Source organism: Sorghum bicolor, chromosome 1 (genome assembly GCF_000003195.3).
Source record: "Sorghum bicolor cultivar BTx623 chromosome 1, Sorghum_bicolor_NCBIv3, whole genome shotgun sequence".
Lineage (NCBI taxonomy): Eukaryota > Viridiplantae > Streptophyta > Magnoliopsida > Poales > Poaceae > Sorghum > Sorghum bicolor.
Genome location: NC_012870.2, coordinates 5,625,731 through 5,677,694, shown reverse-complemented (window position 1 = coordinate 5,677,694; position 51,964 = coordinate 5,625,731). Strand labels below are relative to the sequence as shown.

Below are 51,964 nucleotides of genomic sequence, written 5' to 3'. Positions count from 1 at the left end.
TTTTTCTTATTTTTTTTCTCTAAATACTTGTTGGACTAGCAACTAGGTCTTGTTTAGATCCAAAAAATTTTTAGCTTTTGAAACATAGAGTATTAAGCTTAAGGGCACTCACAATGCAGACTTTATCATAGAGTCTAAAATTATTTATTACCTCGAACAATGTGGACTTAGAGTCTAAATAAGACTTGAAGTCTTATTTTTTCTACCTCTTTCTTCAATAAATATGCTGCCACATCAACAAAAAGCCATAAATAATGTGTAATTAATTATCTTAGATTCTGTGATAGAGTCTTGCATTGTGAGTGTCCTAAAAATTCCATCTCACGATTTACAGACAAATTGTATAATTAGTTTTTGTTTTTATTTATATTTAATGCTCCATGCATATGCCAGAAGATTCGATGTGACAGATAATCTTGAAATTTTTTAGTTTTGGAATAAACTAAACAAGGCCCAAGCTAGAGTAGCCCACTCCAAACATGTCCTTATTTTTTGACGGCGTAGATGATCAACGCAATAATGATGCCCCATATGACACAGCTGAGAATACCCACCTGCATACGAAAAGGAAAAGCGTGGTGTCAGCTGAGACGGATCTAAAGTATCAAATGCATGGACGGATCGATCGAGCGATCGATGGAGCTAGTACCATGCACATACCGCGCACTTGCCGCACGGGGTGTCCTCGCAGGACGGGTCGTCCGTCGTCGAGGGCGGCGGCACGTCGACGCGCACAGCGTCGTGTCTGGCGTTGTCGCTGTAGGACCTGCTGCTGCCAGAGACGAAGCCAGAAAAAAATTTAGGAAGGGCTGAACAAAAGTTCTACATCAACTTAGCTCTACTATTACTCCTTGTAAATATAGATTAATGATGAAATTCACAAAGTATATCTAAAAAATAAAGTATTCAGCCCACCCTACCTTATAAAATTGTGTCTAAAATTAGAAGGAGAGCACTAAAAATTCTACTGGGCCAGCAGCGGTAGGGGGGGCTGGAGCCTCCCTAGCCCCACTGTTGGCTTCGTCGCTGGCTGCTGCTGGTAGTGGCGGTGGCAGTCGTCGGCCATGAGAACATCGTCGTGGGCCCGAGGTACATTGGTGGCGCGACGTCGTCGGTGTGGCAGTGGTGCGCCGGGGGACAGGGACAGTCATGGTGATGCATCTGGCCGCCGGGGGATTATTGTACTAGCTGAAGGCAGCGAAGCTGGCCGGGAACACGGCCGGATATTGGTTGCGCCGTCGTCACGTACTACCTGGAGCCTATGCGAGGTGTATATATCGAACGATGGCTGGCAGAGTCCGTGCCGTGCCCGGAAAGGTTTCATTCATGCGCAATGTGTAGTAATAATTTAGGAAGGAGTCATGAGTGTCATCAGAGATGCCGGTAAAGAAGATTTTGTCTCAAACATGGGAGTCTGAGGCGGGGGCCAACGTGACGGGGGTCGCTGCGGTGGACACGGACTTGGAAACTTTGGAGTGGGAGAGGCTCTGCGGATTGGGCTAGCCGGGCCGCAAGCCACATGCGAGACGCCAATTGGTAGCCCAAAAGGCCCAGGTAACAAAACAGAGGCGCAGATGCTGCGCTGCGGTTTGCGTTGCCTGCCTGACAGCCTGCGCGGTGCTTCAGTTTAGTCCCACCTCGGAGGGGCTTTGAGTGGGCGGGGGCAGAGGAAGTTTATAAAATGAGACGCGGGGCAACGAAGCAACTGATACCTTTCTCGTTTTTTTTTTTGGCTAAGATCAAGTGTGATATCTGTTCTTATCAGTTTAATATCTGATATCTGAGCTATGTGTCCACTTTGATATTAAATTAATTTTTTTGGGAGGAGTGTCTATCATATTGGCTTGCCACTGGGGCCCTCACGTGTCAAATCGAAATGAAATTTGTGTTCGGCTTTGACTCGATTAAAAGCCCTGTTAGTTGAATCCTCAGTATATTAACCAATGTTGCTTGTATTATATGTGTTACCGCTGGTTAATCAGCCGTAGATGTAATCTTCCGCTAACCCCCAAATATACCCAACCCCGTAGATGTATCGTGCCCACAATAATCAGCCGTAGATGTAATCGTGCCCACAAATGATGAAGTAAATTTGTCTGTCATTAGCTGCTAGGTGAAAGTCAGCAACTGCAATCGACTAAATTACTATTCTTATATATTAGCTAATTTGTTTACACAGACAGAAATGGTCCCATGGTCTAGTGGTTAGGACATTGGACTCTGAATCCAGTAACCCGAGTTCAAATCTCGGTGGGACCTATTATTTTGTTTTGATTTTTGTAGCAATTCTCATCCACTATTTTATTTCTATATCGTTTTTTTGGAAGTTCATCCCACCAATATAAAACAGTTCTTATTTGTAGATTTTTTTTTGATTTTTTTTGGCAGTTCTCATCCACTATTTTGTTTCTATATCGTTTTTTTGGAAGTTCATCCCACCAATATAAAACAGTTCTTATAAAACGAAAACAGAGGGCAGCTGTTCGCCAAGCTTCCACGCTTAGGCTTGACTCCCACTGTCCATATGGATTTTTTTTTTAACTACTGTCCATATGGATTGAGTGGGAAACAAACTGTTTTTTGTCTCCCAGTCCCTCTCTTGGAGTGTTTATTTTCTCCCCCCGAAGAGGCCCTACACCCAATCTGTGAATACAGCGCCAGATCTGTTTGGTATTTGGATAACTGTAGCTAGTAAGCAAGTGATCGGCCGTCTCGCGGGTAGTGCTGGCTGCCAGGAACTCCTATCGGTTGTCGCCGATCAGCAGCCCAAGGTCCACACTCTGTTGCCGCCGATCTCCATAAAGTTCAGATTGCTTGTTTTGTCAGTTCTTAAACTCACCAATTACGCCAAAAAAGAAGTTTTCAAACTCACTAGAAGCTTACAACAGATCATGGAGGTACCCTCCATTTCGTCTTCGGTGTTCAAGCTCACCAGATGAAACTGCAGCTGCAGATGAATGCTCCATCACACTCAGCACGCACCGGTGGCTATACTCAAAAGTTTTCAGCTGCAGAAATATGATCTCATTCAATCCAATGATCAGGATCACATCCCGAGTTAGGATCAAACTGCTCTGCAGCTAACCACTGCAGCTCACTTTCAGAACTCCAACCTGAAAGTCCACAGCAGGATCAAACCACTATAATTTCAGATTCAAGAGTTTGGAATGGCAAATGGCTCTATCTGAAAATTTTACTGGCTTGCATTTCAAGGATCGCACACCCAGTGCGCCATTTATTCTATTTCAAATGACTGAGACAGGGAGGGAAAGAGAAAGAAAAAAGAAAGATCTATTCTGTATACACAACTTTTCACCTAGAGGCATCAAAGAGATGCACACTAAGTATAGCTAATCTGCGGGTACTCCTACACAACAACACTTTCTTCAAACTCTATGGGATCTGGGAAATTTTCCCGTGAAGCCCTCTTGAATGAGAATGAATTCTCTTCGTCCTCGTCACTTGCCTCGGTTCCCTGAGACTTCGCTGTATTTTTCCCAGCAAGTGCCTGCCCCGACGCTGGCATGACCTCCCAGCCATGGTACTTGTTCCCATGGAAGGCAAAACGCCAAGACCCCTGAGATGGGGTACTTCTGAGATGAGATGCGTTGGATTGGAGCTCTTCCTGCTCACGCACCACCCTTAGTGGGTTCTCCAGTGCTTTCAAGATGTAACGAGCGAGTGGACGCCTAGAGGGCTTTGGATTCAGGCATGTCTTTGCGACGATGGCCACTGCCCATACTTCTTCTAGGTGGTCTTCATCCACAACAAGGGTAGGATCTACAATACCCGAGACACCCTCCTTTTCATTGGCATTGATGTAACCTAATGTTCTTGCTAACCAATCTTCTGAATCTGCATCAGTTGAGCCACTCGCACCAAAGTTTCCGGTGATTAGCTCTAGTAGCACCTTCCCAAAACAGTAAACATCATATGAGCAGCTAGCTGGTGGACCTGTAAATTGAGAACCAGAAATCAGAATGTCAACTTTATTTTGCACAACAAGCTCTTTTAGTTGCATGAATGTATATATAGAGATTGCAAATATTGAACAAAAGAGAGCTGATGAGTGCTTTACACACCTGATATGTTCTTGTCAAGGGACCTGCCAGAAAGAAACAAATACTACTGTCAGCAAAGGACCCTCATATAGCCTGCATAAATCTAAATAGAACTCAAAGATGTAAAGTAGGTGTGTTGCTTGGCAGTACATTTTCTTAGGGGAAATGGTTGAAGTTAACCTACCTTACAGGAACACCAATATATGTTAAGATAGGCAAAAGGCCAGGTGTTTAACCAGGTTCACCGATGTCTTATCAATGTGGTTCAGGGACATAATATTATAATTTGCAAGTGTGATACTAAAGAACCTCTTATGAGGATTTTCTAGATACTAAGAATTAAGCTACACATTCTTGGTGGCAGGAACTTTTATAGCCTTGTAGTTGTAGCATGTAGGTATATAAATGGAGCTAAAGCGTGGCATCTCTTTGCATTGACCGAAAAATACTTAGCTTGCCTTTTCTGCTAACGCACTAATGCAGACCATTTAGGTGATCAGACATACTAGTTTTTTCCTTCTAAAAGGAGCATGTTCATTAAATCAGTTCTGGGGCAAGAATGGTTCTACACCCATGCAGATCTGAGGCCCATAAAAGCATATAGGATGGTTTAGAAATCTCACCTTGATGATCTTAGAATCCTAGAGAAGAAACTCTGGCTTCCTGCACTTTGTTGAGCGCATATTTGACCCAGACTCCCAAGACGCACTTCAAATTTGTCATCAAGAAGCACACTGCTAGCTTGGATATCTCTATATTTACAATGAAGACATAAGTCGGAAATAATAATGCATGCACTAACAGTAACAGTTATCAAGATATCAAAAGAACTTGAACAACTTGCAGATATTCAGAATTAAAAATGACTGCCATAGAAAGATAAGGCAAGCAAGATGAGAAACTGCAATTAAAAATGACTGCCATAAAGAACATGAAAACTTAAAATTACAAATGTAGAGTTTCTTAGAATGACTGGCCATACCATGAATAGACATGTTATAAAAAACAATAACTTCAGTACCATGATGGGGACATGATACTTTCACAAAACAATCAATCTATTTCATTGCCAAAATATGTTAGGATTTACTGTTGACAAGGAACCAATGCATTTAAGCTTAAATGTATCTTCGTTTATTTTCAACTTTGAGATTTGATGTCCTCACATGTAAGCTTGCACATGCTATTTTCCTTTAAGCTATGGTTCTTGGAAATACTTAGTGTGCCAATTGATGCAGGACCACAAGGGACCATGTAGAGGACCCCCACCAAAATGTGCAACCACTAATTATTTTAAATGTACAAGTACCTTCTATCACTATCCCACTTGTCACCTCTTGTGGAATTTAATTATTTCATAAATAGCAGGAATCTGTTGATCTTAGCTACGTGTAATTTCCACTACCTGTTCCATCATGTTAATTTTGGAAGCAGCCATATACTTTATGCAACAAATTATTTTTCGAAACTACCATACATCAACTAACAGGTAATGGAATACATTAGCAAATGATTGAACAAGAGAAGATTGCTTAGCATACCTGTGAACCAACGGAGGACTGCATTCGTCATGAAGGAAGCACAAGGCCTCAGCCACACCAATTGCAATCTTGAGCCTTGTTATCCAATCCAATGAGCGCAACCCCTGTTCAACGTCGACTGACTTCTTGTGCAGTGCAGTTGTGAGGTCACCTTTTGCCATGTACTTGTAGACCAGCAATTCCTCCTCATCCTTAGCCAAATGGCCCAGCAATGGAACGATTCTCCCATGGCTATGCTTTGTAAGAAAGCTCAACTCGCCCTGGCACTTCTTACTGCTTTTCAGGTCAATCTTTTTTATGACAACTTGAAAGCCGCTCTCCAGGACACCATGGTACATGTCACCAGAGTGCCCATGCTTGACAAGGTTATCATCCCCAAAGCCCCCTGCAGCATGGTGCAACTGCTCATAGGTGAATTCATCTACGATAATAGGGAGGCCCTTTAGTGAACCACTGGCTCCGGGGGATGCCATGGGTGACATTGTGACGGGATTCACACTACTACTTCTCCGCCCAGACCGAATGCCCTCCTCAGTCTGCTCCACTCCTCTTCCTCTCGGTCTCCTTCCTCTTCTTCTCAACAAGCAAACCACCAGCGCGCTAAGGCCAAGTAGTACCACAATTGCAGCACCTCCAAGGACCCCGGTCAATACAAACTTCCATTTGCTCCCTCTCTTGCTCGTTGATGGCATCGGTCGCACCAGTGGTGGCCGTGGCTCCGGCAATGGCGATGGTGGCTTGGGGTCCAAAACTAGCCTCACCCCGTTCCTCGTGTAGAACGCCTCACAGTCCCCACGGGTGCGCTGGCTTGCTGCACCAGACAAGCAGTTCCTTCTGAAATCCGCTACACCATCGGTCCCATTCTGAAACCCAGCTCCAAGCACCTGATCGAAGTAATTGTCCGAGACATCAACAACCCAGAACCTCTTCCTGAGGGACCCAGTGGCATCACCGATAGCGCCGTACAAGGAATTACCAGAGGCGTTGAACAAAACTCCAGCTCCACCACTGCCAGAGTAGGACACGTTGGGCAACGGGCCGGTGAGGTTGTTGGCGGAGAGATCGAGAACGCGGAGACCAGGGATTGAGAAGAGCGACGGCGGGATAGAGCCCGAGAGGCTGTTACCGGAGAGAACAAGGGTGGTCAGGTTCCCGGACACGCCGAGATCGGGCGGGAGCTCGCCATTGACGTGTGCGGAGCGGAGGTCGAGGACGGCGAGCGACGGCGGCAGGCCGCGGCCGAACCATGATGGGATCCGGCCGGGGAGCGGGAACCCCGAGGCGTTGAACGACTCAAGCGCGGTGAGGCGCTGGAGCTGGTCGACAGCGAAGGCCGCGCGCCGGGCGCCCGCGTGGGTGCGGCGGAGCCCGGAGAGGCGGAGCTCCGCGACGCGGCCAGCGCGGCAGGTGACGCCCGACCAGAAGACGCAGGGGTCGGCCCGGTCGGGCCAGTCGCTGGCGCGCACGCCGAGCGACGCGCGCAGGCCGTGGAGCGCGGCGACGTCCTGCCGCGCGAGCGCGAGCGCGGCCTGGGCGCCCGCGTGCTGGTGCAGGTGCAGGTGCAGCAGGAGGAGGAGCACGGCGAGGCAGAAGGCACCCGGGCGGCGGTGGTGGTGGCAGCGAGGAAGCATGGGGTGGAGGTGGTGGCGGGTGAGGGTGAGGCGGAGCGGAGTGGAGCGGTGGGGGTGTGAGCGCGTGAAGCGGGGCGAGGCGTCATTGCGTGGCCATGGCAATGGCAGCCGAGGTGGTGGTGCGCGCAGGGTGCTCGCTTTTTTGGGTGGCCTGCCTCTGCCTGCCTGCCTATTTCGGCCCCCCTCGCGGTCGTCGCTGGAGAGGCAGCGAGTTGACCACGGGGAACGCGGGTGCGGGACGAGAGTGGGGTGGAAGAAAGCCCCACAGCGCCAGCGGCGGATGCAGATGCGTGGAGACGTCGCTCACTTCCGCTTCCGCGGGTGGCGGGCCCCGCGCGGCAGTGGCGGCGCGAGTGGATTCTGACCCCCCGCCGAACGCGATTACGCGAGTGCTTTGTGCAAGCTTTGCTGTAACTGTACCACCGTACCAATGGCTTCGTGCCGCTGACATGTGGGTCGGAGAGAGCGATTAGTAGATGGCCCTTTTCGCCCGTGCGTGTATGGAATGTTCCCACCCGGACCATGTTGGGTGGCTGTCGTTTTCGCATCTCGCAAAGCAAACGAAAGGTTGCGTCGCCGTCGGTTCCTGTGTTAACAGTGCAACGATGAACAGCGCCGTGTGGGAACAGTACAACGTGCATCGTGTGTGTGGACGTGTGGTGTTAGGATTATTTTTCGTGAATAGACTGCAAAAATGTTGATTAATAAGTTTAGCCTTTTACGTTAGAGACGATACTCAAATAGAAAGGCTAAACTTCTTGGCTGCTTGTTCGTCTCTAACGTAATCAACATTTTTGCTTGTGGACCGGTCAAAGCTGCTTGTTCGTGAGAAAGTATCGATAAATGACAAATGCTTGTGGAATAAGTGTGGAAGAAGGAGCTGGCAGACGATGCTCCAGTGCCCTCAGGTTTCTTGCTAATTTCTTGGCTGTTTTGTAGTCTATGCATCCTTGCAGTTGCAGGTTGATGCGTGAATGATTTGATACGTCGTGTCGGCGAATAATCCATGCTGCCGACTCGCCGGCCGCCGGGTCCAAGTCTCCGGGTGTGTCGTTTGGGTCTTGTAGAACGACGACTGACGATGATCGGTCATTCCAGATTGTGACGCTTGGGCCTTGTTTAGTTCTAAAAATTTTTGCAAAATAGACACCGTAACATTTTTGTTTGTATTTGACAAATATTGTCCAATCATGGACTAATTAGACTTAAAAGATTCGTCTCATCAATTTCGACCAAACTGTGTAATTAGTTTTTATTTTTGTCTATATTTAATACTCCATGTATACGTCTAAAGATTTGATGTGACGGGGAATCTGAAAAATTTTGCAAAATTTTTTGGAAACTAAACAAGGCCTAGGAAAGTTCAGTCATGCGTGCTGTCGACGAGATGAGAAACTAGCCAAGTTCGGATTCCATATTAGCTCTGATTGGTCCCAAATTCACATTATTAGCAAAGGTCACAAGTTCAAAGTTGATTCTGATTAGAATTGAATCCGCAGTCACAGCAAAACTGATCATAGTAGGCAGTTCTAGACTACATAACAGTTCCCTGAATGCATGCTTCTCCCATTTAACGACATATATATATGCTCGGGCTAATCAGATGCTCTCTAAAAGTAGTTTAATGGGAGTGTAGGTATCCGACAGAAGATTGAGTATCACTAGTTAGTGGCTGAAAATTAAAGTCCTCAACTTGATCGTCCTCTAGCTCTCTAGAATATAATTTTCACCCAAGCACTACGATCTCAGGGTGAGTTGTGTTCGTGCCCTCTGCCCTGATCAACCTTCAAGATTGATCAGGTTGAGGCTAAGGCTCTAAGCTCGTCAACGACGGTTAACCCGTCATCCTAGAGATAACCAACGACGATATGGGTACCGCAGCACCAGCAGTCCAGCACGTCACGTCGCGGCGGCTCCGCCACGCATCATCCAGCTGTTAGCTACGGAGTAGGATACTAGTTCGATTATCCGATTTAGACCTTGTTTAGTTGGTGAAAAAAATAGCTTTAATTAATATAGTATTTTTATTTGTATTTGATAATTATTGTTTGTTTAATTATGGACTAACTAGACTCAACATATTCATCTCGTAAATCATAGACAAACTATGTAATTAGTTATATTGTTATCTATTATCTAAAGATTCGAAGTGACGAGTAAACAATGCCTTAGAACTAGAATATGGGATAGTTGTTTACAACAACCGTGAAGATGGTCGCCGCAGCTCGCCCCCATCAACCTGCTAACAACCAAATTAAGTTTGATAAATCAGTATATTTGTCCAGTAGTTGTTTACAACAGCCGCGAAGATGGTCACCGCAGCTCGACGCCATCATCAACCTGCTAACAAACAAATTAAGTTTGATAAATCAGTATATTTGTCCAGCCCTCCTATGTCCTATTCATTTAGATGATAATCCATGACTAAAAAAGTATCGTTCATTGATTTATTATAAAAAAATATTATTAGATGTAGCAACACACGACTATGCTCGCGTCGCGGGAGATACGCACGGACGTACGAGCCCATGCTATGGGACAGCGTTTCTGCAGGCATCATAGTGTCGATTTGGTAAAGTTTATTTAATTCGCTTTAAAAAGTATGCACAACAATATCCTACACCGTGGATATATAGAAAAAATATATTATAATTAGATATAATATATATTTTATTTTAAGAAGTCAAAAAGTTTCAACTTTAATTAAAATTATACGAAAATCTACTAACACTCCCTAGACAAGATAAGTATCTCTAGGTTAGTTATAAAACATATTAAATTTATTTTAAGACATAAATCTAATACTATTTAGTATAAACTTGATTAAAGCTAGACTAGTTTGACTGGCACACTTTTTATAATTGCATTTTTTAAATATAGGGAGCATATATCTATGGAAAATAGCAAATCAAAACTCTTAACATCTTCTAGTTTTGAAATAGAGAGAGTGTACAACGTGGAATCACTGTGAAAAATAATATCCAAATAGACCCTGACTAATTGGATTCTGTACTATGGGCCAGTCTTGTCTATAATCATGCATGTGTTTTCTGTCGCCGTCGTGTGTACATCAGGCAAGTGGAAAGTGTACCTGTCGAACTGTGAGGCCTTGTAAAATTTTTTTAAGATTTTTTACATCGAATCTTTTAAGCCCAGTCAGTCCATAATTTAACAATAATTATTAAATACAAACGAAATTGCTATAGTACCTAACCCAATTTTTTTTCTTCAACTAAACAAGGCCTAAACGTGATTGGTGATTTATAGCCGTTTTGTAAGGTCTCTCCGTCACGTATAAAAGGTGCATAAGCCGATAAGCGAGCAGTGCGCTTCCGAGTTCCGACACAGCGAGTGATCAAGAATCAATAGTTAAACCTGTGCGCTCTACTGCGCTGAGTTTTTGTTTTCCTAATGAAGGACTGCGCTGGATTTTTATATTTGATCGAGAATAAGAAAATTACGGCACGGAGAAAAGGCACCTTCGTTCGTTTCATTTTGGAGGCCCAACAAGTTGAGCCCACCAAGAGTTTTGGAGCTTCCTTCCGTATTTGGTTCTGATCCACTGTTCCAGCCCGCCGCCTGCTGGGCGTGTGAGCGCCGTGGAGGAAGCCGCATAACGTTTTGATGACTGATGTGATGAGCGCCGTGGAGAAGAGGAGCCGAGAGGACAGACGCTGAATCGCTGATGACTGATGAGCTGGGCTGTGGGCTCTAGTCTCGCGTTTCTCCGAACACAAGCAACGTTGGATGACAGAGCAAGTAAAGTTGGACAGGACAAGTAGTGCTCAGCGCCGGAGAGCCGTGTCCAAAACACAGTGTAAGAGCTGGTGGACCGCTTGCTGTACATGTTCGAAGCACGAAAACCTGCTATACACGGCCTTCCTCACCGTACCGCGCGCGCGTCCGGCCCGATCCGATGCCGGCACGCAGAGGGGGGTATGTGTATCTTGCTCGCACGTACCCAACTTAACGGCCCCCGTTTTATTAGCTCGATCGTAGGAATACTGTACGTACGTGCGTTGCGTCCTTGGTCCGCGCTCGCTTGAGTGCCACGCTTCCGCTTCAATAGCCGCCGCTCTCGGCGTAAATCCCAGAGGCCCCTCGAGCCGGCTGCAGCCGAGACCCCTATCCTATCTGTAGACTGGGGGGAGTGAGGAACGAGAACGAGCAGTGGCGGCTGGTGCGTGGTCGCGCGGCTCGGACGAGGGGACGGGACGGGCCGTGTTGGTGCCAAACTGCCAACCCCTCGTGGGACATCACGGCACGCGAGCTGCGGGGCGGCGACAGGCAGCGACCTGCTGGGCCGTGCGGTGGGCGGGATGGACCGTGACGCTGTCCGGAGCCCGGGCTGGCCTATGAAATCCCGGGTCGATCGTGCACGGCGGCCCAACTGCCGGATCCCGAATGGAAGAGCAGAAGAGGGGCCGGAATCATTCTTGTGCCGGTGGCCGGTGGGTACCGTATCGGCCATCCATCTCGGGTACCCCGTACCCCGACGATGCGGCGAATCCGAGTGAGATCGCCGTGGGTGTACGGTCGCCATAACAAAACCTGAGAAAAATTGCTAGCAAGATCCCGAACGAGCCACTGGGAGACGCTGGTGCCGGACGTGTCCAAGTCCAACTCACCGGATGTACCTTCCTCGCGCAATCGGGGCCAGGCGGTGGCAGCACGAGCACAGGCACACCGCATCTGCTGCCGTGCTGATCTCGGCAGGTCCAAGTTGCTCCATTTGTTTACTCGCCCGTGGACGATCCTGTCGTGAGCTTGCTCCCGCGCTACCGCGCCGCGTGTGCTGTCCCTGTCCTGTCGTGTGCTCTCGCCCTCGCTCGCCGGCTCACAGCCTCTAGGCCGTCCCGGTTCGCCGCCTCCTCCTCCCGTGACCGGAGTAACGCACCTCAGGCCGGCACGGTCGCCGGTCGGCGCCCGTGAGTTGACGGATGCCAGGAAGACGAAGGGGTCCTGTACTCCTGAGAGTCTGTGACCTGTCCCCGAGCGGTTGCGTGGCGGATCAGCGGGTAACCACGCAGGCAGGCACGGAAACACAGGCGTGCGCGATGCTTTACTGCCGCCGCTCACCGCCTGACCACGGGACGGCGAGGCGACGGATGGAGAATATACGGGCAAGTGGGCATCCGACCGTGCCCACCGCGGTGGCGCCGACAAACATGGATCATGGATGTGGATGTGCCCGTACACCGTCGCGGTCGCGGCGGCACGCGGCAGGCAGTAAAATATATGTAGCGGTGGGCAGAAAGCGGCGTCCGCTAGATTCCATCCCAGCACGCACCGCTGCCACCATCGGCGTCATGATTCGGCTGTGATTAGATGAGCGTGAGCACGGCGTGGGCGAAACTCGAAAGCTCCCTGTGTCTGCCTGTGGCGATGATTGTTTTTTGTTGGGCCTGTTGGCGATTACGCTTAGCGGAATATAATAACGGAACAGTGCCGTGGGAGGAGGCTGTCTGGTGCCAAAGGAGGCGTCCGCGTCAACCACCGGGGTGGCAGCTTTCCGTTTGGCGCTTTGGTGGCCTCCCCTCCCCGTGATTGATTATTGCATGCGCGGGCTGGGGTCCTTCCTGGGGCTAGGCCGCGGGATCCGTACCGTACGTGCACACGAGCCAACTCCGTTGTCGCATGGGCATCGTACTAGCACCACCTACTCATCACTTGTTACAGTCCTACTACGCTGCTCACCCGCCCGATGTGCACGAATATTGACGTGGAGTGTCGTGGCATGAGGTCAGCATGTAGTGCAGATCAAATTATGTAAGGCCTTGTTTAGTTCATCCTAAAAACCAAAATCTTTTCAAGATTCTCTGTCACATCGAATCTTGCGGTACATGCATGAAGTATTAAATATAGACGAAAATAAAAACTAATTACACAGTTTACCTGTAAATCACGAGATGAATCTTTTAAGTCTAGTTACTCCATGATTGGATAATGTTTGTCAAATAAAAACGAAAATGTTACAGTTCCGAAAACTGAAAAGTTTTCAAAACTAAACAAGGCCTAAGACAGTAAGACTGACTCTAACAATTGAAACACAAAATGAAGACCCTTAACGGAGCCGTTGTTGGAGTGAGAGTGCGACGATGGTGTGCTCTGTCCATGGACTCCAGTGGCTAGGCGCGATGCGGCGTGAGGCAGACAGTGCGCGGAAGAAGGGGCCGTGTCACGTCGTGAGGGAGAGATGATGCGTATTTGTGTTTCCTCTCCTCTCTTACGCAAAATGTGTGCTTCCTTTACGTCTCGCATTGGAGTCCGATTTTGGAACGCAAAACACTATAGAGTACATATTATACATTTGGGTTACGTTTTACCTTCTTTGTTGGAGATAGTTTAACCACGCATGAAATGGATTGAAGCTTGGAATCTTAAACTTTCAGGGAGATGGAGGCATTTCAAAATCCCGGGTCGAGTTTAATTCAAAACTCAACGTGCTCGACTCGCTGTTGGCTACTTAGCTCCAAGCACATTTGACTTTCGAATTTCGATGTCTGCCAGCCATGTTGACGCCTTCAGCATCTGAATTCTGAAAACATGAACATGATTGACCACGGGTCCAGTTTGTAGTTGGACGCTTAACTTTTCTTCACGGGTGTTTTAAAAAAGATTTGATCAATTCGAGTTCAAGTCCAGAAGGCGGGCTGTCAGGTACAGGCGTACAGCGCGCTGGCCGCTGGGGCATCCGCTAGCTCATCAAGTGGGTCGGAACAGAGCGTGCACGTGTACTGCACAGTTGCATCGCGCCTCGTCACCAGAAAAAAGGTCATGTTCGTGTTGTTAGGTGCACTATAATGCATGCAACATTCTTTTATTCAAAATAAACTACCGCGAGGAGATAGTATCAGGTAGTTTATTTCAAAAATCAAAATGCTCTTGAAAAAAAAAACCAAATTGACATTACTAGCTTTTGGTCACTTTTACAGGTCGCACGAACATAGTAATTTATTCGGCTAATCAGCCTCGTCGCTGAGGTCCACGAAATTAGCGTGTAGGCGTACTACCTAGCAGTACTGGCAGGCAGTTAAACGTCGAGATGGACATGGTAATCAACACTTAATAAGAGTGAATAAAATTAGGGCACGATGAATTGCTGGTGCAGTGGTGCACCATCAGCTCCGAACATTTTCATCGAGCGGCGGCCAATCAGCGCCTGCATTGCAGAGTGTTAAAGTGTGTACGGATGGACGCAACTACACATGCATGGATGGACATGGCAACATGACACCAACGGTTAATAATGTCTTAATGACCTTAGCAAATTTCTTCCGCTCAATTACTACGTTACTACGGCTGGTTTTTATTGCCGCTAATGTTAGTACCCGCACGCTAAAACGTTCAGGTTCGTGGTTATGTTGAAGCAATAAGGTCTGTTAATGGTCGCTTACGGGAGAGGTATTTGTGTTGTGCGTTTCAATACATTCGACAACCGTATAGAGTGAGTACAGCGTAACGGAAATGTAGCGTAATACGGTATATACTCCCGTACTTAATACTGTAGCATCCAATTCCGGATTTACCCTTACGTACATGAAGGCGACGGGAGAGACCAGACCAGCGAGTAGAGACGAGACGGCCCGCGAGGCGAGACCTGGCAGTGGCAGGGGATCACCGCAGAATGGCAGCGCAGGCTCGCCGTCGCCGGGGGCGTCGTCGTGTACCGGAGGCGCAGATGGCCGTTGGCGCTGGCGGGCCCGGGCCGGGACTGGTCCCACCCCTACCTCGCGGCTCGCCCCCCTTGGCCCCTTCCCGTTCCGTGTCGCCTTCTCCCCCGCGGGCCGCGGCCGCGGCCGCGACAGCTGCCGCCAATTAATTATTCGCCCACCATTAAAACACCTCCGCCCCCTTCGCGACCTCCTCAGTCCTCCTCCCCAACTCCTCTCCATATCTCCACCCTCCGTCTTCCTCCCTTGCCTCCCTCGTCTCATCTACTCCCGCTCCAGTATATCCGTACCTTCCCCTTCCTCGCCGTCGTGACACCCACCAAACCACACCTGAACTGCCCATTTTCCTTTTTTTCCCCTCGCGTGAGGCGTAACCGGTGTGTCGTGGTCGTGGGGGGCGGTTTCGGCCGGGGGAAGCGCGGCGGAACCGGGAGCGTTTCAGAATTCAGACCGGCCGACTGGTTCCTGGTGCCACGGGGACGGCGCCGCGAGATCGCATTGTGGCGGACGCGGCCGGGTCGCCGCGGCATTTTGCTCTTGCGGTCGGGTCCGTGGCTGCTCGAGGCGTTTGCTTGTTTGTTTCTCTTCTCTCTTGTGGGCGGGCGGCGAGCGGGGCTCGAGGTTGGTGGCCAGCCAAGCGCAGCTCCTCCTTTTCGCGGTCGCCTTTGCTGGTGACTGGTGGGGAAGGGATGCGCCTTGCCTTTCCGCCGCCTCGGCGTGGCGTGATTCCGAAGCGTTGCCGGGATTGTACTGGTTTCTTCTGGTAGATATAGAAAAACACCGCATCCTTTTGGAGGCCTCGTCCCAGCTGACACGAAGGTTCCTCCCGGACAATGCCGAGCATACGAGCTCCGGCGTCCAAGCAGACGGCCACGCTACAGGTACGCCATTCCCATTCTCCTGTGGGACGGACTAGTTCCTGGGAAACTGCATTCCGCTGCTTAATTGTAATCATGATGATGCATTCCAATTGCAGGTGGCTGTCAAGTGCAGGCCATTGACCGACACCGAGCAGCGGCGCTCGCGGCATATCATACAGGTCATTGATGACAAGGTACCCCGCGCCTCTGGCGTGTTGATGCGCTTGCTCTTTGCAATTGGTGGTGGCAATGTGATGGTTTACACGCGTTTCTCTCCTAGACTGTGGTTGTGCTGGACCCTGATCTGTCAAAGGACTACCTGGACCTCATCCAGAACCGGACCAAGGAAAGGAGATATACCTTCGATCATGTGTACGCGCCTGGATGCTCCAATTCGGTATGTGATAGTGAAGTTTGATCTGCTCTCATCAGTAATTGCTTGGCCTGCTTTTGACATTGCGCTCAGTCGCTCAGATGCTCAACATAGCAACTTTTCGAAATCTTCATCTCAGCTTGGATTCTTCCCTAGACCCTAACTTCTCATTTCTTGCTTCCCTAGAAATGATGCTCTGAAAGACCAAACCACCAACTAATTTTATTATGAATTGCTTCAATAGGAGTGTCTCGTGCTTTGGACAGTTGTTAAAACAATGCTACGGAGTACTTGACATATACAAACTACTGGTAGCTGGTACTAGCCTAGTAGGGATACTGGCATCTAAAGGGCCAATGAGCAGCTTTTGTTCAGTCTGTACTATAGCTAACCCGTGATGTAGACTTACTGTTAGGTCTAATGCAGATGTCTTCAAAGCAGTAGTTTTGTTGTACTATTGAATTTTGAATTATTGATCACTATGACCCTTGAACTTCAATTCAGATGTTTCTTCGACCGAATGTATACCAGGACTGGAAGCATGTGTTAAACTGACCCAACAAATCAGTTGCTTGAACTTTTGTTAATCTTCTAGGTTTACGAATTAATTATATTTTTTTGTGAGGACAGAATATTACAAGGAATATAAATAAATTGCTTATTCCTATAGTATAAAATGTAGGCTAATCCTACTCTGGGTGATTACACACTTGTGCTTGCCAGCTAATTACTGGGACACGTCACATGTTCTTGTACTTTACACACATCACATTTTCATTATTGTGATCTTATTCATGTTCAGGACGTGTATAGGAATATATCCTCTACAATTGCTGGTGTAGTCCAAGGCCTCAATGCGACAGTCTTTGCTTATGGTTCTACTGGAAGGTATCAGTTAACTGTATTGTGTTGCTTGCTGTCTGCTTAACAATGTGTGATGTACTGATATGCTGCTTAGCAGTTCAGAATTTTTTCTATGTTACTATTATTAATTACCATGTTGCACATTTGAAATTGCAAATCTCTATAAAAAGTATAGAGTTTTGTATGGAATTTCAATCTGATATGCCCATTGAAGTTTAGCACATTATACTAGTTTCTTGTGTTTGTAACTACTACTTTGTGGTAATGTTATGCATGGGCTTGCACTGTATTTATTGAAATTTCATCAATGTAATCAAAATAATCATGGCTGACCACATATCTGTCTTAGAATGCATTCACATTACATTGGTTATGTTTATTTAAATCTATAACCTAATCCTGTTCAATGTTAACTAAATTAGCTTGTTGTTACTGATATTTTTTCAGTTGACTTATATATTAAGTTTCTATCCTCCTCTTCATCATAATATAGTTTAAACTATGGCAGTGCTACTCTTTGAAACTTTCATCACTGAAAAATAGCTAAACCATATGTCCACATTCATCAATGGGATGCAGATAGTTTATTTCTTCCTGATCTTCTGTTGTACTCCCTCGAATAATAAGCGTATTTTAACCATGGAAAAGTCATAGAAAGTAGATTTTGACCTTTAATTTCTCTTAAAATATGTTGTTAATTTCTAAAAAAAATCAATATCATCTGAAAGACAATTTGAACACAAATCAGTTAATGCAAGTTTGACCAATCTTTGGTCAAAATTTATAAAATTTGACGCTGTTTTGAACAAAATATGCTTATCATTCACGGACGAAGGAAGTACCTCTTTGGTACTGGTTAAATGTCCATGATAATGTTTTGTTTGATATATATATATTTATTTTTGTGGTTGTACAGTGGCAAAACTTACACTATGGTTGGAACCCATAGCGATCCTGGCCTGATGGTTCTTAGCTTTCGTACAATTTTTGAGCTGATAAAAAAGAACGACAGTAAGGATACATTTGAAGTTTCATGTTCATATCTGGAAGTGTACAATGAGGTATTCCCTCTGTTCCTTTTGTATGGTGTATTAGGATTTGAAAGAGTTACAATTGATTCTATTTCATAATTCTAGCATAGTGACATGACATTGATTTTGAAGCAATTGGTTATACACTGTAAGAGAAAACGACAGTCAGCGTACATTTCTAAAGACATTTCCATATCCTAATATGCCTTAAAGGAAAGAAACAGATGGAGTAGGTGCCTAGGCACTAGACGGTACTGCACTGCTCGCCTAGCAGGCTAGCACCTAGGCATTTTGTCTAGGCTATTTTCCTCTTTAGAGATGTTTTCAGCTTGATGTATGCACAAAACTGGGACAAAATAGAGATGAAGAAAGATAAACTATGATCATATTACTTATGGATGCATGATAACTGTTTGTTCTTTTCTAGTATGCTAAATTTCCTTTATTTTGATTAGCGTTACTCTAACAGGCCATAAAAAGCACAAGCGGCTAGCAACGGCTAGGCACACGGTTAGCCATTTATAACTGCACAGTGCACACCTTTCTGAAATAGTACCATTGGTATTTTCCTGAATTCTAGGTTATCTATGATTTGCTTGAGAGATCCTCTGGACACCTGGAGCTTCGAGAAGATCCTGAGCATGGCATAATAGTTGCTGGATTGAGAAGCATTAAGGTATTTCAATACTTTTGTTTTCTGTTAACTTTTCATGTTAATGACAATTAAATACCGTCTGCTAGTGGAAGTTGTCTGTCTTTCTACTTTTTAACTTTTTGTATCTACTTTATTTTAACACCTAAATTTATCGGCATCTTTTCTATGGCTGGAATATTGTCACTGCATCTAAGTGGCTGACAGAGAGGACCTGAACCCTTCATAAACATATTGTACTTGTAATATGTGATATATAATTTTCTGTCTTTAAGAAATTAATGTTTTGCCAAGACAGCCTCATAATTTTTTCTTTAAAAGAACTATTTGATCGTACCTTTCATTTGTGCAATGATGTGTTTTCCCATTTTCTGTCATTGTTCAGTTATATAAATATACAGTATACACACCATGCTGTACTGTAAAAATGAATACACCACTTTCATTTTTTCTTCAATATCAAAGCATGATCGAACTTCAATCTTATTTTGTTGCTAGGTTCACTCTGCAGATAGGATTCTTGAGCTGTTGAACATAGGCAACAGTAGGCGCAAGACAGAGAGTACAGAAGCAAATGCCACTTCTTCACGGTATTTAATAATTTTCAAATCTTCTTTCTTTTCTAAATGTCCATGCCTTCATTACTTATCTATTTGAAGGATTTATTGATATCTTGTGTGCCAGAACTTCTTCCTGCTAGGTTGTTCCCACAACAGTATGAGGCATAGAAATTCCAATGATAATCTGTAAGAATAGAAAAGCAATCCTAGAAATTGTAACATTGGAAAAAAAAAGAAGGATGTACACACTATGATGTTAGTGCCTCCAGATCAGAGCAAATTATACAAATATTGATGGATATAGTTCTGTAACAAGTATGGAAATTTTTGAATCATAGATATTGGATATAACCACATCTATTGTAATATCTAGCAATGTGATTCTAGTCATTTATTCTTTTTTTTTTCATTTGTCAAGGTCACATGCTGTGCTTGAGATTACCGTAAAGCGAAAGCAGAAAGGTCAATATGGTAACCAAGTTCTTCGTGGAAAACTTGCCTTGGTTGATCTTGCGGGCAGGTAACAGAAATTTTGTTTCATTGCTAGTCTAATTCATTCTTGTGGAGAAAGCAAGTTGTAACGCTACATTCTTTGAGCAGTGAGAGGGCCACCGAAACAAACAACTTTGGGCAAAAGCTTAGAGATGGAGCCAACATCAATCGGTCACTCCTAGCATTAGCAAACTGCATCAATGCCCTAGGCAAGCAAAACAAGAAAGGTCTTGCCTATGTTCCCTATCGCAACAGGTATGTTTCAAGTATTGAATTTAATCAAATGGGACTTTTTTTATTTACGTGGTAGCTAATGGCAGCTATTTGCAGTAAATTAACTCGAATTCTAAAGGATGGGCTATCTGGTAATTCTCGAACTGTTATGGTTGCTACAATATCACCAGCTGATGATCAGTATCATCACACAACAAATACACTCAAGTACGCAGACCGTGCTAAAGAGATAAAAACACATGTCCATGTAAGTGTTCATTTTTTGGTTGAATCATAGGTTTAGAAGATTCAAATTAAGAGGTCAAACAACAGTTTTTACGCCTATTGCTTAATCATAAGCATTGTCCAAATCCAATAGAACTTCTGAGTATCATCTATTTTGTTCTTTTGTAGAAAAATATTGGAACACTTGACACTCATGTTGAAGACTATCAGAGGATGATCGACAATCTTCAGGTTTGCCATAATGAGAAACAAATGATCTAACTTAAATTTTATCATAGTTAAATGTGTCACATGATTTTGTAGGTTGAGGTTTCTCAGTTGAAAAAGGAATTAGCTGAGAAGGAGCATCAATTAAGTGTAAAGCCTACTGAAAAAGCTGCAGATAGTGAGCTATCTTGGTTAAATGTGTTGAGCCAGGAAACTGGTGAGAATGTTCAAGAACGCATAAATCTTCAGAAGGCTCTGTTTGAACTCGAAGAAACCAATAAGCGCAACCGAATGGAACTCCAACATCTTGACGATTCTATTGCAAGGCATCAGGTTGGTGATCAGTTTCAAATAAGTTCCTATTCTGCAGATCTTAATACAACAAAAAGCACCTCTAATGTGCTATTCCCAACCACTTTGGAGACCTTTCCGTTCCCCTTTCTTTCTCCAGTAAACCATGTGGTTTATAGGACATCCCAAGCTATTGCTATCTTTTGCCCTTCCAAACAGACTGCCAAGGCAGTGGTTTGAAATCTACAGCATCATATAATGGAGTAACAGTAGATACCTTTTGTATATCATTGTAGACAACAGTCTTGCAACAGAACACTGAGAATTTTGTGTACAGGTGAAAGAAATGGACTCTGCAGTTCTCCAAGCTTTAACATCAAGGAGACAAGTCATTCTTGACAACATCCGTGATAATGATGAAGCTGGTTCTGGATATAGAAAGGTGTTAATCTTATTCTGTTTCCTTCTGTTTTAGTTGCCCGAATGCCAAACTTATATGGATATTTTTTCCCCGTTAGGACATTGAAATGAATGAGAGTCGCAGGCGAGAACTCCAGGATATGATTGAAGAAGCCGTCAGTAACAATGGCAATAAAACCTACCTGCACATTCTCAGCCAGTACAGACTACTTGTAAGTAACTCAAGCTTTTTAGTCTTTCCCGATTTAAACAATAAGAATGTGACATCTCACATGTTATCTATATGTAATTTACTCTTTAGGGAATGACTAATGCTGAGCTTCAAATTGAAATGGCTATGCGGGATCAAGTTATACATAATCAGAGGGAAGCTCTAAGGAGCCTGTGGAACATTCTCTATGGAACGGGGCTAAACCAGAAGCAGATTCTAAAATTGGCTGCAAAGCAAGGGTTAACCGTAGAAGGATGTCCTTTGCCTAGCTCAAGCCCAGATGTTACCACGCCACCTTCCTTTTCACCTCATAGGCGGTTTCCATCGTTTATGTCATTTCCTAGTCCGCAGTCAGAGTCTTACTCTCCGTCTGCTTGCTTTTTCCAACATGGTTTCAGCACTATGTCTTTGCTGAAAAATCAGCATGAGACACCCACCATATGTAGGCAGGAGCACCTCAGTTCTTACTACATGATGTCTGGCTGCTCGCCTTACTCTGGTGATGGAAAACAGTGGTCAAGTGGAAGACCTATGACATTCTTTTCTACACCAGAAAAACCTAAGGAAGTGAGCAGTGTATACCGGGAAACAGAGAATGCACAGTCCCAACACAAGAAGGAACATTCTGGCAGTCATGATTTCAGTGTGCATAGAAAGGTAAACTGTTTCCTTTACACGAGCTGCTAAAAAAAGTGTCATAATGCATATCACGCCATGTAAACATAGTTCATCTATCAAGAATCCAAAGGGAAAAAGAAAACAAGAAAAGGTGACATCTCCTTACTATTATTTGCCTAGTATTCCTTTCAGATTGCTTAATTTCTTCACTTTCTGCATTGTATCTAAGCCTATTTTCCTCCATTGTGCAGCAGTCCTCAGAATACACATACTGATTAATGTTGCTCCCAAGTTAAACACGTGTTACCAAACATGGAATGATCCCAGCTTTCTATCTAAATTTGGAGAATCTAATACTGGACTTGCCATATTTGTTACTTTGTTAGTCCCTCCATAGCACTAATGGACTACAATGAAAAAATGGCTTGCAAAGATTTACCATATAAATCACGTTTATGACACTATGCTTTATGACTACTAATTTGTAGATACCAGAATATTCACGCATATTGAGATAAAAAAAAACAATATTCACACTTGTTCCTTTAGTGTCAAAACTGCAAGTCGTTCTATGCAACCTACTAATTTATCATGTAGAACAAGTGACCACAGAATATGATGCTTGCGGACGTAGCTCATAATAAAATAGATTTGCCTTAGAAATGTAAAGATTGTTTGACCCTTTGCATGAACTGACCAAAGATTTTTCTTGCTGTGCAGGATCTGTGGTCCATGGAAAGGAAATGACGGGCCTCGAGATCCTTCTGGTACACAAACATCTGTGATGGCTACAATGTGGCCCTGTCTGATGTTCCTAACCTTGGTCGCTGTGTGCACCATCTTCTGTCTACCACCGACGTTTCCCGGGGTTCCTGAGATCTGAAGAGATGTTAGTAGTAGATTTCGCCGGAGCTGTTGCCTTGCCCACGGCCATTTTGATTGATCCTGCTGACATTGCTCACTCCACCCTGTACAGTAGTAGATGCTAGTCCTCTCCTCAAGATATCTGTCTCCGTCTTCCTTTGTAAAGTGGTTGCTGGGGGGTGAATCTGATTTTTGGACCAAGAACTCTGTAAATTTGCCGCGGTTCTCTCCCTTCTTCAGTAAATCCAATGAGAAAAGCTTTCAGATTGGTCTTCAGGTTCAGTATACTAATAATCCTCTACATGCTGGTATGACAAGCTGCCTGATGCCAAATCTGCCGGGTGATTATCAGGATAGAGTTGGGTGATTGATGAACAGGCAAGAGCTACAGTAGCATGTGGTGGGAATAATAGGATCTCATCTCCCCTCTCCAGATCATTGAATAAGCCCTGCTGACGCTCACCTGCCCTGGAGACCACATTCAAGCAGGAGCAGCGCTGGGCATGGTCCTCCTCTCTCATTCATGTTTCCTGCACAACAGTTGCGCTGAATGCTACGCTGGAGCGGCGGCAGGCAGAGGCAGCCGAGGCCGCACGGCGCGCACATCGCAGTCGCATTACACATTCCACATGCCTGGCTTGTAGCTTGTCACCGGCGCAACCAAAGGGCTGGCCCTGACTGACATTCCGTTCCGGTGGCTTTGAGATATTGCAAGATTGCGATTGCAAAGGTGGTGTGACAGTGACACATCCTTCATCCTTGTATAGATTAGCACAGTTGCTCAGCAGGTTTATTACTGTGGTAAGATGATAGTGAGACAGGGATTACCGCAAAACACGAGCGAGTGGAGTGGAGTACTGGAGTAGCCATGCGTTGTATTGTAGAGACAGTGACAGTGACACATCCTTCATCCTTGTAGAGACTGTAGGCTGTGGGATCTGGCAGGCAAACTAGCCTGGCCCATTGGCCATGGCGTCTGTAGGCGTGCGGTGCTGAACAGCTGCATCGGTGGTGGGTGAGGGCGTCAGGTTCAGGCCCGTGGTGAAAGGCTGAACAGAAGAAGGCGTGCAAGCCGTGACCTACAGACCTCAGACCTGCAACTGCATACGGGGGCAGAGGCCAATGCTTTCCTGCCCTGCCGGAGTCTACAGGACTGCACTGACAGCTCGTGGGCTACGGCAACTCGCAGCGTTTTTATTATCTGCTGCTAATGCTAATGGTACTACTTCAACTGTCACTGGAGGAGGTCGTCATGGTTTTCACGTGAGGGAATGCATGTATCTACAGGCCATAGCATGGTGTGTTAACCTGTTCCTAAGACTTTTCGTAGTGGACTTGTTCGTGCCTGATTACACATGGTCCAAAGACCAAAAAACAACCTGCAACCTAGTGGTAGTGGAGCTCTCCGATACGCAAAATACTCCCTCTATCTACGAATAATTGTCGTTTTTGTTTTTTAAGAAATAACTTTAACTATATATATTATATTATATTTTTATTACAATATTTATTATTAGATAGATTATTAAATATATTTTTATATTAAATCTATTTTTATAATAAATTTATTCAAATATACAAATATTGCACATATTTTTCATAAAGCTAGTCATACTTACATTATCGTAACAAAAAAAGACAATTACTTAGAAATAGAGAGAGTATATGGGTATGGCTAGCCAGGTCAGACGGGCATGCAATTAAGGATGGAGATGGCTCTCCAAATAGATACTTGCGATTCTTCTCTAATCTAACTAAATAAATTAAATAAAAAAATTAAGAAAAAAATATCTATTTAGTTTATTAAATTAGACTAAAGAAAGATCGTAAGTACCAGCACCGTCCCATCTTTACGGGCAATCAAGGCTGCTGCATGCTCTACCCTCTGTCTGTGCAGCTGTTGCATGCTGTGGCTGTATGTGCGTGTCTTTGTCCAAACGATGCTACTAGCGATTAGCAAGCGTGTGAAGGATGAACGAAGAAGAAGCCATGCAAGGCAGCGATTTGATCGAGAGGCGTAGACGAAGACGAAGGTTTCGTGTAAGCGCGAGCCCCTGTGTTGATTTGGATGCATGCTTTCGTCCTCGTGTCGTGTCAACCTTCAACTGACGTAACATAAGTACGTAACATTATAGAGTAGTAGTTTTACGTGAATAAACTTACATGCAGAGAAAGTAAAACAAATTACAAAAAGGAGGGCAAACTATATACTATATACTATGTACTACTGGTTCATGGAAGAAGTACAGATATTTTCCGTAGACGAGACAAATCTTAGGTCCAAAACATGATGGCTATCCTCGTGCATCTCGTGTGTCTGATGATATACTACGTACTCGTACAGTCGTACTACAAGTAAACGTGAGAGGGGACAGAATGCACCCCACTCGGGACGTGCAATGCAAGTGGCGCCGGCCCTTACGCCGAGCGAAGCCAAAGACTCTTTTACTAATTCATTCAGGCCTATGCATGCTTAGCAGCTAGCGTAGCGCTACTAGATGTTTACGCTACGATCAAACACTACGCTACCACACCATTGTTTACGTCCCTCTAGGACCTACAGGCTCTCTGATAATCAGCACCCTAACCTAGGCCGTGCAATTCATCAATTCGTTGAAAAACGTTGGCCAAGCCAAACACTAATCTACTACTATTAGTCAATCACCAAAATTTACTCGTGTCACAGCCACAAATTTCGCTTGCTAGCATGCTGCTGAAAGAAACTGCATGCATCGATGATCGATCATTTGCTGTCCTGCTAGCTGAAGGGCGGCCGATCGAAGCGGCCCGCCCGCGGACCGCCTCATGAGTCGCGCTGAGCACGAGCAGACCGTCAAAATTTCGATGGACGCGACGTGGTTGTGACCACCAATTTAGGACGCTTTGGAACCACCCGCTTTTTTTCCACGGTCGCCTAGCACAGGAGCAGCGAGAATCTCTCCTCTCCTTTCACCGCACCAGTCTCAAGGCAGGCAGGAGGAACCGAGGAAACTCGTCACATGGGGCGCGTGTGGGGGCAAAGGGCCTTGGCTTGGCCCTTTCCACCGGTCCAGTCCAGATCGAGGCCTCAGAATTGCATCACGATTCGCACTCACACTCTGATCACGGATCGCCTTCCTCTCTGCCGAACTCGTGCAAGGTTTTTAGGATTTGATCGAGATTTGATCCCGACGAGCTTTTGTGCTTTTGTGCCTTTGTTGTGTTAGGCCCGGTTTCTTTATGCTCCATCCAGAGGTCCAGGGCTTTCACTAGCTAGCTCTCACCGTCACCGGACACCGGCGCCTGCAGCCGCAGGTGCAGTGTGCCTATACGGCAGCAATAGGGTTTCATGTTCATGTGCTCCTGTCCTGTCTAGCCTAGCCGTAGTGTCTACCCTGCCCTGCCCGAGCCGGTGATCAAAATGTGTCTTCACATTCACCAGCTTAACAATCGATTAGCAACGGAGAAAGTTGAGCTTCTTTTTGGTGTCGCTACTAGTGTAGCTCTCCTTTTTGCTACTGTGACAATGATCAGTGTGTGTGTGTGTGTGTGTGTGTGTGTGTGTGTGTTCCTTTTCTCTTTGTTTAGGCGAGAAAAAATAGAAAGGTGTGTTGTTTGGTGAGTGTGGGTGCAGCTGATGCAAGGTTGCAAACACAGAAAAGGTGGATGATTCCCGTCTAGTAGCGAGTAGACTGACGATGATATTGCGTCTCGCCCCTGTCATCAGACATTCAGCTCCATTGGAACACAGGAATAAGAAAAGAAAAACAGGAATATGTTACATGAAAGCAGTTGCAAAATGGAGAATTAGAAGAAAAAAACCCAGGAATTTTAGACGAAGATCATTTGGATAGACCACAGTAAAATATAGGATTTTTACCAAGCAGCTTGAGTGCGTGCTATATTTCACATAGTTTTTTTTCCCCCTCTAGAATAGTTGTCAAAGAAAATTCTTCTACACTATTCATTACCACGACCCATTCCGCCTGCAAACCAAAGGCATGGTCAGTAGCAATTTTTCCCCCTCTATTTTTCCTATCAACCGAGGCCTTGGTCTTGTTTAGTTCCGAAAAATGAAAAGTTTTCGGTACTGTAGCACTTTCGTTTATTTGTGACAAATATTATCCAATCGTGGACTAACTATGATCAAAAGATTCGTCTCGTGATTTGCAGCTAAACTGTGTAATTAGTTTATGTTTTCGTCTATATTTAATGTTTCATGCATGTGTCACAAGATTCGATGTGACGGGGAATCTTAAAAACTTTTTGGTTTTCAGGGTGAGCTAAACAAGGCCCTTGTTTAGATCACCCAAAAATCCAAAAACTTTTCAAGATTTTTCGTCACATCGAATTTTGCGACATATACATGGAGCACTAAATATAAATAAAAATAAAAACTAATTACACAGTTTATCTGTAATCTACGAGACGAATCTTTTGAGCATAGAACGTCAAATACAACAAAAGTGCTACAATGTCAAAATCTAAAAACTTTTCACAACTAAACAAGGCCCAAATTAAGCAGGCCTCAAGAGAGGGCAAGATGCATATTCGTGTTCTCATCACTCCAAGAGTCCAAGTCTCCTACTGGCAACTGCAATTGCAATGCCAAGAACATAATAAGTATTGTACGGAGTATTGTTTTTAACACTAGTTAAACTGCAGTCTGAATACCTGACGCTGAAAGCATATACGGCAGTCGAAAACAGTCTTTTACACTGACCGCTAGTAGTAGTAGCAGTGGCAGTTTCCCTCTCCCACTACGAGGCGCATAATTAAGCTCCGACGAGAATAGAACAGCGAGTAATCTTGGAGCGACGCGCGGAAGAAGAAGGGTACGGGTACGGCTTCCGGCGGGCTGTCCGGCTGTGCTCCACCGCTTCGGCGATTTGACCGTCCTCTAGCGTCACAAGTAAGCAGTTGGGGCCCACACTGCCAGTCAGAGGTGGAACTACCCCTACCCTACAAGGGCTACAATGATGATGTGTCGTCGCTTTGTTTGCCGAGCGCGCGACGGGGAGCAAGCGTGCTCGAGTACTGCTGCAAGAAAACCCTGCCAAACGAAACAGCGCTGAGGAAACGAATGATCACCACCTGGCCGAATGTCCCAAACCGTACTTAACCAAGACGTGACCGTGATTAGCATGCAAGATCGACCCTGGTGCAGTGCACGCGCCATCATCGACCCACTTGCATGGTCGTGCATCGGTGCATGCATGCATGCATGCATGCAACAAGTTGACTGGTGCCGCGTCAGGGGGAAATTCATGCAACGTGGGCCGGAGGGAGCGACGCAGCAGAGCTGAACGGCCACGTACAGTACGGCGTTTCACTCACGTCTCGCGCCCGCCGCTGCTTCCCGCGAGTCAACATTGTTGGTGAGGCTATAAGATTGCTGCTGTTAATGTACCCTTGTTACGGTATGATATGGATTTATGCACTTTAAACGCAGGCGCGTAATAAAAAGGCTGAGAAAAATACAAGCAGTCGGACAAGACCGGTACTGTACCGCGGAAAGATCTCGAGCTGCAGGGTCAAGTTTGCAGGTGAGCCATGAAGCGTAGCTCTGAATGCACCACCCGTATACAATGCACCGACGGTCGCCGTATGGCTGGTAGCATACGCTGACGCCGCTACGCTGCTGGAGTGCAAGCCACTGCATTGCATATATGTACCAGCAGCACAGTGTCGATACTCGTGGACTGTAGCGCGCACGCAGTCGTAGCGATACGTATCGGTGCCGTGGACGGGCCGGCGGACGGAGGAGTTGGGATCCTGTCCTGGGAGGAGTCAGAGTTATTGGTGAGGTTTTTGAAGGCCGGCCGCCGTGAATGCGATGCGATTTGCCTCGCCGTCCCGTATTGAAAAACGCAGGCGATGAGGCGAACGAGCTCGCGCGCGCGCGCCACGTTCGCCGGCGGGGAATCGCAGCGCCACGCCACTGCAATCGCGGATCGGCGAGTGCTGCTGGCTGGACCAGGACCACGCGAGGACGGACGACCCATCACCCACGCACGCGCGTAGGATGTGTGGGATGGCCGGCTGGGTGGGACTCCTACTCGTATTCGTATGGAATCCTATTCATAATATACATTTTATGATTCGATAATATTTGTCAAATAAAAACAAAAATACTATAGTAAAAAAAAAACCAAAGTTTCAAAAACTGAACAAGACCTTGTCTCAGCAAGTCGCGGTTGCGGCGCCCATTTCATGTTTCAAAAACACGGAAGCGGACGGTAAAGCCTGTTAACTAGAGTATTTGTGCTTCCGTATTTGCTCATGGAAAAAGAAACCAAGTCGAAGGATCGATGGGATGCATAACAAGGATAATTTACAGGTTAACCTTACATTTCTTGATGCGCGGAGGCCTTGTCATTTATTTAGGTCTTGTTTAGTTCCCACCAAAATCTAAAATTTTTTCAATATTTCCTGTCACATATCTTGCGGCACATGCATGCAGCACTAAATGTAGATGAAAAAAATACTAATTACACAGTTTACGTGTAAATCGCGAGACGAATATTTTGAATCTAGTTAGTATATAATTGAATAATATTTGCCATATACAAACAAAAGTGTCACAATAGCGAAATCTAAAAAGTTTTCATAACTAAACAAGGCCTCAGATGGAGGCATCAATGATGATAAAGAGCCTAGATAATATTAACATTTTTCGAATGCGCGGCTGGTGCCTAAGGACGTATTGTACCCGATAGTACGAACGTCGGTACAACAGACTTGCTAAATTATAGGTGACTGATTTTTGCATTCTATTCAGGTGACAAACATCATTTATCTAATCTAAATCCATCGATCACTACTCATTTACCTATTGACATCTCTAATTATGCCCTCACTCGACGTTACCTAGGTTTGCCCTAACATGAAGGGATAAGTGAGAATACTAAAAATCTGAAACAAACAAATATAGATGAAAACCGAAAAATCTAAGCTAACATCATGGGTCATGACAAAGCTTAGTGTACCTACTCTATATGTTAAAAGTTGTTAAAGTATCTCATGAGTTTCTCGGTGCTCCTCAGGAGGATTTTCTATTTTTATTTTTTTTATAAATACTAGTTTTCATAACAAATGCTAAAACTTATCTTGAATTCGTAAATACAATATGAATATAGCTCTATTTTGACTAAAAGCGATCCCACAAAATAGAGGAAATACACCCTTCTTATTTCTATATTTGTTCTAAATACAGAAACATATATTCAAGAAGAAAATTACACTCTTCATTTTAAATTATAATATACTAGGTTTGTAGGTAAATTTTGTTATATACATATGTAGACATACATTATATATAGGATGCATTTCCCTATATAAATTGATGTATCACAACTTCTTACAGTTTAAAATGAAAAAATTTGGAACTACTACGAGAGTACGAGTACACTACTACTAGCACTCCATGAGTACTGCAATGGATTAATCGTTAGCCAAAAGTCAAAACTGCCCATGCCCATCCATCCGTTCGATACCGAAAGACCCCAAGATCACGTTATAAAAGCAGCCCAATCCCCCAGAAGGAAACCCACACACAGCCCCAAAAGAACCAAAAAAATTCAATTTTTTTCCTCTTGATTGATCGATATCCTATAGTTTAGCGAGAGCCGTTCAAACGCAGAGTGTCAGTGTGAGCCCAGCCCCAGCAGCACCCCTCTCGCCACGCTCTTGTCCGCACTCTTCCTCGCCGAGAGTGTGAGCCCAGCCGCCTCTCGCCCCCTCTTCTCCTCCCTCTCCACTCCACCGCCGCCGCGCCCGAGAAAAGAGAAACCCAATGCGTCTCCTCCCGCTGCTCCTGCTCCTGGCCCTCGCCGCGGGCGCGGCCGGCGCGGCGGGCGGCGGCACAGACTCGGACGCGGACGCGGACGCGCTGCTCGCCGCGAAGGCGGCGCTATCCGACCCCACCGGCGCGCTCGCGTCATGGGGCGTCGCCTCCTCCGACCACTGCGCGTGGGCGGGGGTCACCTGCGCGCCCCGCGGGTCCGGCGGCGTCGTCGTCGGGCTCGACGTCTCCGGGCTCAACCTGTCCGGCGCGCTCCCGCCGGCGCTGTCGCGGCTCCGCGGCCTGCAGCGCCTCTCCGTCGCCGCCAACGGCTTCTACGGGCCCATCCCGCCGTCGCTTGCGCGCCTGCAGCTCCTCGTCCACCTCAACCTCTCCAACAACGCCTTCAACGGCTCCTTCCCGCCTGCGCTCGCGCGGCTCCGCGCCCTCCGGGTGCTCGACCTCTACAACAACAACCTCACCAGCGCTACGCTGCCGCTCGAGGTCACGCACATGCCCATGCTCCGCCACCTGCACCTCGGTGGCAACTTCTTCTCCGGGGAGATACCGCCGGAGTACGGCCGGTGGCCCAGGCTGCAGTACCTTGCGGTTTCCGGGAACGAACTCTCCGGCAAGATACCGCCCGAGCTGGGGAACCTCACCAGCCTCAGGGAGCTCTACATTGGCTACTACAACAGTTACACCGGTGGTCTTCCGCCGGAGCTGGGGAACCTGACCGAGCTCGTCCGCCTCGACGCCGCCAACTGTGGGCTCTCCGGCGAAATCCCACCGGAGCTCGGGAGGCTGCAGAATCTGGATACACTCTTCTTGCAGGTGAACGGCCTCACCGGCAGCATACCGTCGGAGCTGGGCTACCTCAAGAGCCTCAGTTCTTTGGACCTGTCGAACAACGCGCTCACCGGTGAGATACCGGCGAGTTTCTCCGAGCTCAAGAACCTGACGCTGCTCAACCTGTTCCGGAACAAGCTGCGCGGTGACATCCCCGACTTCGTCGGCGACCTTCCCAGCCTCGAGGTCCTGCAGCTGTGGGAGAACAACTTCACCGGCGGTGTGCCACGAAGCCTCGGCCGCAACGGCCGCCTCCAGCTGCTCGACCTCTCGTCCAACAAGCTCACCGGCACGCTGCCGCCGGAGCTCTGTGCGGGGGGCAAGCTGCAGACGCTCATCGCACTCGGCAACTTCTTGTTCGGTGCCATCCCGGACTCACTCGGCCAGTGCAAGTCCTTGAGCCGCGTCCGTCTCGGGGAGAACTACCTGAATGGCTCAATTCCGAAGGGGCTATTCGAATTGCCGAAGCTGACTCAAGTTGAGTTGCAAGATAACCTTCTCACTGGTAATTTCCCGGCTGTGATCGGTGCTGCGGCTCCTAACCTTGGCGAGATCAGCCTGTCCAACAACCAGCTTACCGGCGCATTGCCTGCATCTCTTGGGAACTTCTCTGGTGTTCAGAAGCTGCTTCTTGATCAGAACGCGTTCTCTGGTGCCATACCTCCGGAGATTGGGCGGCTGCAGCAGCTCTCCAAGGCTGACCTTAGCAGCAACAAGTTTGAGGGAGGTGTGCCACCGGAGATCGGGAAATGTCGGCTTCTCACTTACTTGGACATGAGCCAAAACAACCTCTCTGGGAAGATACCTCCGGCCATCTCTGGAATGCGAATACTGAACTACCTCAACCTGTCCAGGAACCACCTTGATGGAGAGATACCTCCATCCATTGCAACGATGCAGAGCTTGACGGCGGTCGACTTCTCGTATAACAACTTGTCTGGGCTCGTGCCAGGGACTGGTCAGTTCAGCTACTTCAATGCCACATCCTTCGTTGGCAACCCAGGCCTGTGTGGACCATACCTCGGTCCATGCGGTGCAGGCATCACTGGTGCTGGCCAGACTGCCCATGGCCATGGTGGGCTGACCAATACAGTCAAGCTGCTCATTGTCCTCGGCTTGTTGATTTGCTCCATTGCATTTGCTGCGGCGGCGATTTTGAAGGCTCGGTCATTGAAGAAAGCTAGTGAAGCGCGAGTATGGAAACTCACTGCATTCCAGCGCCTGGACTTCACCAGTGATGATGTGCTGGATTGCTTGAAAGAGGAGAACATTATTGGCAAAGGTGGTGCTGGGATTGTGTATAAGGGGGCAATGCCGAATGGTGAACTTGTGGCTGTGAAGAGACTCCCAGCAATGGGCCGTGGCTCATCACATGATCATGGGTTCTCGGCAGAGATACAAACACTTGGTAGAATTCGACACCGTCATATTGTGCGCCTGCTAGGCTTCTGCTCAAACAACGAGACTAACCTGCTGGTTTATGAGTATATGCCCAATGGCAGCCTTGGGGAGATGCTCCATGGCAAGAAGGGTGGACACCTGCACTGGGATACTCGGTACAGCATTGCTATTGAGGCAGCCAAAGGGCTTTGCTACTTGCACCATGATTGTTCACCTTTGATACTTCACCGGGATGTCAAGTCAAATAACATACTTCTTGACTCCAACTTTGAAGCTCATGTGGCCGACTTTGGGCTAGCAAAATTCTTGCAGGACTCGGGGGCATCTGAATGCATGTCTGCCATCGCTGGCTCATATGGCTACATAGCGCCAGGTAAAAATCAACCCTTCCTGATCCAGTTCAATCTGAATAGAGTACTCATCTGAATATATCGGGATGCATCATAAGTTTAGAATGCTTATAGTTATTACATTGTTCAAGCTATAAAACTTCATTGTTATACTGTTTGATGAATATTAGTGCTTGTCCACATGGTTTCTGTTATAATATTCTCTCTACTAGTTCTTGTTAACATTTACTGAAGATCAGTTTACTTCATTGTTGTACCTTCTGTGGAATCTTTATGATGTCTGATTACACCTTCAGGATTGTAATGTTCAATGGGTTTTTATGTGTATCTTCTGTTGTATTTCTCTCTACATCTATGTCATTGCTTTTGGTTTACAAAATGTTTGGCTATTGGCTTCTAAATTCTATTTTTCCAATTGATTGACCTTGCTCTTCGTTGTCCGTAACTATCCAGAATATGCATACACACTGAAGGTCGATGAGAAGAGTGATGTCTATAGCTTTGGCGTTGTGCTTCTTGAGCTTGTCACTGGAAGGAAGCCTGTAGGTGAGTTTGGTGATGGTGTTGACATTGTCCAGTGGGCAAAGATGATGACAAACTCAAGCAAAGAACAAGTGATGAAGATCCTGGACCCAAGGCTCTCAACTGTTCCGCTGCAAGAGGTGATGCATGTCTTCTATGTTGCATTGCTCTGCACTGAGGAGCAAAGCGTGCAGCGCCCTACAATGAGGGAGGTTGTGCAGATCCTGAGTGAGCTTCCAAAGCCAGCTAACAAGCAAGGAGAGGATGTTCCAAATTCCGGTGACGGCTCTGCATCCAGTCCTCTACATCCAGCACCAGTTGAGACCAATGAAGCACCAACGGTCGAAGCGAGAGATCAGCAGCAGCAAACAAGCTCTCCGTCATCACCACCTCCAGATCTCATCAGCATCTGAGTGACCAAAATTGAAAAGAATTTTACCATTCCTTGCAAAATCTGCACTTCAATCTCTCAAGCTTAGGTCGTAATTTAGGATGCAGTAAGTTTGGCTCCTGTGCTGTACATATTCAAGTTTGTTGGCTGGTTGTTTCCAGTTTGCCATGGTTCATTTGCTGCTGCAATGTAGTATGAGTCTGTAGCGTGTTGAGTTACATTGCTAGAGCCTTTCATTTCCCTTCTCTAATATTAGTAGGCACTGAATTATCAAGTGCACTCTCTGTCAAATTTAGCGCCAGAATCTTTGTTGTGGAACTAAGATCTTTTAAGTGCTTTCTGCTTCTATGTAAACACTGGAAGTGGGCCATAACTAAAGGCCTTGAAGTCAGATCTTAAGCTACATTGGTCCCAAAGAAAAAGCCTGTTTACAAGATGAATTGATAGATACCCTACCACAGCATCTGATTGCTGCTTTCTCTCACTTTTTTTATCGTCTTTTGTTGTTGCACAAAAGAAGCTAATCTGCATCTCTTCAAAGCAGATGTCTGGGCCAGAATTTCAAAGGAGTGCATGAAAGAAACGGCTCGGTAACCAGATGCTTTGCCCTCTGCGTAACGTCAACAGCAGGTGCAGATTAGCAGTTAGCAGATGCTTCCGTCCGTGTTAAGTGAAAGCGAGTGAAGCATTTGTTCAAAGAGAACGAACCTGATCACCTCATCAAGTACTACTGTACTAGTGCACTAGCTTACTGAGATGATGCAACTAGTTCGTACATAGGTCTGTCCATATCCTATTGTTAGGTGATCAAGAGTGACTATCAGGTTCAGGAATCAATCAACGTTCAGCATTTCAAATTGCAAAATAAACACCCTTTTCTTCTCGCTCTCACCACACATTCATTCAATTGCAGCAATGGCTAATGATCTTCTGAAAAAAAAAAACCTTTGTTTTTTAAACACACCATAAAGCAGATGACAAAAGGCAAACGAAAAAGAATTCTTTGCAAAGAAAAAGTAAGGAAAATAAAGAGAGAAAAAAGGGAATCATTTGATCTGAACAATGGCCCCTCCTGCGATTTCTGCGTGCGCTGTCGCTGTTTCTCCAGAGCAGTGTAGGCCCTAGTTTTGGCTAAGTGGTTGGCCACCTCATTGAGAGAAGAAACGAGGCCCGCCAAGCCCCTACCACCACGTGAGCGCGCGAATCCACTGCCAAAGCCGCGCTCGTCGTGTCGTCCCTGCCGCCGGGGTGGACAACGCTTCCTTCGCCCTCACTTCACCGGGCCTCAGCCTCACTTTGATCGGTGCCTGCCATTGCTCTGTCCAAAACACGGCTAGCTTGGACCACGCACGGCCGAATTCTCCCTGGGCAGCAGCACCACCAGCACTACACTACTTACTGCTGCCTCAGAATCTGAAAAAAAAAAGTACTTTGAGAGGGGTGCAAATGGCGAGATCAGTGCAGCACATGGGAGGAGTCTTCGGAGTTGGTGTGTGTTCAAAATGCTTCAGCGAAGCGTTAATGCAAGGATCCAAGGCAGTGTTGGTGTGTAGTTTGGGCTCTCCAGCAGGAGTTCCAGGAGGGAGGCTGGCTTGCAATCCGGCAAGCCAAGGCAGTGTTGAACTGATGATGGGCAGTTCAGAGCTCCTTGTGAATCCGGCAATTCCCATGACCATGAATCGAGTGTCAAGCTGTTTTATTAGTGCGTGGGTGGAGAAGACAAGGAGCAGGAAAAGGCGGAAATGTTTTGGCAGGAAGCTGGAAGCCTGGAAGTGGTGGAAAATGGTAGTACTGTGTGGCTTTTGTACCTGTGGTAAACGTCGGCTGTGCGGTAAACAGTGAAAGGGCAGGTAGGGTGTTTGGTCTGATGCCATCCATGGACCATGGTACCTCTTACCAGCCACCACCCAAACTCCCAAAGACCACAGCTTCACTGGAGCACTGTTGCGTCGAAATAATGGCGGTAGGGCTGCTTGCTCCACGGAAGACCAACCATGGGCCTTGTTTAGTTCCGAAAAGATTTCGGATTTCGGTACTGTAGCACTTTCGTTTGTTTGTGACAAATATTATCCAATTATAGACTAACTAGGATCAAAAGATTCGTCTCACGATTTCCAGCTAAACTGTGTAATTAGTTTTTGCGTTCGTCTATATTTAATGCTTCATGCATGTGCCGCAAGATTCGATGTGACGCAAATCTTGAAAACTTGTTGCTTTTTGGGGTGAACTAAATCTTGAAAGCTCTCTAGGCATGAGAGGTTTTGATCGTTCATACTATTCCTGGTTCATTTTTGTACTACCACATGGGTCAAACCTGGCACTGGCAGTAACACAAGACGCTCCTGCAGATATACAGCGGTAAAAATAATTATCATCGGCGATTTGAGTGCAAACGTTATGCAAATGGCCATATGGGTGAAATGGGCAATGGCACCGTCTAACTTCACTATACTTCCTTCATATCGGATTTAAAAGTCGTTTTACATAATGACATGGTCTCTAAAACATAACTTTGACCTCTTATTTTTATAAAAATATTTAGAAAAAATGATATATGTATACTTAAATGAACGTATTTTTCAACACAAATCTATTCATATAATTTTCAAATTTGCAAACTAAATAATTTAAAAGTTATTAATAATTTATATTTTTTGTTTGACCTAAACTTTATCCAAAATGACTTATAATCTGACGTAGAGGGAGTATAAATTAAAAGAGAGTGGTCAACGTCGCCGTAACTGCTCCTGTTATGACTACTTCCATCGGTCCAAATTTGAACGCATTTCTCACTTTTTGATAAATCAATGTTTTTAAGTTTAATTAAATATATAAAAAATTAACATTATGATATAAAAAAATTATTAGATTAATCATAAAATATATCAAAATAAATATATAATCATGTTTCCTCGACGTGGCCTTGTTGGCTGATTTGTTGTGAGAGAAAAATACTGTTGAATGACTGATAGATTCAAGCGAACAAGACATTATTCTTCAGTCTATGCAGCATCAATATAAATAAATTGTGGCCAACAGATGTTAATCTAATGGCTAGTAATTGTAGCTTGAAAATAAGTTAGATTTGAGGCACCTGAAAAATAGTATATCCTATTAGTTTTAATAATTTAGTTACAATTAAGAAAGTTTAACTTAATCTAAACCTAATTGTAAAAATTTGTTAACTTAATCAAATAACCTTTTTTAATACATGTAGAGATGGGGTAGTAATTATACAATACTTAGAGCATCTCCAACAATTTGCTAAAAATTATTTGTCATATTTTAAGTTTTGGCAACTTGTTAAAAAATTTGGCAAGTAAAAAAAATGAGTATCTTCAATAGTTTGTCATTTGAACTTGCCAAATTAAAAAAAAAACTCACACCCAACTACCCGTACATCTCCAATAGGCGGCTGCTGCAAGACATGTCTCGCCGGTCCCGCGTCGACAGCACCATGGAGTTCATCGGCGGCCTCCTGTTCGGCTCGGAGGCGGCCTCCTGTTTGGCTCGGAGGAGGGCCCTAGGGTGCTCGGCGCCGTGCGGCCGGCGGAGTAGCCCCTTGCCGATGACTAGGACTGCCTCAAGTCCATGGTGCGTGCGTACGAGCGCCGCTGCGGGCCGCTCGGCTGTACGGGATGAAGCACATGCGGTCCTTGGCCAACATCTGCAACGCCCGCGTCGGGGAGGACGCCATGGCCAAGGTGGCGTCCCAGGCCTGCGCCACCGTCGCCCCTTTCGACTGGCCAGCCCACCCACCGTCGCCTTGTCTTGTTCCGCGGCCCCTGTCGCCCTGCTGCTGCTGCTGCTGCTGCCTGGACGACGAGGTGGAACAGAAGTTGAGCAGGACGTTGGCGCCGAGCATGGAGTAGGCGGAGCGGCGCCCAGATGCGCATGCCGTGGCGGCTCGAGTCGCGGCATGGGAGGAGATGCGCGAAGGAGTACGCGCGTGTAGGAATACGCACGCGGCACCTGGTTTTGGCAACCGGAGATTTTTGACAAACATGTTTAGCAAACTGTTGGAGATGGTTTTTTCCATTGATTTGCCAAAATTTGTGGGATGACAAGTGATTTAGCAAACTGTTGGAGATGCTCGATGTTTTGATTGGGGCAATCCAGGAACAGCGAAGCCAGGTTGAGAGGTTATCTGGTCTCGGCAGTCGGCACTGATGCTCTGATGGACGTCAACCGTTGCTGTCTCATGAAACGGATCAGATATAAATGAATATCACTTATATCATATTTATTTTTATATTTCTGGTCGGATTCGGATTCGAATACAGATAATGTCAACCATGTTGGATAAGAAAAAAATTAAATGGTGAAATTATAAATATATGATTTAAGTATTTGAATATGAATACGATATCACATACACTGACGAAGCTCAGGCCAGGCCAGCCTGGGCCTTGGATCCCCTTGCTATAGGCTAGTTATATAGGCTAATAATCATTGTTCAATGCTTTTTTCTTCTAATTTTATACTCATCTGCAAAGTTATTTGCTATATGACATACAAATATTAAATGTGACTTATAAATGATAATCTGTACTTAATAGTCTATTTGATATTTTTGTTGGGTTTTACAGTATTAATTAGCAGCAAATTTGTGATTAGTGATTATTTGCTCTAGCATATGTGTACAAATTGATCTCCGTAAGGCAAAATTGGCCCCTCCTTAAAGTTGCACCTAGCTCCACCACTGATCGGATATTAAATATTTGAACTCGATACAAAAAGGTCTAAATCCCTATAAACAAATTCATTCTCAAGTACGATCGAAAAATATGCGTACTTGGTCCGGTGTTTTGATGGGTCATGGCGCGCATCCACTGTGAGGAGAGACGACGACCGACGTGCCGCCGTGCCGGCCGGCGTGTACGGACACGGCTCCGGTTGGCTGCAGCCCGATGAGTTGGGCACCAGCAGCTATCACTGTCAGTGTCAGGGCAAAAGCGGTGCAGCTCGTGCAGTTGGGGGCAGTGCTAACCGTTGGCGTTCGTGGATGGAATCGTGGTGGTGTCAGGTTGCTGCCCCTGCCCGCGCGCTCTGGTCGCCTGGGCGATCGACGACGCACCAGCTAGCAGCAGTGCAAGTGCTCCTGTCCTGGGCTCGTGGCGCCGGGGTCAATGCTAGCTTTCACCCGCCCCGCGCTGGCTGCCGCTGCGATGGTGGGCGAGCAGAGCACTCGTCGTCTCCGCCCCGGCGGCCCGTGGGGTGGGGAGCGACGACGAAGCGAATAATGATTGCCGATGCCAGGCACCGGCGGTGAGCGCTGGAGCGGCATCATCATCATCATCGGAAATTCGGAATCATCGTCGGACCGGAGGAGAAACGTGAAGGCTGGCCGAGCAGGCGAACGGCAAAGCCGATCGACTGGCCCGAACCGGAGGCAAGTTGCTCGAAAGATCGGCTTGGCGAGCATGGCATGTATGGGTGGGACTGATGAGTGGTAGAGTAGAGAGACACCACCAACCCTCACAAAATTCCTGTATCCACCACAAAAAGCGTAAAAGCGCACGCACCTCCGAAAAAACAGAACAGGACCGTGGGGGCAGGAGGATTCTGCAGCGTTTACAGGCCAGCCAGCCTTTGGACGATCCTTTGGTGACAAAGACGAGGTCAACCAATATGTCTCTTGTCACATGCACGCACATCTCTACTGGACGTCTGGACCCCGTCCAAACGGATTTACGCCTTGTTTAGTTCGCAAAAATTTTCAAGATTTCCTGTCACATCGAATCTTTTATCGCAGGCATGGAACATTAAATATAGACGAAAATAAAAACTAATTGCACAGTTTATCTGTAATTTGTGAGATGAATCTTTTGAGCCTAGTTACTCCGTGATTGGACAATGTTTATCAAATAAAAACGAAATGCATGCTACAGTACCTTATGGCTTCCAGAGACCGGCCGTCCCGGCGATGCGAGGCACACATGCACTACGGCTACGAGATGAACGCTACGCGACATGAGGGTATCAGGGTATGGTGCGGCCACGACGCACGGCGAGCTGCTGCGCGAGTGGGCACGGGACCGAGCGGCGGGCGGCGGCAGTGAACGCAGGTCAAACAAATTTGTTAGGGGGAAGGCGTCGTGTCGGTCGGGTGTTCCTGTCATCCTGTGTGAGAGAGAGAGATGGATGATGCGGCGGGAGTGGGAGCAGTTGAGCTGAACAAGCCGGGAACCGCTCCCGGGAGGGACCATATGGATATGGATCTGCCTGCTTCATCATGCATGCTGGCAGCATGCAAGTGGCACGAGCACGACAAGGGGCACGGCAGACGCCCGTGCTGTAAGGACTGGCCAATATTGGGTTGGGCGATGGCTCTTCACTCTGAGGCACACAAGAAGGATTATTCAAGTAAGCAGGCGTGTAATGTTCTGAAAGTAGGAGCGCTGCCTGCCATGCCAATTAGTCTGACTGCCTGTGCCTGAGAGAGGAGTCTTTATGGACGCGACTTTTCTCCTATATACTTTTGCATTGGATCGCCGGCCGATCTGAGCTTTTAATCCTGCGATGTTCGGTTTGGGACAGTACACAGTAGCTTATGTATTGTATCAACGTGCATCGCATGGAAATGTTTAGTGGAAACGTGGTGTATATGTGAAAGGTACCTTGTAGTGTTGTACAGCGAGGTAAACACACGGCAGCGCTACACGCAAGACGAACGAGGTATTTAAAAAAAAAATAGAAAGGTACTGCTCCCTCAGTTCTAAATTATAGCTTTTTCAATTTTATTAAAGAGTCAAAGTATTTTAAGTTTGATTGAAATTAAAAAAATAAAAACTAAATTATAACATCAAGAAGATGTATTATAAAAATATAATTAATGAAAAAAAATCTAATGATACTTAGAATTATTTATAATTTAGGATGAAGGGAGTACATGATCTAGGGTTGTCTACTCTTTGCTTTTGAGATTGTTTAGGACAGTCTCCTCTGGATGCTATAAAAAGTTCATGATATTGGATCCCATTTTTCGATTAGCGGTTTTGTCAAGAGAAACATATAAATGTTTAATTTTACTGCACATTTAATTAAATACGGAATTATTATATTAAAACTTGGCACAATACATCCCTAAATTACATAAAATTTATGCTTGATGAGTACAACACAATGGAGAGGTTTTAGACCGAAGCTATCAACACTGCTTGTTGTGTATCCAACCGCATATTCCCTCACCTATTGCTTGAGAAGACCCCCTTTGAGTTGCTTAATGGGAAGAAGCCGGACATCTCTTTGTTCTAGGTGTTTGGTTGCAAATGCTACATCTACAAGAAGCGACTACACTTAGGGAAGTTTCAAAGATGTTGTGATATTGTCTTCTTACTTGGTTACTCATTGAAGTCCAAAGCATATTGAGTATTCAACCATGGCACCGGTTTAGTATAAGGAAACATATGATGTGGAGTTCGATGAATTTAATGGTTCTCAAGGAGCACATGAGAATCTTGATGATGCAGGTGATGGACCATTGATGAATGCTATAAAGAACATCCTAGTTGGAGCCATCACACTAAAAGAAGATGAAGACGATGTGCAAGTGATTGATATACCCTCTTCATCAAATGTGCCACAAGATGATGGCAAAGAGGGGAGACAACCGAATGAAGATACATATGTTTTCCAAGATCAAATGGTGGCACAAACTCAAGATGTTGATGCTCCACAACCTCCTCTCCATGTGGTTGATAGAAGAAGCACGCCAATATTTCAAGCTCGCCCACAAGATCTGATCATCGGAAGTCCTTCAAGGGGTGTAATGACTCGCTCTCAAAAGTTTGCTTCATTTATGAACATCACACCATTGTTTCATGCATTGAACCTACTAGCATTGATGAAACTCTCAATGATCCAGATTGGATGAGGCCTTGTTTAGTTCCGAATTTTTTTGGAAAATCGAAACTGTAGCACTTTCGTTTGTATTTGATAAATATTGTCCAATTATGGACTAAGTAGGCTCAAAAGATTCGTCTCGTCAATTCCGACCAAACTGTGCAATTAGTTTTTATTTTTGTCTATATTTAATACTCCATGCATGCGTCTAAAGATTCGATGTGACGGGGAATGTGAAAAATTTTGTAAAATTTTATGGGAACTAAACAAGGCCTGAATGTCATTCATGAATAATAATTGAAAAACTTCATCCGTGATAAAGTTTGGACACTTGAAAAGCAGCAAGGGTCAGTTCTCATACTGTGCTCTCAGACTGAGCGGTTATAGAACAGAACACCCACCGCGAGAATGAACGGGAAGCCTGATTTCTTGTGCAGTGCTCTCCGGACGTAACTGCACTACCACACTCCATACCACGCGATTCCGGAACACGTCACCAATGTCAGAGCTCCTGGCTCCGTGAAAATACTATTGCAGAGCTACAGTCATGCTATACCCGCTATCTGGAATCTTGTGCGAGACGCATTGCGCGTTGGATGACAGTTCAAAATTAACCTTCAGAGTTCAGAATTTCTGGAACGGGAATACTGGATGGCTTTTCTTTTTAGTTGGGCCGTGATACACAGCAACCTTCTACAACGGCCCAATAGTTGGGCCGAGAGCCCGAGATACACAACCACCTCTACGACAGCCCATAGTGGCCTGACTTATATCGGTTTTATTTATTAGGACTGGCAATCGTCGTCGCGTTCGCGTACCACGACTCTCCAGTCTCCACTGCTAATCTGTTGTTCCTGCGGCGCCATGGCTCACCCACCGTCCAGCACAGCACACAACAGGCACGGCACCGTCGGCACGTAGCCACGAACTCATCCATGGCCGGTTGCAATCCGTACCGCCCTTGTTTATTTAGGCTTGTCGCCGAATCTGTCCGCCATTCAGCAATGTTTTTCTCTCACAATGAATAAGTGACAACACATTTGTGTTGTCTGATAATGAAGACCAAAGATTTATTCCATGCCCAGGAAATTGTTACAGTTGCTAATAATTAGCCTTATTTTCTTTACTGTGGTCTTACAAAAGTGGTACTATTACAGGTATAGGGGCACTATATCACAACACTCTTACATCTATTCTAATATCTATGTATGGTCCGGATCGGATCTCATGGCGATCCCTTCGTATCACTTCACTTGTTCACGAAAGCGATGCCCTTCTGAATGCTCTCGCTCAGTTCCTTCTTTGCCGCTTCCAGACCAGCTCTGTTTTCCCAGAGATCGAAGAAGCAATAGGCCAATGAATTTCCGAGAATCGAGATAATTCATCATCTAACAATTTTGACGCAATGGAACCACATTATTAAGCGACTGAGTGTGTATAGCAAGGGTACCTCTCAGAATCATTCAAAGGTCCAAGCGGGAGGATCTCCTCAGCTCCACCACGGCCAAGCCGCACTTTCGAGGCAAAGAACGGCAGTTCTGTCACCTGATGCCAAATGGAAAAACGAACTAAGGAAAGGGTCGATGTTCGGATGGTATATTGGTATGTAAAGGAGAAACATACGTGTTTCGTGTAAGTATACCTCTGATGCAACATATGAGCATTCCACAATGCCAGCATCGCCCCGCATAGCTCGCAAGCATGCATCACCAAATTTTGCAGCAGCAAAAGCCTGAGGTTTTTCTTCTCTTAGTATAGAGACCAAACTTTTGATTACCTAAAGTAAGCTATCATGTATATGTATAACCTACCATTGACAGAGTCGCAGAACCTGATCCAGCCTTTGCCTGAAATCAATGAAAACAACATTCATTACAGTTTTTTTTTCTTTTACAAATAACTGGAAATTACTTCAGGAAGCAGTCAAAATGGACGTGTGGTAGTTACAAAGATGTATAATGCATCAGGATATGCAACTGCAGGTTTGCAATTTTGATCGATGAATGACATCATCAATTTCATTGTGGTTGTTTAAAGCCATTCAGTTACATTTGTGATATTTTCCTTAAACTCATATTTAAATATTGAGAAATTGTTTGAACTTAGAACTAATGTGTAATGCATAAGGGCATGCAAAAGGTCTTCAGCTTAGAAGAATCTCATTGTTTATCAATGTTGCAACCACAGGTAGCCCTCACAACTAAAGCATGGCCAAATACTTAGTCTTGCTGTCTTGACTCCCGGCAATAAAACAAGTGCATTAAACTGAAATCAATCAATTTATCGACATAAATCATATAACATGGCAGCACTGAAAGATGGATTTGCGCTATATTTTTCTCCACTAACAACATCACTATGTAAGCTTTATGCAGAGAAAATAATATGTACATACATAATATGTATCAGTTAGAGATGCATGTTCACCAGATGTTTGATGGACAAAAAAATCGATCATCTAAAGCTCATCTTTTTTTTGGCACAGTGAATATCAGATGAAGAGCTCAGACTATAGCAGAGCAATATTCGCTATATAGGTTCGGTTAGACCTAACTTCAGGCAGTAAAGTCAAATAGCATTGCACCTCCACAACTTCTGTGCCACCATTCTGTATGCGGTCTGTCAAATATTTGATTTCGTCCTGAGTGAATGAGCTTGGAGGTGTGACCTGCAGATAAACAGGTTTTAAATCAGCACCTAGTGTCATAGAAACTAGATAATATTTCAATATTACCATTTTGTGAGATGAAATCAGCATATGATCAGTACCTGGGAGAGGAGGGGCAATATAGTTACCCCAGCATGCCCACCAACAACAGGAACACTGACATCTCTTGGATCAACTCCAAGCACTTCGGCCTACAATACACAATATTATGAAACAGAAATGCATATTACCAAATTGAGAAGAACAACAGCACTACTAGAGTATGCAAGTATTCCAGGTTCTTAAGAGATGCTATGTATTAGGCTTCATACCACAAAGGTGTTAGCCCTCGCAACGTCGAGCGTTGTCACTCCAAGAAGACGCTTAGGATCATAAGTTCCAGCTTTCTTGAAAACCTCAGCAGCAATGGGGACAGTTGAGTTCACTGGGTTGCTGATCAAATTCACAATTGCATTAGGGCAGCATCTTGAAACGCCTTCACAAAGTGTACGAACAATCCCAGCATTTATGTTGAATAAATCATCCCTTGTCATTCCTGGTTTCCTAGGGACACCAGCGGGTATGATTACAAGGTCCATTCCTGTAAGTGCTGCATCAAGCTGCTGCGCCCCAAGGAAGCCACGGACCTGAAAAGAAGTTTTACCAGAGTTATTAGTATGTTTGCATTTGAAGTTTTTTGCATCTAGGTAATTTGGGCAAAGGAAACAGTGTATAATCAATCTAAGCTGTTTGAAAAATATTGTAGTTCAAATACATTTTTTTAGAGAAAGTCTGTTTACACTATCTTTTTTTTCCCTTTTCAAACTCCAAAGAGTAATTGTATATTTTTTTTCCTTTTATTTGTGCTCTGTTTCGTTTAGGCATTATAGAAACCAAGACCTGAACTATAGTGGTACTCAATTAGCATATATGTAAATACAAACGGAAGTTATATGTGGTTTTCCTTATATACTACAGCAAATGATTTGAGCGGTGTTCTGGAAACGTCAGTAGCCTAACCACAACAATCAACGTACATAAGGATCCACAATAATAAGTAGCACAATAATAACATAATGAGCTGGTGAAACCAACTAGTAGAAAACTAAAAAGCTGCAGAAATCAGTTGGGTGCCTACTGTGACAAATCAATTAATTAAGTGCCTAAGCCGCCAAATCCATCAGTTGGCACATAGAGCAATCAAACGCTGCTGTCTTGCTGATTGTATAGCTGCATCAATGCATCGCAGAGGTTGTAGCCATCACTCCCGAAAGTACGAGCTTTTTACCTGTATGCCATTATGAAAGATTGACCAAACCAGCAGGCCACTAAAAAGTTGTTTCGCACCGCTGTGACCAACTTCATCTTCGACTATACCCGTGTGCCATTCCGTCTCAGTTCCGTTTGTTTTGTGACGTTCAAAAGATCAGACACGTGGGTCCCATGTAGAAAAATGTCCTTCTTACCCCTGAGTCCATAACCCCCACGCGCGAGGCCGTGCTCGTGCTGCTTTCCGCGGGCGCTGTTCCTCCGAGGCGAGGGAGTCGACGACATTCAGGTGAGTACGTTACTTTTCTTTTTTTTTTTCTTATCCTTTCTTTATTTAACTTTTCTTTTCTTTTTTGTATCTATTTTTTTTCTTTTCGTGTTTCATGTCGCGGGATCGGCTTTCTTTTGTTTTCCATTTTTGTTATTGTTCTCATTTCTTTATTTTCCTCTTCGTTTATATTTTTATTTTTATTTACATTTCTTTTTTGTTTTAAGTGATTATTATTATTATATTAATTTCCATTTTATGTTTCTTTTATTTATTTTTTTCTTTTCTTTTCTTTCCGTTTTAACATTTTATTTCTAATCTTGATTTTTTAATTTTATTCTTTTTTTGTTTCGTGTGATTTTTCATTATGCTAATGATTTTTATTTTTATTTTTTATTTTTTCTCTTTCTTTTTTTCGTGCATTATTCATTTTTTTATTTTATGGTCTTGTTTAGTTCACCCTGAAAACCAAAAAAAAAATCAAGATTCTCTGTCACATCGAATCTTGCGGCACATGCATGAAGCATTAAATATAGATGAAAATAAAAACTAATCATACAGTTTAACGGCTAAAACTTTTTTAGTTTAGGTAACATCAGATCTGTGACCTTTTGTTTTGCTGGTTTGGCGTAGCAATACGAAAAAAACAAACAAAAAAATTCATGATTAGACAGCAGGTGCCGGCGTGCCGCTGCTTTCCCATGCATCGGACGGGATGTCTTGCCAATTTCAGTGCCAGAGATCAGGGCTTTGTTTAGTTCCCAACAAATTTTGCAAAATTTTTCAGATTCTTCATCACATCAAATTTTTAGACATATACATAGAATATTAAATATAGACGAAAATAAAAAATAATTACACAGTTTGGTCGGAATTGACAAGACGAATCTTTTGAGCCTAGTTAGCCTATGATTGGACAATATTTGTCAAATACAAGCAAAAATACTACAGTGTCAATTTTCCAAAAAAATTTTGAAAACCGCAGAGGCTCACCTAACTTTTAGGGCACCCAGATTAAGGTCTTATTGAGTTCAAAAAAATTTACAAAATTTTTCAAATTTTCCATCAAATCGAATCTTTAGACGTATTTATGGAGCATTAAATATACACGAAAATTTGACACACGGTATTTTAACCATACACCATATCCTGCATTTACCATGGTAGTATCCAAAATAGGCCGTTAGTGGCACACGGTATTTTGATTGGCTCGTTCATAGCGGTATCCAAAATTGGCAGTCAGTGGCACTGGGGATAAAAAAATTTTGTTGTCGAGACCAAGTAGCCCAGGGGCATTCAAGTCTATTGCCAGGCCACTTAACTGCCGTTAGACTTCAAAATGGACGGAATGGCACACGGGTATAGCCGAAGATGAAGTTGGGTATAACGGTGCGAAACAACTTTTTAGTGGCTTCCTGGTTTGGTCGATCTTTCATAATGGCATACAGGTAAAAAGCTCCGAAAGTACAGTACCACGGATCAAGTGGGGGTGGGGCGGAAGAGGGGGAGAAAACGTTACCACAGCGCTGGTGTCCATGTGGCTGATATCGGCGGTGACCCCGGGAGTGTTGACGACATCGTAGAGGTGGAGCACGGACACGAGAGGGTTCATCTTCATGAGCAGCGACAGCGGCTGTCCGATCCCGCCCGCGGCGCCCAGGATCGCGACCTTGAACCCCGGCGCGCCGCCCTTGGCGCGGCACACCGCGGGCCTCAGCGCGAACGCGACCGCGCCTTCCTCCATCTGCGGGCGCAGGTGCGCGGCGACGCGGGCGAGGCGGTGGGAGGGGGCGTTGGCGTCGGGCTGCATGGCGGCTTCTAGCCCTAGTTCCGCGGAAGCCGGAGGGGAGGGGAGGGGAAGGGGAGCGTGATTGAGTTGCTGGTTGCTGCTGCTCCCGGTGTTGGTTGATTGGCGCGATGCGGGTGGGGTTTTGATGGGGAAATTGGAAAAGCTCCCGCGTTTTTGGATGGTTCCGCCGTGCGTTATCCGGTGGCCTGTGGCTGCGGGCCGTCGCGGAATCGGGAGGCGGTGAGGCGGCGACGGCGCCCCCGGCCGACTCATCATCTCTTTTCTCCGCACTACACTTGCCGGTGCGGTATGCCGTATGCGCCGGGGGGCGAGCCTCGTTTTCGACCAGGGCGTTGTTTACTTTCACCAAAAACCCAAAATTTTTCAAGATTTTCCGTCACATCGAATCTTTAGACGTATGCATAGAATATTAAATATAGACAAAAATAAAAACTAATTGCACAGTTTAGTCGAAATTGACAAGACAAATCTTTTGAGCCTAGTTACTCCATGGTTGAAAAATAATTACCTCAAACAAACGAAAATGCTACAGTGTCACGAAATATTTCTCCTCAGAAACTAAACACGGCCCAGATGCCCGCTGTGCCGCACTGAGAGCTGGGGTCATCAGGTTCGGGTCGGAAGGTTAGGCGGCACTCCGATGCTAAAAACTACATATAGTTTCTATACCTACTAGGTAAACGCCCGTGCGTTGCAACGGAAAACATAATACCAGGCTAAGATATATGTATGAGCATGTGTTATACTATTAGTTTAAAAAGATATTGCAATCGTGTTGTTTGGAACAACAATATTACATAAGTCTTCAAAAAAGATAATTAAAATATAACTCTATATTTCAAGCCCAAGATACAACGTCTGACTCTTTGCTGCTGAAATTTGTAGATGGTTGAAATTATAGTTGAAAGTATCCTGCATATAAAAGTTGTTTATTAATTTTTAAAGCTAAAGTAGTGTTGATATCTTGAAAAAATATGTATCTATGCATTACCTCTTTTATGCAGTCAGAACCTCCTTATATACGATATTTTTTGTGAATACATCCTTTGTCGGTTTCTTCTTCGCCTTCCCCTTGGTCACGACCTTCTCATCAGGCGGTACGGCTAGGATCTTAATGTTTAATCTTGTCGTGGCTCTGGATAGCACTACATACAATTGACCGTGTAATCTTAATGGTATTACGAAAGTATGGCTTGTAAGTTGAAATGATATACAAGTAAAATGACCATTCTTAGTAGATTAGCAATACTAAAATATTGCTTATACTGCTCCATATATGTCATCTCTTAAAGAAAAAACAAAGGGGTTAGGTAGCATACAGCTACTAATGCATAGCTGTCCTTATCCATATTTAGGGGCAGCCATTTCAGCTTAGCACTTGGATCGATTTCATTCCTAGTCAACCAAAAAGAAAAGGCTAAACAAGATCATTCAAGTGCATAATTATAAAAATAGACATAGATCACCCAGTTTTGAATCAAAATATAAAAATGGTACACATCCAAAAACTAATTTTAAATATACAGACAACATAAAATTTTTATTCCATAATAGGAAAGTAACGCTTTCTAAACCCACTTGTGTTAAAACCACATGCATGCAGCACATCCCCAGATAACTGAGATCAATAAAGACATGATGAAACCTAAATGCAGTAACTGAGATCAACAAAGACATTTGGTGAAAGTCTCTGCTTGGATACAATTCATGTTCTGGAGTGATCCCTGGAGTTCCCCTTTTATTCTAAAATATTTTGGATTTTAGTTCATCATTTTGTATAATGGAATTGAACACCATACAAAATTTTTGACAAAAAAAGTAGCTATTCTCTATTTTGGATTGGCCTCAAGAGGCTAAAAAGGCCCAAAAGAGCCTCAAGAGCAGTAAATTCTGCATTTTAGATGAAACTAAACATAATCCTAAAAAATTGACATTTTCATTTGATCATTTCAAAGTAGTTTATATTTTGCATTTTGCATTTTATGGGGAAGTAAACATAAGAAGAAATTTAGATATTTGGGTGACTATTCTCTTGGCCGCATCTATACTATTGAGCAAAAACAATATAAAAAAAATCAATATATCTTCTGGTGGCAGAGGTATGCATACAATAAACTGCAAAACCATTATTGCATTTCATAGTGGAAGATATCTGCAGACTCATAAGAGGAACTTTCGGTCTATTGAAAACTGGATAGAGGATCTTTCATCTACCAGCGAAGCAAAGCACCACAACAAGGGTGCGACAACAAATCGATAAAAAGCAGGTGCAATGGCCAATGGGCAAGGAAAAGAACAAGAGAATGCAAGACAACACCTGAAACATGCCACCCATCGGTTTGGCTGGCAAATAAGCGGAGAGCAGTTATGCTAGTAAATCTTAACTATAACCTACCCATCACTGCATCTGCCTAATGATAAGCCTCTAAATATTCTTTTGGCCACTGCATCTGCCTAATGATAAGCCTCTAAATATTCTTTTGGCCATACAACGCCTTGTTTGTTGAACCTGCCTACAGCATCAAGCATAAAAGGATACATCTGCATACTTCCCGGTGGCAGTCAAAAATAAATAAATCTATAAGAAATGCAGTAAAAAAAGAATAAGTAATCTACAAGAAATGCAGAGAAAATAGAAGAAATGAACTGAGTTAATCGCCAATGCATATTAAACTCAAAGCGATTGGGTATTCTAAAAATCTCTACTACTGTTAAAACAGGAGGGTCTTAGCATGTCAATATCAGACTCCTATGCTGGGTTGTAGGAGGCCAATTCAAAATTAGAATTGTTGTTCAGGGATTGAAACTTTAGCTAGCAACGTGTGTTTTACTCCTTAGACCATACTTCCTTTCAAAATCAAAATAATTCATCTGAACCTAGAACAGTTCAGCAGCTCTTGATGCTATCAACTCATAATGAATTTGGAAGCGTGTTTCCTCTAAAATCAGTTCAAAACAAAATGTTCAACCTCTGTTCCTGCGGATAAGCAAGATAAGTGGCCTTAGCTTTCTCATCCAAAATTGAGAGTTCATATTCAAGCAGAACATTTGAAAATTGGACTGGGTAACCTGAAAGTTATCCGTGGAGATGTAGAATAGTGATTTGTGCTAAATGGATGACCAACTGTGTCAGAGTTAAGGTTCAATGCTCATAGGCGAAGCTATGTATTGTGGCTAGTTCTTTCTTCTTCTCCTTACAAAAAATCTTTACAACTTTCTGCATAAAAAAGTCTGAAGTTATTGAACTTCACTGCGTGTAAGGCACAATGTAAGGGAACTAAAGGAATCAGAACTAAGCATCATATTATGAGCCCAACACAGATGAAAGGCAAACAAGGAGGACTCTAGCATGTCAATATCAGTCTCCTAAGCAGTAATTTTGTCGGAAATGATCTAGATTTGCAAGAAAACAAGTAACTAACTCTCATGGCACTAAGGCACATGGTAACCTCCTCCTTTGATCCTCTTTCTACATAACTCAGATTAAGTGGAGAATTAGCATCTATTTTCAATTGTACTCTAGAAAAAATAGAGACAGGAATAACATCGGTTTTTGCGTATGCTTGACAAAAAGTAGCATCTGCATTTAGTTTTTGCAAGTGCCAGACTGCTACAGTTTTATCATGCAAAGAGGTACTGCATAATGTAAAAACGAAATCCATATCCTTCACGATTCCATTATTTAGTTCTTCGTAGTGCAGTAAAGAACAAATCTGAGACAATTAACTACCCTTTGCAAACAATTCACAATAGATTTAATTGGAGGCGGTGTACAGGCAGCAGCAGAATTGTATCCTGGTACATGGAAGTTGCAGTCATTAGATTCCTGTCAGTTTGTTAACGATGCAGAATGTATAAGTGTACTGGACTTGTATTTGTAGCTTTCTTTACTATAGTAAAAAAGCCTATATGACATCATCATGATGTCACCCCTTAAGAAGCAGAGGAGATCGCTCGGCCGTCATGGCTGCGGCTTCAACCAAATGGTCGGGCGCCGGGGCACCGAGGCGCTAGGGCAGCACGGCCCTGTGGCTCTCCGTGA

General features: G+C 44.9%; 4 protein-coding genes, 1 long non-coding RNA gene and 1 other non-coding gene across 8 annotated transcripts; 3 read left to right on the top strand and 3 right to left on the bottom strand.

The window, feature by feature from the left end:
• Positions 2,188-2,259, top strand: TRNAQ-CUG. Its single transcript has one exon. It is a non-coding gene; the product is annotated as a tRNA-Gln (tRNA).
• On the bottom strand, positions 3,130-7,466 carry LOC8084181 (probable LRR receptor-like serine/threonine-protein kinase At2g16250). The gene is made up of 4 exons (XM_002463770.2): positions 5,603-7,466; positions 4,685-4,813; positions 4,083-4,105; positions 3,130-3,954 (listed from the first exon to the last, which is right to left on the bottom strand). Exons 1-4 carry the CDS (start codon positions 7,231-7,233, stop codon positions 3,368-3,370), a joined length of 2,370 nt encoding a protein of 789 aa, XP_002463815.1. The 5' UTR covers positions 7,234-7,466; the 3' UTR covers positions 3,130-3,367.
• On the top strand, positions 15,043-24,157 carry LOC8084180 (kinesin-like protein KIN-8B). Of its 2 annotated transcripts, none has more exons than XR_002449393.1 (16): positions 15,043-15,787; positions 15,883-15,960; positions 16,047-16,163; positions 16,942-17,027; positions 17,920-18,064; positions 18,615-18,710; positions 19,185-19,276; positions 19,665-19,766; positions 19,847-19,993; positions 20,069-20,219; positions 20,366-20,428; positions 20,501-20,737; positions 21,033-21,137; positions 21,214-21,327; positions 21,417-22,095; positions 22,665-24,157. XR_002449393.1 is itself a non-coding variant. In XM_002466334.2 (16 exons), exons 1-16 carry the CDS (start codon positions 15,740-15,742, stop codon positions 22,689-22,691), a joined length of 2,175 nt encoding a protein of 724 aa, XP_002466379.1. In that variant the 5' UTR covers positions 15,043-15,739; the 3' UTR covers positions 22,692-23,076. The 2 variants fall into 2 exon arrangements, 1 of the variants encoding a protein (XP_002466379.1); XM_002466334.2 differs by having other exon boundaries at positions 21,417-21,983; positions 22,665-23,076.
• On the top strand, positions 30,344-34,499 carry LOC8084179 (leucine-rich repeat receptor-like serine/threonine-protein kinase BAM1). Its single transcript, XM_002466333.2, has 2 exons — positions 30,344-33,193; positions 33,624-34,499. Exons 1-2 carry the CDS (start codon positions 30,583-30,585, stop codon positions 34,103-34,105), a joined length of 3,093 nt encoding a protein of 1,030 aa, XP_002466378.1. The 5' UTR covers positions 30,344-30,582; the 3' UTR covers positions 34,106-34,499.
• Positions 42,950-48,186, bottom strand: LOC110430391 (malate dehydrogenase, glyoxysomal-like). Of its 2 annotated transcripts, none has more exons than XM_021448055.1 (8): positions 47,632-48,186; positions 44,908-45,222; positions 44,698-44,787; positions 44,483-44,596; positions 43,740-43,775; positions 43,571-43,660; positions 43,379-43,473; positions 42,950-43,250 (listed from the first exon to the last, which is right to left on the bottom strand). In XM_021448055.1, the coding sequence occupies exons 1-8, from the start codon at positions 48,175-48,177 to the stop codon at positions 43,178-43,180; spliced, it is 1,359 nt and encodes a 452-aa protein (XP_021303730.1). In that variant the 5' UTR covers positions 48,178-48,186; the 3' UTR covers positions 42,950-43,177. The 2 variants fall into 2 exon arrangements, with proteins under 2 accessions (XP_021303730.1, XP_021303734.1); XM_021448059.1 differs by having other exon boundaries at positions 44,513-44,596; positions 47,632-48,179.
• On the bottom strand, positions 48,647-51,646 carry LOC110430396. Its single transcript, XR_002447833.1, has 2 exons — positions 48,914-51,646; positions 48,647-48,834 (listed from the first exon to the last, which is right to left on the bottom strand). It is a non-coding gene; the product is annotated as an uncharacterized LOC110430396 (long non-coding RNA).

What these genes read in the sequence shown, in the direction of transcription:
- LOC110430391 (XM_021448055.1), bottom strand. Translation starts at nt 48,177, where the DNA reads ATGATGAGTCGGCCGGGGGCGCCGTCGCCGCCTCACCGCCTCCCGATT. An exon ending in ATTTGACTTTACTGCCTGAA is followed by an intron (nt 43,776 to 44,482) that starts GTTAGGTCTAAC and finishes CATTGATTTCAG; the next exon opens with GCAAAGGCTGGATCAGGTTC. An exon ending in GCTCATATGTTGCATCAGAG is followed by an intron (nt 43,474 to 43,570) that starts GTATACTTACAC and finishes ATTTGGCATCAG; the next exon opens with GTGACAGAACTGCCGTTCTT.
- LOC8084181 (XM_002463770.2), bottom strand. Translation starts at nt 7,233, where the DNA reads ATGCTTCCTCGCTGCCACCACCACCGCCGCCCGGGTGCCTTCTGCCTC. An exon ending in AGTCCTCCGTTGGTTCACAG is followed by an intron (nt 4,814 to 5,602) that starts GTATGCTAAGCA and finishes TTGTAAATATAG; the next exon opens with AGATATCCAAGCTAGCAGTG. An exon ending in CCTTGACAAGAACATATCAG is followed by an intron (nt 3,955 to 4,082) that starts GTGTGTAAAGCA and finishes CTCAATTTACAG; the next exon opens with GTCCACCAGCTAGCTGCTCA.
- LOC8084179 (XM_002466333.2), top strand. Translation starts at nt 30,583, where the DNA reads ATGCGTCTCCTCCCGCTGCTCCTGCTCCTGGCCCTCGCCGCGGGCGCG. An exon ending in ATATGGCTACATAGCGCCAG is followed by an intron (nt 33,194 to 33,623) that starts GTAAAAATCAAC and finishes GTAACTATCCAG; the next exon opens with AATATGCATACACACTGAAG.
- LOC8084180 (XM_002466334.2), top strand. Translation starts at nt 15,740, where the DNA reads ATGCCGAGCATACGAGCTCCGGCGTCCAAGCAGACGGCCACGCTACAG. An exon ending in GCTTATGGTTCTACTGGAAG is followed by an intron (nt 17,028 to 17,919) that starts GTATCAGTTAAC and finishes GTGGTTGTACAG; the next exon opens with TGGCAAAACTTACACTATGG. An exon ending in CTGGTTCTGGATATAGAAAG is followed by an intron (nt 21,138 to 21,213) that starts GTGTTAATCTTA and finishes TTTCCCCGTTAG; the next exon opens with GACATTGAAATGAATGAGAG.